We start from the raw sequence: 72,063 nt of genomic DNA, 5'->3' as shown, positions 1-72,063 counted from the left end.
ATAGGCCCGAAGCCTGTGCTAGCAGTACCATATAGGCCCGAAGCCTGTGCTAGCAGTACCATATAGGCCCGAAGCCTGTGCTAGCGGTAACATATAGGCCCGAAGCCTGTGCTAGCGGTAACATATAGGCCCGAAGCCTGTGCTAGCGGTACCATATAGGCCCGAAGCCTGTGCTAGCAGTACCATATAGGTCCGAAGCCTGTGCTAGCAGTACCATATAGGCCCGAAGCCTGTGCTAGCAGTACAATATAGGCCCAGTGCCTGCTAGGATTAAAGGGATTCTACCACTAAAGCAACATTTTTTCTAATTACCACATTGGAATAGCTTTAAGAAAGTCTATTCCTCTCCTACCTTTAGACGTGGTCTCCGCGGTGCTGTTCCTTAGAAATACCAGTTTTACCCGGTATGCAAATGGTTCTGCGCAGTAATGAGGGCGGGACCCAGTGCTCAAACGGCGATGGGAGCGTCCCCACTGCTGCCCGAGAGCTCACTCCAGCGCCGCCTCCATCTTCAGCTGCAACCGCCTCTTCTGTTCCGTCTCGGTCCAACTTCCAACGCCTGCGCAGTACACTACTGTATAGAAACTACAAGAGCAAGACCGGCCTCCCAAAACTGGCTGCCGGCCGGACCCCAGACCCCCCCGTTTCCCTGGGGTCCGGGTCCCCCAGACCCCCCTGGTAAGTGGGGCCCCGCCAAAGTCAATTGCCCAGGGCTCCGCACAGCCTGGATCCGCCACTGATTCCGATACAAGGACACAAGCACTTACTGGTTACTGGCGGGGCCGAGGGACTGACGTCTCAGGACTCACCGCACTCAGGACTCCTCAGTTATACTGTGTGTGGAGAGCTCCAATGCCCCCTCTCTGCGGAGGATCCTGCATGTGCATGCGCGGGTTCCTGGATAATACTCTGCTAGTTTATTACTTGGGATTTATCCTTGCACTGACTCACTGCTGGGCTGGTGCGTGTACACAGTGGCCAGTCTGAACAAGCAGAGCTGCAGTGTAAAACATGAGGGATAAGTCCATACTCTGCAGTTTCATCAGTAGATATTCTAGGATGTCCATACTGCCATATATACAAGGTCCATACTGCCCGGGACAATGGCAGCCTCTCAGGCATATGTATTATTAGTCAAGGAAGGCAGGGTGGGAGGAATGAGAGTGGTGATGCAACTACTCCCAGGGAACTGGTCTCGAGATGTGGTGATGACACACAAATGGCCGTGGTGCCCTGGAATTGGTTGGGGGTCATGGGGGACATTTCCCAAAAGATAAGAAAACCAGACTTGCACATCATTGGACTGCCCTCTGCTGCACGAGTCCGGAAGGGTCCTGCAACCAAAGAGCTGGTGTTCCCCTGTGGATGTGCTGAAGGATGAGGCTCCTGTTTGCTCCTCAGTGACAATGGTCGGCGCTTATCTGCACTCTCCCCCATGTTTCCAAAATTGACATCTCCATCTTCCTCTGGGGCAGCAGATCATTGCACATGTCTGATTTAGAGAAGCCGCCGCCAAGTCACCTCGCAGCTGCCGCCAACCCAAACCACCGACATTGCTATGGACAGACTCTCTAGGGGAGATAGGCAGCACCCGTGCGGTGCGGCAGCCACTCATTCCTTCCCCATATGGCGGTAGACATGCATGCTCAGATCAGATTTGGATGCTACTGGATAGATACAGCTCTATATTGACTTGAGATCTGCTTGTAGGATTTTGCTACTCGAGGCCCTGACATTCCCGGCTTGTTCAGTGTCTGCGCGGAGATTGCTCAGGTCAGTTGCATTCTGGGAAGTGCGACCTTCTCACTAGACCCAATATAGGATGTAGCTGGCTATACTGCAAGGTCTTAGCTGGGGATTTGTTGTATAAAGCAGCCTCATGATTTCAGCTCTGGAGTATAACACTGAGTGAATGAGACTCTATAATAACTGAAACATTGGCCAGGGCTGAATCTATTGTTTAATATGTCCCCACCCCCGATACCCTACAGGTGCTGCACAATGAGCCCCAAACAGCCCCGACAGGCAAGACAAGGGCTTGTGAAAGGGAAACTAACCAGCGATGTGGTGACATCACTACAACGTGATGACATCACTACATAGTACATGGTATCACCCCTGACCCCACATGCTGATGATCACGGAGTCCTCCATAGCGCTGCCATCCCGGGTCACGTACGCACATTCTATAGGAGCTATAGGGTGACATTACTCTGGCATTTCTGGGTCACACCCCTGCCATTTCTAGGAAAGGTTTTCTTGGCTGCGCCTGCCATTTCTCAGGAGGTGATGATGTCGTTTTCCTCCCTGAATGTATTAATGACTTAATTAAAAATAGTAATAAGTCCTCACACCCTCCAGTACTTCATATACTAGAGCTGCACCGTCTCCCACACTCCCTGTACACATGCCGGCTCAGATCCAACACATCGATGATAAGCAGACACCTCCTATATCTGCCGCCGCTTATCTCCAAAACAGCTGTGAAAATCCCCCTACCCGATTATTGTGTAAGAGTGACAAATATCCAGGGCCCAGTCATGTCAGCCAATCGGAGAGCAGTGGTGAATTAATCCCCCCCCCCCATTCCGCTCTGTTCCCGCACTAGTTATGGCGGTTTATTCCCTCCATCTTGCTCTTTTCCTGCTGTTATGAGCCCATGATGCTTGGCCTGGATTGGTTAGTTAACGGTTTTTGGCCCCTCAGTACCTGATCCTGGAGAAGCGAAGTCACTTACCTCCCCTGCACGTAGAGGCCAACTCAGAAAGTGGACTTACAGTGTTGGCCAAAAGTATCGCCCCCTGCAGTCCTGTCAGATAATCCTCGGTGTCCCCCAGATAATGATTACACAGCACAGACTCTTATATAGTATATAAGTGACACAGGGTATATACAGTATAAGTATCGCCCCCTGCAGTCCTGTCAGATAATCCTCGCTGTCCCCCAGATAATGATTACACAGCACAGACTCTTATATAGTATATAAGTGACACAGGGTATATACAGTATAAGTATCGCCCCCTGCAGTCCTGTCAGATAATCCTCGCTGTCCCCCAGATAATGATTACACAGCACAGACTCTTATATAGTATATAAGTGACACAGGGTATATACAGTATAAGTATCGCCCCCTGCAGTCCTGTCAGATAATCCTCGCTGTCCCCCAGATAATGATTACACAGCACAGACTCTTATATAGTATATAAGTGACACAGGGTATATACAGTATACGTATCGCCCCCTGCAGTCCTGTCAGATAATCCTCGCTGTCCCCCAGATAATGATTACACAGCACAGACTCTTATATAGTATATAAGTGACACAGGGTATATACAGTATAAGTATCGCCCCCTGCAGTCCTGTCAGATAATCCTCGGTGTCCCCCAGATAATGATTACACAGCACAGACTCTTATATAGTATATAAGTGACACAGGGTATATACAGTATAAGTATCGCCCCCTGCAGTCCTGTCAGATAATCCTCGCTGTCTCCCAGATAATGATTACACAGCACAGACTCTTATATAGTATATAAGTGACACAGGGTATATACAGTATAAGTATCGCCCCTGCAGTCCTGTCAGATAATCCTCGCTGTCCCCAGATAATGATTACACAGCACAGACTCTTATATAGTATATAAGTGACACAGGGTATATACAGTATAAGTATCGCCCCCTGCAGTCCTGTCAGATAATCCTCGCTGTCCCCCAGATAATGATTACACAGCACAGACTCTTATATAGTATATAAGTGACACAGGGTATATACAGTATAAGTATCGCCCCCTGCAGTCCTGTCAGATAATCCTCGCTGTCCCCAGATAATGATTACACAGCACAAACTCTTATATAGTATATAAGTGACACAGGGTATATACAGTATAAGTATCGCCCCCTGCAGTCCTGTCAGATAATCCTCGCTGTCCCCCAGATAATGATTACACAGCACAGACTCTTATATAGTATATAAGTGACACAGGGTATATACAGTATAAGTATCGCCCCCTGCAGTCCTGTCAGATAATCCTCGGTGTCCCCAGATAATGATTACACAGCACAGACTCTTATATAGTATATAAGTGACACAGGGTATATACAGTATAAGTATCGCCCCCTGCAGTCCTGTCAGATAATCCTCGCTGTCCCCAGATAATGATTACACAGCACAAACTCATATATAGTATATAAGTGACACAGGGTATATACAGTGTTAGAGTAGTTCTTTACCCATGTACTCATGGTATATTACTTTGTGTCTGTAATGGTTAGATAGCCATATTGTCTTCTGTATTTTCCCCAACAATTGCAGATGAGACATTCTGACATGACAGGATATGTGGGAGCATTGCAAAAGAATCTGCAGCAGATTCATGAGCGTGTTTTTAGTTCCATTCCAGATCCTAACTCAGTGGAAGGAGCCCATTCCCTCCAGCCAGGAGATTGGGTCACTGTAAGACGACACGTGAGGAGAACTCTGGATCCTCGATTTGATGGTCCCTTCCAAGTACAACTGACAACTCCTACTTCAGTCAAGCTGGAGGGTAAACTTACTTGGATTCACGCTTCACATTGCAAGAAGTTCCACAATCCATAAGTATTGTCTCAGTAATATTAATCATTTTGATTTTCTATGTTGCCAAAAGTAGTCCAACTGCAAATTATGATGATGTGGATGGGGATTGGGACAATAAATTTTTGAAGTATCACCACATTGTGGCAAATGTAAAAAACTTATCAAGTTGTTGGATCTGCAGCCATTCACCAATATCATCCCGCTCTATGCCTTATGTAGCAGATCCCTTATCAATGGAGGAAATAATAGGAGCACCTTGTTGGGGTTTGGAACCTCTAAATCTGGATAGGGGACAGGACACCACGTCGGTGGCTCTCCGAGTTACTGCATGGGTAACTTCACCTTGGTGGCAAGTAAACCTAACCATGAAAGACGGTAGTTGGTTAGTCTATGGGGTTTACGGGGTGAAACAGCATAGAGATCAAGGGTGGGCCAGTAAAATAGTAACTCAGCTAAATTTGGGAATGGTTCCCACCGATGGATTAAAAATTAGTTTCTCATCAGTGGAGACTGAAGCTTCTAAGGCAAAGTATAGAATACTTAGAACCCTACATGATTCTAACTGGACTCACTTTGATAAATTTCCCTTGGGTACCATTGCCCAGTGTGATGCACTCGGAGCCCCGTATAATCCAGTAGGACTCTCGATACAGAGTAGTCAGAATAAGGCAAAGGATATCCATAAAGAAGCATGTGCCCCTTTTGCATACTATAGATATATCACTTCTGATGAGGCGTCTCCGGACTCCTGGTGTTTGTGGGAAGAGGCTGCATCATTGCTGTCTTTGGTTAATCTGTTTGTTACCCGAAGCCAGTTTCGCCTCCCCCGGAATGTGTATATAGTATGTGGCAGTAAAGCATATAAGTGGCTGCCAGAAGGGGCTGGTGGAACCTGTACCCTAGCTCGAATTGAACCTGCCACTTGGACTGTGACACATGATGCTCATCATCATCAGCATCTCCACGGAAAAACCAAGAGAGAAATCATTGAGGAACCTGACCCCAAGGTAATAGCTAGGTCAGAAATTTCTCTCGATAATCCTTCCCTTATGTCAGATGTTCCAGATCTTAGTTCGGAACTGCCAGAGATACCGGACCAGAGGCCTTCCTCACACCATATCAATAAGTTGCTACAAGTATCTTGGCAGGAAAAAGTAGCTCTAGCTACACCTCTAGCTGGGTATTATTTTGGTATAGTAAAGAATGCTCATAGGATAGAGGATTTGGCAGAGTTATTTGATAATATTACCACTTATCTTTTTGATGCCATTGAAGTTGACAATACTTACCTTAGGCAATTAGTTTTGGTTACAAATCAGCATGCCATGGTATTAGACTATCTAACTGCAGCCCAAGGGGGAATGTGCCAGATTGTAGGCCCTGCCTGCTGTCATTATATTGACGATCAGGGATTATTTAGGGTTGCCCATGACTTAATGAAAGCACAAGCATTCAAGGAAAACTTCCGAAAGGCCCATGCAGAGGGGAATGATTCTTGGCCTAATTGGTTGTCCTGGTTAAACCCAGTTAATTGGTTTAAAGGTTTGGGAGGGTGGATCTCAGGGGTAATTCATTTTGTACTGCAAGCATGCCTCCTTTTGATAATCCTGTGTATCCTAATCAAATTAATTATGTTAGTCTGTAATAGAGTATTAAAGTCTGCTTGTTTTACAGAAAAAGGAAAAAATGGATCTGACCTACATGCCATGGTAACTTTGACCACCCGAAAATGCACGTGTACCCATTGCGGAAAAGAGGCTCTGGAAGACCTGTCCGACTGCATATATTGTGGGACAAAGTTCGGAACATCCACAGCCTGTTAATAAGAAGATTTTCGCCATAACTACATATACAATGTTATAGTTAATCCTATAGTTAAGAGAACGTATACCGATATATACTTATAATCGAGATTAGTTATAGGAAAGAGAAATGAATACACTCCCTTAAGGTTATATCTTTTTGTCCTTTTCTCATGCGAGGTCTTAGGAATCCAATTGGGTTCAAGGTAGAAGGATAGAGGTGGTGGGACCATCCGGATGGATGCTAGCATCCCTCAATCTGTGGAATTAGTATTCACACACTTTGAGTATGTAGGGTGCTTCTATTTTGCTATCCATAAAAGGAAGAGGAAGGTAGTTAGGGAAATATTGGCCTTGTATGAAAATGATAAAAAGAGGGGAGTTGTTAGAGTAGTTCTTTACCCATGTACTCATGGTATATTACTTTGTGTCTGTAATGGTTAGATAGCCATATTGTCTTCTAGTATCCATGTCTAACCCGCACTCAACCTTTTGTACTGTTGAGATTGCCAGAAGTATGGAGGGACAACAAGTTAGTCATTCGTATGGCGGCCAACAAGATGTTCTGCTCTTCCCAGAAGTTTCCCAGAAGTGAGGGAGATAGCTGCCAGAGGTTATCATTTTCAGGCCAATTAGCAGACTATGATGGATGCCAGATGGAGGGAAAAAGTCCCAAACATTTCTCTTTCACATGAGAAAAGAATGTATTTTTGGCCAGGTTATGCATGACGCCTGACCAGTCACATGTACTATGATTGGACAATTTAGGATTGTTGACAATAACTGTATTGGTGGAATTTTGATCTAATCTGATTGGTTAATTTCTAATATATTCTTTTATTGGTTAATTTTCAATGACAATTCTTACTATAAAATAAACCAAATCTGGGTGGGTCTTTGCAGATCTGACCGGATACTTATCTACAAGTGTCTGTATTTCTCTGTCTTTCTTCACCGGTGATAACCAATTATACAATCTATTGGGTGAGAACTTATTTCTACGCTAACAACAGTATAAGTATCGCCCCCTGCAGTCCTGTCAGATAATCCTCGCTGTCCCCCAGATAATGATTACTCAGCACAGACTCTTATATAGTATATAAGTGACACAGGGTATATACAGTATAAGTATCGCCCCCTGCAGTCCTGTCAGATAATCCTCGCTGTCCCCCAGATAATGATTACACAGCACAGACTCTTATATAGTATATAAGTGACACAGGGTATATACAGTATAATTATCGCCCCCTGCAGTCCTGTCAGATAATCCTCGGTGCCCCCCAGATAATGATTACACAGCACAAACTCTTATATAGTATATAAGTGACACAGGGTATATACCGTATAAGTATCGCCCCCTGCAGTCCTGTCAGATAATCCTCGCTGTCCCCCAGATAATGATTACACAGCACAGACTCTTATATAGTATATAAGTGACACAGGGTATATACAGTATAAGTATCGCCCCCTGCAGTCCTGTCAGATAATCCTCGCTGTCCCCCAGATAATGATTACACAGCACAGACTCTTATATAGTATATAAGTGACACAGGGTATATACAGTATAATTATCGCCCCCTGCAGTCCTGTCAGATAATCCTCGGTGCCCCCCAGATAATGATTACACAGCACAAACTCTTATATAGTATATAAGTGACACAGGGTATATACCGTATAAGTATCGCCCCCTGCAGTCCTGTCAGATAATCCTCGCTGTCCCCCAGATAATGATTACACAGCACAGACTCTTATATAGTATATAAGTGACACAGGGTATATACAGTATAAGTATCGCCCCCTGCAGTCCTGTCAGATAATCCTCGGTGCCCCCCAGATAATGATTACACAGCACAAACTCTTATATAGTATATAAGTGACACAGGGTATATACAGTATAAGTATCGCCCCCTGCAGTCCTGTCAGATAATCCTCGCTGTCCCCAGATAATGATTACACAGCACAGACTCTTATATAGTATATAAGTGACACAGGGTATATACAGTATAAGTATCGCCCCCTGCAGTCCTGTCAGATAATCCTCGCTGTCCCCCAGATAATGATTACACAGCACAGACTCTTATATAGTATATAAGTGACACAGGGTATATACAGTATAAGTATCGCCCCCTGCAGTCCTGTCAGATAATCCTCGCTGTCTCCCAGATAATGATTACACAGCACAGACTCTTATATAGTATATAAGTGACACAGGGTATATACAGTATAAGTATCGCCCCCTGCAGTCCTGTCAGATAATCCTCGCTGTCTCCCAGATAATGATTACACAGCACAGACTCTTATATAGTATATAAGTGACACAGGGTATATACAGTATAAGTATCGCCCCCTGCAGTCCTGTCAGATAATCCTCGGTGTCCCCAGATAATGATTACACAGCACAGACTCTTATATAGTATATAAGTGACACAGGGTATATACAGTATAAGTATCGCCCCCTGCAGTCCTGTCAGATAATCCTCGCTGTCTCCAGATAATGATTACACAGCACAGACTCTTATATAGTATATAAGTGACACAGGGTATATACAGTATAAGTATCGCCCCCTGCAGTCCTGTCAGATAATCCTCGCTGTCCCCCAGATAATGATTACTCAGCACAGACTCTTATATAGTATATAAGTGACACAGGGTATATACAGTATAAGTATCGCCCCCTGCAGTCCTGTCAGATAATCCTCGCTGTCCCCCAGATAATGATTACACAGCACAGACTCTTATATAGTATATAAGTGACACAGGGTATATACAGTATAAGTATCGCCCCCTGCAGTCCTGTCAGATAATCCTCGCTGTCCCCCAGATAATGATTACACAGCACATTCTCTTATATAGTATATAAGTGACACAGGGTATATACAGTATAAGTATCGCCCCCTGCAGTCCTGTCAGATAATCCTCGCTGTCCCCCAGATAATGATTACACAGCACAAACTCTTTGGTAATATCTTCAGTTATTTTGCTTGCTATGAAAAAACACAAAAGAGAATGAAATAAAAGTCACATCATTGATCATTTTACACAAAACTCCAGAACTGGTGTGGACAGAAGTATTGGCGCCCTCAGCCTAATACTTGGTAGCACAACCTTTAGACACAATAACTGCGCACAACCGCTTCCGCTAACCAGCAATGAGTTTCTTACAAGGCTCTGCTGGAATCTTAGACCCTTCTTCTTTGGCAAACTGCTCGCGGTCCCCCCTGAGATGTGAAGGGGGCCTTCTCCAAACTGCCACCAAGAGATCTCTCCCCCTCCCCCACAGGTGTTCTATGGGATTCAGGACTGGACTCATTGCTGCCACTTTACAAGTCTCCAGGGCTTTCTCTCACCACCATTTTCTAGTGCTGACCTGAAGTGTGTTTTGGGTCCTTGTCCTGCTGGAAGAGCCCTGACCTCTGAGGGAGACCCCGCTTTCTCACACTGGGCCCTACATGATGCTGCACAATGTGTTGGTCGTCTTCAGACTTCATAATGCCATGCACACGGTCAAGCAGTCCAGTGCCAGAGGCAGCAAAGCAACCCCAAACCATCAGGGACCTCCGCCATGTCTGACTGTAGGGGGCGTCTTCTTCTCTTTTCCCTGTAATCTCTATGTTGAGGCCTTCTCCTACTTTTGTCTCCTCTGACCAGAGAACATTCTTCTAGAACGGTTCTGGCTTTCTCAGGTAAGTTTTGGCAAACTCCAGCCTGGCTTCTGTCTGTGGGTAAGAAGTGGGGTCTTCCTGGGTCTCCTACCATACAGTCCCTTCTCATTCAGACGCTGACGCTGGATAGTACGGGGTGACACTGTTGTACCCTCGGACTGCAGGGCAGCTTGGACTTGTTTGAATGTTAGTCGAGGTTCTTTATCCGCCATCCGCACAATCTTGCGGTGAAATCTCTGGTCAATGTTTCTTTTGTGTCCACATCTAGGGAGGTTAGCCACAGGGCCATGGGCTTTACACTTCTTGATGACACTGCGCACGGTAGACACAGGAACATTCAGGTCTTTGGAGATGGACTTGTAGCCTTGAGATTGCTCAGGCTTCCTCACAATTTTGCTTCTCAAGTCCTCAGACAGTTCTTTGGTCTTCTTTCTTTTCTCCATGCTCAATGTGGTCACACAAGGACACAGGACAGAGGTGGAGTCAACTTTAATCCATTTCAACTGGCTGCAAGTGTGATTTAGTTATTACCACCACCTGTTAGGTGCCTCAGGGAAGTAACAGGTGCTGTTAATTACACAAATTACAGAAGCATCACATGATTTATCAGACAACGCCAATACTTTTGTCCACCCCCTTTTTATGTTTGCTGTGGAATTAGATCCAATTTGGCTTTTTGACAATTCTTTTTGTGGTTTTCCATTGAAGACAAATTAAATGAAGAAAATACCAAAGAATCTGTGATTGTAATCATTATCTGGAAGAACACGAGTATTATCTGACAGAATTGCAGGGGGGCCAATACTTTTGGCCAACACTATATGGGTTAATAAATCCCATGGTCGCCGCCATGTTGCTTCCCATACTGGTTACATAACCCACAGATGGGATGTTCTAAGGAGTTGTAGAGTATCAGCCACTGGACAGTGTACTGAGAAGCCAGGGGGTCTGGAAATTATTTTTTTTAAATTGGACATCCCCTTTAACTGCTACTACTTGTACTGAAGTTATTGGCTAAGACCCAGGCTTATCATTTTGTTATTCTTTTGTCCTCCGGTGCTGCGCTCAGCAGGATGTTACAAGATCTCCACGAACTGGTTAATAGAATGTTCCTGCACAAGTTACCTGCAAAGAGCCCAAGGTGGCCACACAGAGGAGAGGGAGACAGAGGAGAAGGAGGGAGAGGAGAGTGAGACAGAGGAGGGAGAGGAGAGTGAGACAGAGGAGGGAGAGGAGAGTGAGAGAGAGGAGGGAGAAGGAGGGAGACAGAGGAGAAGGAGGGAGAGGAGAGTGAGACAGAGGAGAAGGAGGGAGAGGAGAGTGAGACAGAGGAGGGAGAAGGAGGGAGACAGAGGAGAAGGAGGGAGAGGAGAGTGAGACAGAGGAGAAAGAGGGAGAGGAGAGTGAGACAGAGGAGGGAGAAGGAGGGAGACAGAGGAGAAGGAGGGAGAGGAGAAGGAGGGAGAGGAGGGAGAGACAGAGGAGAAGGAGGGAGAGGAGAGGGAGACAGAGGAGAAGGAGGGAGAGGAGAGTGAGGACAGAGGAGGGAGAGGAGAGTGAGAGAGAGGAGAAGGAGGGAGAGGAGAGGAGAAGGAGGGAGAGGAGAGTGAGACAGAGGAGGGAGAAGGAGGGAGACAGAGGAGAAGGAGGGAGAGGAGAGTGAGACAGAGGAGGGAGAGACAGAGGAGAAGGAGGGAGAGGAGAGGGAGACAGAGGAGAAGGAGGGAGAGGAGAGGGAGACAGAGGAGAAGGAGGGAGAGGAGAGTGAGACAGAGGAGGGAGAGGAGAGTGAGACAGAGGAGGGAGAGGAGAGTGAGAGAGAGGAGGGAGACAGAGGAGAAGGAGGGAGAGGAGAGTGAGACAGAGGAGAAGGAGGGAGAGGAGAGTGAGACAGAGGAGGGAGAGGAGAGTGAGAGAGAGGAGAAGGAGGGAGAGGAGAGGAGAAGGAGGGAGAGGAGAGTGAGACAGAGGAGGGAGAAGGAGGGAGACAGAGGAGAAGGAGGGAGAGGAGAGTGAGACAGAGGAGGGAGAGACAGAGGAGAAGGAGGGAGAGGAGAGGGAGACAGAGGAGAAGGAGGGAGAGGAGAGTGAGACAGAGGAGGGAGAGGAGAGTGAGACAGAGGAGGGAGAGGAGAGTGAGAGAGAGGAGGGAGAAGGAGGGAGACAGAGGAGAAGGAGGGAGAGGAGAGTGAGACAGAGGAGAAGGAGGGAGAGGAGAAGGAGGGAGAGGAGGGAGAAGGAGGGAGACAGAGGAGAAGGAGGGAGAGGAGAGTGAGACAGAGGAGAAGGAGGGAGAGGAGAAGGAGGGAGAGGAGGGAGAGACAGAGGAGAAGGAGGGAGAGGAGAGGGAGACAGAGGAGAAGGAGGGAGAGTGAGACAGAGGAGAAGGAGGGAGAGGAGAAGGAGGGAGAGGAGGGAGAGACAGAGGAGAAGGAGGGAGAGGAGAGTGAGACAGAGGAGAAGGAAGGAGAGGAGAAGGAGGGAGAGATAGAGGAGAAGGAGGGAGAGGAGAGGGAGACAGAGGAGAAGGGAGGAGAGGGAGGGAGAGGAGAAGGAGGGAGAGGAGGGAGAGACAGAGGAGAAGGAGGGAGAGGAGAGGGAGACAGAGGAGAAGGAGGGAGAGGAGAGTGAGACAGAGGAGAAGGAGGGAGAGGAGAAGGAGGGATAGGAGGGAGAGACAGAGGAGAAGGAGGGAGAGGAGAGGGAGACAGAGGAGAAGGAGGGAGAGTGAGACAGAGGAGAAGGAGGGAGAGGAGAAGGAGGGAGACAGAGGAGAAGGAGGAGAGGAGAAGGAGGGAGAGGAGGGAGAGACAGAGGAGAAGGAGGGAGAGGAGAGGGAGACAGAGGAGAAGGAGGGAGAGGAGAGGGAGACAGAGTAGAAGGAGGGAGAGGAGAGTGAGACAGAGGAGGGAGAAGGAGGAGAAGGAATGAGAGGAGAGTGAGACAGAGGAGAGGGAAAGAAAGGAGAGGGAGGCAGAGAAGTGGGAGTCAGAGGAGAAGGAGGGAGAGGAGAGTGAGACAGAGGAGAAGGAGGGAGAGGAGAGTGAGACAGAGGAGAAGGAGGGAGAGGAGAGTGAGACAGAGGAGAGGGAGGCAGAGGAGTGGGAGAATCCTTCCCTGCAGGTATACTGCCAAAACATCATTGCAGACCTGTCCTCAGAATAGATCAGGATTGTAGATTGGTGGGGGAGGGATTGACCACTGGAATCCCCACCAGTCCCAAGAGCCCTGTCTCTTATTTGTAAATGGAAGGCCAGGCACATAGAGAATGAATGGGATACGCATGTGTGACGTGTTTCTTCAGGCACATGGAGAAGATGAGTCCCTGATCTCAGGATCGGTGGGCATCCCAGCAGTCAGGAGTAGGATTCATCTCCTCTCCATGCAGGATGATCTACAGGCGTTGCCTGAATCCGGGGATGGAGCCATACAACACATAATGGGCTTCGTACAACAATATTACAGAGGATTTAATCCGGCTTAATGTGGAATGACCCGGCCCGCAGGAGCCTGCAGTTTCTGCCACCATAATGGGCGTGCTTCACCATGTCCTTGTTCATCAGGCTTGACTGATAACTGTGGGAGCACTACCAGGAACGCCATCAGGTCTTACTGGTTTCTGGTTCTTGTGCCTCAATTTGGCAACCACTTGGAGACAGTGCAGATCAGTTGTACTGGTTACAGCCAGAGGCAGTGGGTGCGATCACACCCTGGCCCAGGAGTCTTATGGGACCTATACACTAAGGGTTTGCTGTTGTCTGACCTGCCATTGGGTCCATAAACCATGGGAATCCATAGGTCACTCTCACCACACTCAGGCTTATTATGCCTATCTCCTTTCTGCCTTTGACGCCTCACCTGCCTCTGTCAAAAAGGAGAAAATTATGGTTGCAAAAAAACATGGCTGCCAATCGTCAGAAGTTGCGGTGTGGGCCTGATTATAAGGAATTAGATAAAATTTCCCACTGGCCTCCATTTCTGGTTTTGGTTCCTCTGGCAGGCCGCGGTCCTTATAATCTGACCCATATTAATATTGGAGTCTAAGAGTCTGGTGGTAATTGTGAAATCCTAGTGAAGGCCTATAGGTGGCGCCATTGTTCTGTAGCCTTCCAGGATATCCTCCAAGAATCCATTAACCATACCAGATCCTTATAAAAGTAACTCCAGCTCCATACACAGGTAGTAGTTAATACAGGCGAGGCACGAGGAGGCGGAGCAACTGGGGGGGCAGTGATGCTGGTTCAGATCACATGACTAATGGGCGGAACCAACTGGTGATCTGACCCAGACCAGAAACCTGTGGTTCAGGCCATGGGGGAAGTCAATTTTGAGACACTCCCTGGAGAACCCTCTGAAGACCTTTCACCACCTCCTCCAACTCTTCCATCCATTAATAGGTTTTCCCCCTACGCCCAACAGCAGCACAACTGGGGTATTCGCGCCTCTATGAGCTGTTAGGACAGGTGGAAGTTTTAATTACCTCACAGCTTTGACCCCTATAAGAGGCCGGAAGACCTGCTCCCCCCTTTGTTTTTTTCTTTTTTTCAGGTGGTCAGGGGAGAGCAGGGGTTCTGGCCTTAGGGTCTGCCCCTCTCCCCCTTCAGTTATCTTTTTAGTGATTCTTTTCCTGGCCCTGCGGGGTGTCAGGGGGGCTCCCTCTCCTTGGGTGGGGGGGAGGTTGACAGCTTTCCTCTCCCCCCCCCTTCTTTGTCTCTTGTGGCTCCGGCTTCGGTGGCCGCGTCTCCTCCCCGCCGGGTGCTTGGTGGTAGGAGGAGGAGGAACCTTTTTGCCTGGGAACTTTTCTCAGGTTCCCCAGGTCCGCCGGCTATGGCGTCCCCCCGGGAGATTATATTAAGAATCTAGGGGATTTTTTTGTTTGTTCCCCCCTGGAAAGATAGCGCCCCCCCCCCGGGGGGCTTTTTGGAGGGGGAGAAGGGCCCCCAGGCTGTCACAGTGCAGATTTGTCAGTGGGTGGTCCCACTGTAAGCCCCTCCCCCGGCTCCTATAAGTTCCACCCTCCACCATTCATTCTTTGCTTGCCATTCCGGTTGCAAGCAACTCGGTAAGCTTTGCCTTGCTGTACATTGCGTGAAGTGCAATCTGACTTCTACGGATTTGAAAGGTTTGGTGGAGGGGGAGGGGGCGGAGGAAAGGGGGGGCTCTACCTGTTAAAGCAGTTTGTGAGGGGTGTTTTTTTTTCTCTTCCCAGGATGTCATCCTCATCTTCCTCCGTTTTGCCGCCTCGAAGGAAGGCCACGAGTAAAAGAAAGCACCTAGCATGCGCCAAGTGTAGGATTCCATTACCGGATGACTCACAGTATCGATTTTGCCAAGGGTGTAGAGCTCCTTCATCTGATGCGACCCCCATGCGCGAAATGGTCTCCTGGGTGAAGGGATTTGTCCAGGATTCCATGAAGCAGGTGGAAGATACGGTTTCCCACCTAGCGAAAAGACCGCGCCTGGAACCATGCGAGCTGTCGCTACCGCCGTTGGAAAACTTGCGGATTAGAGACGTGGAGTCTTCGGAGGACAACTCTGTGGAAGGAGAGAAAGAGATCTTCCCCTTAGAGAAGATCTCTAGAGTGTTTAAAACACTAAAGATAAAAGACCGCGACGGCGGTGAAGATCCAAGCCGCAAAACCAAGACCTTCAGACCCAGCCCAGACTTGGCCCGCGTGATGGAAAGGGAGTGGAGGCGCCCAGATAAACCATTCATCCCTTCCCGGCGTTTCAGGACGCTGTTCCCCATGGCGGAGGCCCAGCTGAAGGTATGGGGACACCCCCCAAGGTGGATGTCGCAGTGGCCAAATTGTCTAGGCGTACTGTGCTGCCCACGAAAGATGGGTCAAGTTTAAGGGACCCAATGGATCGTCGGGTCAAGAGTTCTCTGAGGCGTATCTATTCAGCCTCCTCCGCCCAGGCCTCCTTAGGCATCTTGGCCAATGAAGTGGCTTTGGGCCTTCGGGCTGAGTTGTCGTCCCTATCAAGGGACATTGATTCCAGAGTCCATCGGGATGACCTCCTGGATACAATGGCAGATATCTCCTTGCTGGCGGACCACCTGGCGGAGGCCACCCGCTTCCAGACGAGGCTAGCCTCCAGGGCGATGGCACTTTCAACTGCTGCCCGACGGCCCTTGTGGTTGAAACCATGGAGGGCTGACATCTCCTCCAAGAGCAGCCTCTGCGGCCTCCCCTTTGAGCCTGGGCGGTTGTTTGGGAAAGAGCTCAACCGGATCATGGAGGGCCTGGCCGACTCCAAGGCGAAAAACCTCCCACAGCCCTTAGAGAGCCGAAGATCCTCCTTTTGGGGGCGGGGTTTCGCAAGAAGAGGGTCCAGAGGACGTAGGCGTGGCGGCAGAGGAAGGGGCGCCTCTCGCGACCATAAGCAGGTCTCCTTCTGAAAATCCCCTCTCCCCCCCCCCTTCCTTCCCCCCCTGTAGTGGGCGGTCGTCTTTTCCACTATGTGGCTGCCTGGCGCCAGCACACTCGGGACCCCTGGGCTATCCAGACTATCCAGGAGGGTTACAAAATAAGTTTTATTTTCCAGCCATCAGAGAAGATGGTAAGAACCCGCCCTCTTCAGGGCTCCAAACAACTTCATCTGGAGAAATCCATCCAAGAGTACGTGGACAACACTGTGCTGGAGGTGGTTCCTCGCGCAGAGCAAGGCAAGGGCATCTACTCCCCAGTCTTCTTGGTCCCCAAGACATCAGGCGAGTGGCGTATGATCATCGATCTCAGATACCTGAATCAGTTTATCCACAAAGTGCGCTTCCACATGGAAACCATCAGGTCAGTGCTGCCATTCCTATAGCCTGGAGATCACTTCGTCACCCTAGACCTGAAGGACGCCTATCTCCACATACCCATATTTCCAGCGCACCGGAAATTCCTAAGGATTGCTGTATACATAAAAGGGAAAGAGGCGCACTTCCAGTTCGCAGCCCTCCTGTTCGGCATTACCTCAGCCCCCCACACCATCACCAAGGTAATAGCTCCGGTCGCTGCCACCCTGCGCCTTCAAGGCATATTTATAGTCCCTTATCTGGACGACTGGCTCCTCAAAGCCCACTCAAAGGAGGTTCTTACCACGCAGGTGCAGACCGTAGTAGCTCTGTTAACCAAGTTGGGGTGGCTGGTAAACTGGCAAAAATCGGTGGTGGTGCCAGCAACACGAATTCAGTTCCTGGGATTCATTCTAGACTCTCTCAACATGACGATCTCTCTACCCTCCTCTCGCAAAAGGAAGATTGCTCGGGCGGTGCATCACTTATCCACTACATGGAGGGTCACCATCAGGACGGCCATGAAGGTCCTATTATTGATGTCCGCCACCATAGAAGCAGTCCCCTGGGCCCTATGGCACATGTGCCCGCTGCAGAACAAGATCTTGAGAGTCTGGAACCACAGTCCTACAGGATTACAGAAGCCTATCCAGTTAACCATCAGCACCCGGCAAACCTTGCCCTGGTGGACCCATCTGTGAGATGGAAAGTCCTCGGTCCAGCCCGCCTGGACCCTGTTGACTATAGATGCCTCCCTCACAGGCTGGGGACCCCATCTGGGGGAGACCCCGGTACAAGGTACATGGAATCAGCGGGAGAGGACGTGCTCATCCAATTGGCGCGATCTTACAGCAGTTCATTGGGCTCTTCTAGCGTTTGCTCCAGTTCTGCGGGGGACAGCAGTCAAGGTGAGGTCGGACAACCTGACGGCAGTCCACTACATCAACAAGCACAAGGAGGAACCAGGTCCCCCTCGCTTCTACAAGTCACCAACCAGATCTTCTCCTGGGCAGAACAGAACCTCTCCCAGCTGGCCGCGGTGCACATCCAAGGTCGTCTGAACAGCCTGGCGGATCGACTCAGCAGAGGCTTGACAGTCACAGCCAAATGGTCCTTACATCAGGACATCTTCCACTACCTTACCACGATATGGGGTCTCCCCGAGGTGGATCGGATGGCCACCCGATACAATGCCAAAGTAGAAAGGTTTTTCTCCCTGTACCAGGAAGACAATCCTTTGGCGGTGGATGCCCTGTCAGTACCATGGAGGTTCAAGCTGGCGTACGTTTTCCCTCCTATTCCAATGATTCCGAAGGTATTGGCGAAACTCAGGCAGGACCAGACCTCGGCAATAGTGATCATGCCGTTCTGGCCAAAGAGGGCATGGTTCACCGACCTTATCCTTATGAGTCGGGGGAACTACTGGAGGCTTCCACCAGTCAGGAACCTGGTGTCACTGAACAGTCGGCCGTGCCTGGGCCTAGACAAATTCAACCTCACTGCCTGGAGGTTAACCGCGCCATACGCGCAGACAGAGGATTGTCCCAGGGAGTGCTAAGTACCTTAGCCCATTCAAGAGCAGAGTCAACTAATCAGAGCTACAGTAGGATCGCCCGCATATTCCAGGATTGGTGTGTGAGAAACCAACGCGATCCGGATAGAAACTCAGTTCTGGAGTTCCTACAGAAGGGCCTAGAGAGAGAGGACTAGCAGTGTCTACCCTGAAAGTCCAAGTCTCAGCTCTATCTGCTCTCCTGGAGACACGTCTGGCACTAGATCCTCTAGTCAAGCAGTTCCTAAGGGGGGCTGCCAGGCTCTGCCCCCAGGTACGGCCCCCTGTTCCCAGGTGGGACCTGGCCGCGGTTCTACAAGGCCTCTGCTCCCCCCTTTCAAACCTTTACCTGAAGTGGACTGGAAGTACCTATCATACAAAGTGGCTTTCCTGTTGGCAATAACCTCCGCCAAGAGAGTTGGTGAACTACAGGCCTTAGCGGCCGCTGAACCTTTTACTACTTACGTATTTACCTAGACTGTACAGCACCAATCCGAAGAGCAGAGAATCTTCTGGTCAATGTGTTTGGCCACAATAGAGGCGCTAAAGCATCAAAGACCACCCTGTCAAGATGGATCAGAGAAGCCATCAGTTGTTCCCTACGGGCTCAGGGGCTTCCTGTTCCAGAATTTATCCGTGCCCATACCACCCGAGCAGTAGCAACATCATGGGCAGAGACCCAGTGTCTTTCCTTAGAGCAGATATGTGCTGCAGCCTCTTGGAGCTCACAGCTAACTTTTGCCAAGCACTACAGGCTGGACTGGCGTACGACAGAGTCAACTGCCTTTGGACACTCTGTTTTGGCATCAGCTTGCCAAGATGGCCCACGCTAGTGGAAATAATACTTGCTAAATCCCCAGTTGTGCTGCTGTTGGGCGTAGGGGGAAAGAAAGATTATGAATGATCTGTTTTCCCTTAGCCCAAACAGCAGCACAAGACTCCCTCCCTAGGAGGTACTGTTGTACAGATTTTGTGTATGTGTGTAGCTCTTGGCATAAATTGCTCTTTGTATATCATACTTGTTACTAACACAAGGGGGAGCAGGTCTTCCGGCCTCTTATAGGGGTCAAAGCTGTTAGGTAATTAAATATTCCACCTGTCCTAACAGCTCATAGGGACAGGAATACCCCAGTTGTGCTGCTGTTTGGGCGTAGGGGGATTATCATTCATAATCTTTCTTTCTCTCCGCTAAATTTGAACGATCAGGAAAGATCAGATCCCGATCGGCATTCAAGCAAATTTCCCGATTACAATTGGGATCAGCTGGGAAATGATCGGAAATCGCATTTTGAAATCTCAAGATCGGCTCGACCCTAAAATTGACTTTTCCCATAGAGAAGCATTGACTAGAGTTGAGCGATCGGGATTCGGATAGATTGGATCCCGATCGGTGATCAAGCAACTTCCACGATTGGGATTGGCTGGAAAATGATCAGAAATTGGATTTTAAAATCGATCCTGAAATCTCAAGATCGGCTCAACCCCAGTCACCACTGTTTCCAACGCAGTCAGAATTATTTTCTCTGGCCTCCATTGTTCCCAGGGAAAGTTAGTTTCTGCACTCAATATGCTTTTCAGGCTCCCTAGTGTCATGTGGGCGGTCCCAGACTATCTGCTCCAGTCCATGACCCCAGCCCACCTGACAGTAGAGAGCCCAATTAGCATATTGGGTACAGAAACTAACAGCATTGACTGGTCAGGTTATGGCAGGGGCTGGAGACAAAACTGCAACTGTGCAGAATGCAAAATCCATTGAAGGAAGCAGAGTTGGGGTTAGTGACGGGGGTGAAGGTCCCCTTTAAAGGGAATGTGTAGCCAGAAAATAACCTTTTTTTTTTATCAAATTTTATGTTAAACATTTTTTTAAAGAATTTTTTAGTGAGGTTTTTAAAAAAAATCCAAGTGATGGGAATTTTCCGGATATTCTTCTGTCACTTTAACTCTTTGATTTCTCTGCTGTTTCGCTTCTCCTCTAGTTCTGTTAATATCAATGCTCCAAGGTGAGAAATCAGACGACAATAAGTCAGAGTTTATTATATTTATTACATTGTAACAACAGTAAGTCCCATAGACAGTGACAAAACGCAGGAGGCAACGCAGCTATATAGGGCAGACCCGCAGGCTATATAGGATCCAGCAAGGGGGCTCCAGCTCTTCATGAAACCTATCGCAGATATTGGCTCTTTATCGCCCACCAAACCCTGCAAGCTGAATTCTGGAATCCCTCAAACTCTTGTAGTCAAAAATATTCCAAAAAGTTGAAACAAAGAGAAAAATGTAAATATTAGGAATTTCCTAGAATGTGCTTGAGATATAAGGATTGATACGCAGTGGCAGAGCAGGGGGCGCAGTGGCACCTCATCTCCCATGGCCGGGTGACCCATTGGCACCCATGGGCTAAGGCACTAGGAGGTCATCAATGACAAATAAATACTTCAAGGTTCACATTATGTCTTAGGTCTCCAAACTTTGACTCTCCAGTTGTTGGAAAAAATACAACTCCCAGCTCGCGACTGTCAGGGCGTGTTAGGAATTGTAGTTTCTCAACCACTGGAGAGTCACAGGTTGGAGGCTACTGACGTAAAGGGTGGCACGTGACATCATCGGTGGTGTGTTCAAGGACCCAGGAGCATCTCACTCCACCTCTCGATATGGTCAGGATTATCTCTAGGTCTTAATTGAAGGATCTTTGTTTTTTGATGGGGAGTTTTGATCATGAACGGAGGAACCACCAGTAGAGTGTATGGTGTTGGACGAACCATAGGCAGAACCGCCAGAGTTGACATTACTATTCGGATAAGAATTGGAGCCTGAGCCTGAAGCTGGTACTGGTACTGGGCCATTGTAAACATGAGTAGATGAACCACCAGTGGAGTGCACGGTGGTGGAAGTGCTGTTATTGCCATTACTACTTACATAAGATCCCGAGCCTGAGCCTGGGACTGGGACTGCACCACTGGAAACATAAGTGGATGAACCACTGGTAGAGAGTATGGTGGTGGAAGTGTTACTGCTGCCATTACTACTGGCGTAAGAGCCTGGGACTGGGACTGGGCCTGGACCAGTGGATGAACCACCAGTAGAGTGTACGGTGGTGGAAGTGCTGTTATTGCTATTACTACTTGCGTAAGAGCCTGAGCCTGGGACTGGGACTGGACCAGTGGATGAACCACCAGTGGAGTGTACGGTGGTGGAAGTGTTATTGTTGCCATTACTATTCACGTAAGAGCCCGACCCTGATCCTGGGACTGGTACTGGACCACTGGAAACATGAGTGGGTGAACCATTGGCAGAATGTACGGCGGTGGACCCACTATTGTTATTATTACCAGTCATAGAAGAGCTGGAGCCAGATACTGGACCACTGTGGATGGTTGAAGAGTTGCTGCTGGTTCCAGTAAGGGTATTGGAGGAATTTGGGTTATGAACTGAGCTACTGGTGGAGGAACTAGTAGTGTCAGGGCCAGAAGCAGCCCCAGCATTACTATTACTGGAAGAACTGGCAGAACCAGCATTGAAGGCGAGTCCCACATTATTGCACAGCTCGGTGTTGCAGCAAAAGATGATATATGAGTTAGGTTCTTGGCAGCTGGAGACACAATCTCTGGTCTGCTTCATTTGTCCATCTGAAAAACAAAACGTGATGAGACGTCCGTCATACTAGAATATTACACAACTTGTAGGACATCTTTGCAAAATTCTTGAAATTTGGTAAAAAATGAGTCCTGGAGCCAGGAAGGTCTGGATAAATTTATACGAGGGGGAGCCGACAGGTTACTTATGTAGGGCTAAAACAAGACATGTCCAACATTTCAACCAAGACTGAAGGGACAAGTGAAGGGGATAAATCTTCTATACAATTTCAAAAGTATGAATGTTATTTTGCTGTAAAAAAAAAAAAAAAAAGGCATCTAAGCTGTTAGCTCCTGGAGTAGGCTATTCCACAGATTCACAATGTTTACACCGCTGAGGTAGGCTATTCCATAAGTCCACAGCTCTTACACTCCTAGGTTAGGCTATTCCACAAATTCACAGCTCTTACACCCCTGGAGTAGGCTATTCTACATAATCACAGATCTTACACCCCTGGGGTAGGCTATTCCACAGATTCACAGTTTACACTCCTGGGGTAGGCCATTCCATAAGTTCACAGCTCTTACACCCCTGGAGTAGAATATTCCATAAGTCCACAGCTCTTACACTCCTAGGTTAGGCTATTCCACAGATTCACATCTTTTACACCCCTGGAGTAGGCTATTTCATAGATTCACAGCTCTTACACCCCTGGAGTAGGCTATTTCATAGATTCACAGCTCTTACACCCCTGGAGTAGGCTATTTCATAGATTCACAGCTCTTACACCCCTGGAGTAGGCTATTTCATAGATTCACAGCTCTTACACCCCTGGAGTAGGCTATTTCATAGATTCACAGCTCTTACACCCCTGGAGTAGGCTATTTCATAGATTCACAGCTCTTACACCCCTGGAGTAGGCTATTTCATAGATTCACAGCTCTTACACCCCTGGAGTAGGCTATTTCATAGATTCACAGCTCTTACACCCCTGGAGTAGGCTATTTCATAGATTCACAGCTCTTACACCCCTGGAGTAGGCTATTTCATAGATTCACAGCTCTTACACCCCTGGAGTAGGCTATTCCACAGATTCACAGCTTTTACACCCCTGGAGTAGGCTATTCCATAGATTCACAGCTCGTACACCCCTGGAGTAGGCTATTCCCCAGATTCACAGCTCGTACACCCCTGGAGTAGGCTATTCCCCAGATTCACAGCTCGTACACCCCTGGAGTAGGCTATTCCCCAGATTCACAGCTCGTACACCCCTGGAGTAGGCTATTCCCCAGATTCACAGCTCGTACACCCCTGGAGTAGGCTATTCCCCAGATTCACAGCTCGTACACCCCTGGAGTAGGCTATTCCCCAGATTCACAGCTCGTACACCCCTGGAGTAGGCTATTCCCCAGATTCACAGCTCGTACACCCCTGGAGTAGGCTATTCCCCAGATTCACAGCTCTTACACCCCTGGAGTAGGCTATTCCCCAGATTCACAGCTCGTACACCCCTGGAGTAGGCTATTCCCCAGATTCACAGCTCGTACACCCCTGGAGTAGGCTATTTCATAGATTCACAGCTCTTACACCCCTGGAGTAGGCTATTTCATAGATTCACAGCTCTTACACCCCTGGAGTAGGCTATTCCCCAGATTCACAGCTCGTACACCCCTGGAGTAGGCTATTCCCCAGATTCACAGCTCTTACACCCCTGGGGTAGGTTATTCGTTTAGTGCACAGCTTTTACTATTGTCTGCTCTTGAAATTAAGTTAGAGTCCTTAAGTCATCAACCGGTCACTGACCTCGGCCCTGGTCAAGTTTTATAGGAAACGTGACAACCACTCTGGTCACTCTGTCCCATCACCCATAGAGGTTGTCACTCCTTTCTGTCTACAAAAATACATTCAATGGGAGCTCTGCTTGGGTGGGAGACCTGCCGAGAAAGGACTTGTTGGGACCCAATGCTTGCCTTATGGTCTCCATACAAGACCTTAAAAAAATCAACACTACTTGTCCCTGCAGGGTGACATCCAGAGGTCCCCTCCTACAGGGCACAGTATGGGGGTTCTGTATCATGTAACATCTCCAGGCCGAGGAATCTACAACTCAAAATGAAGCCTATGGAGAAGACCTCTGCCTTGCTAACTGTGTCAGTATCTTCTCTAGGTCACTGTGTAAAGCGCCTGCACCACTCACCTTTATTGGTCAGGTACATGGCGCAGCCTGTGTTCCCCTCTGGGCAGTTTTTCTTCTGGCAATTTGCAGGATTCCCATCGTCATCACAATGAAAACACGTCAAGGCCTGAGCTGTACAAAGAAAGAAGCGGTATGTATGAGGAGAATCTATGAAGAGGTATGTATGAGGAGAATCTATGAAGCGGTATGTATGAGGAGAATCTATGAAGCGGTATGTATGAGGAGAATCTATGAAGAGGTATGTATGAGGAGAATCTATGAAGCGGTATGTATGAGGAGAATCTATGAAGAGGTATGTATGAGGAGAATCTATGAAGAGGTATGTATGAGGAGAATCTATGAAGAGGTATGTATGAGGAGAATCTATGAAGAGGTATGTATGAGGAGAATCTATGAAGAGGTATGTATGAGGAGAATCTATGAAGAGGTATGTATGAGGAGAATCTATGAAGAGGTATGTATGAGGAGAATCTATGAAGAGGTATGTATGAGGAGAATCTATGAAGAGGTATGTATGAGGAGAATCTATGAAGAGGTATGTATGAGGAGAATCTATGAAGAGGTATGTATGAGGAGAATCTATGAAGAGGTATGTATGAGGAGAATCTATGAAGAGGTATGTATGAGGAGAATCTATGAAGAGGTATGTATGGGGAGAATCTATGAAGCGGTATGTATGAGGAGAATCTATGAAGCGGTATGTATGAGGAGAATCTATGAAGCGGTATGTATGAGGAGAATCTATGAAGAGGTATGTATGAGGAGAATCTATGAAGAGGTATGTATGAGGAGAATCTATGAAGAGGTATGTATGAGGAGAATCTATGAAGCGGTATGTATGAGGAGAATCTATGAAGAGGTATGTATGAGGAGAATCTATGAAGAGGTATGTATGAGGAGAATCTATGAAGAGGTATGTATGAGGAGAATCTATGAAGCGGTATGTATGAGGAGAATCTATGAAGAGGTATGTATGAGGAGAATCTATGAAGCGGTATGTATGAGGAGAATCTATGAAGCGGTATGTATGAGGAGAATCTATGAAGAGGTATGTATGAGGAGAATCTATGAAGCGGTATGTATGAGGAGAATCTATGAAGAGGTATGTATGGGGAGAATCTATGAAGCGGTATGTATGAGGAGAATCTATGAAGCGGTATGTATGAGGAGAATCTATGAAGCGGTATGTATGAGGAGAATCTATGAAGAGGTATGTATGAGGAGAATCTATGAAGAGGTATGTATGAGGAGAATCTATGAAGAGGTATGTATGAGGAGAATCTATGAAGCGGTATGTATGAGGAGAATCTATGAAGAGGTATGTATGAGGAGAATCTATGAAGAGGTATGTATGAGGAGAATCTATGAAGAGGTATGTATGAGGAGAATCTATGAAGCGGTATGTATGAGGAGAATCTATGAAGAGGTATGTATGAGGAGAATCTATGAAGAGGTATGTATGAGGAGAATCTATGAAGCGGTATGTATGAGGAGAATCTATGAAGAGGTATGTATGAGGAGAATCTATGAAGAGGTATGTATGAGGAGAATCTATGAAGAGGTATGTATGAGGAGAATCTATGAAGCGGTATGTATGAGGAGAATCTATGAAGCGGTATGTATGAGGAGAATCTATGAAGAGGTATGTATGAGGAGAATCTATGAAGCGGTATGTATGAGGAGAATCTATGAAGCGGTATGTATGAGGAGAATCTATGAAGCGGTATGTATGAGGAGAATCTATGAAGCGGTATGTATGAGGAGAATCTATGAAGAGGTATGTATGAGGAGAATCTATGAAGAGGTATGTATGAGGAGAATCTATGAAGAGGTATGTATGGGGAGAATCTATGAAGAGGTATGTATGAGGAGAATCTATGAAGAGGTATGTATGAGGAGAATCTATGAAGAGGTATGTATGAGGAGAATCTATGAAGCGGTATGTATGAGGAGAATCTATGAAGCGGTATGTATGAGGAGAATCTATGAAGAGGTATGTATGAGGAGAATCTATGAAGAGGTATGTATGAGGAGAATCTATGAAGCGGTATGTATGAGGAGAATCTATGAAGAGGTATGTATGAGGAGAATCTATGAAGCGGTATGTATGAGGAGAATCTATGAAGCGGTATGTATGAGGAGAATCTATGAAGAGGTATGTATGAGGAGAATCTATGAAGAGGTATGTATGAGGAGAATCTATGAAGCGGTATGTATGAGGAGAATCTATGAAGAGGTATGTATGAGGAGAATCTATGAAGCGGTATGTATGAGGAGAATCTATGAAGAGGTATGTATGAGGAGAATCTATGAAGCGGTATGTATGAGGAGAATCTATGAAGCGGTATGTATGAGGAGAATCTATGAAGAGGTATGTATGAGGAGAATCTATGAAGAGGTATGTATGAGGAGAATCTATGAAGAGGTATGTATGAGGAGAATCTATGAAGAGGTATGTATGAGGAGAATCTATGAAGAGGTATGTATGAGGAGAATCTATGAAGAGGTATGTATGAGGAGAATCTATGAAGAGGTATGTATGAGGAGAATCTATGAAGCGGTATGTATGAGGAGAATCTATGAAGCGGTATGTATGAGGAGAATCTATGAAGAGGTATGTATGGGGAGAATCTATGAAGAGGTATGTATGAGGAGAATCTATGAAGAGGTATGTATGAGGAGAATCTATGAAGAGGTATGTATGAGGAGAATCTATGAAGAGGTATGTATGAGGAGAATCTATGAAGAGGTATGTATGAGGAGAATCTATGAAGCGGTATGTATGAGGAGAATCTATGAAGAGGTATGTATGAGGAGAATCTATGAAGAGGTATGTATGAGGAGAATCTATGAAGAGGTATGTATGAGGAGAATCTATGAAGAGGTATGTATGAGGAGAATCTATGAAGAGGTATGTATGAGGAGAATCTATGAAGAGGTATGTATGAGGAGAATCTATGAAGAGGTATGTATGAGGAGAATCTATGAAGCGGTATGTATGAGGAGAATCTATGAAGCGGTATGTATGAGGAGAATCTATGAAGAGGTATGTATGAGGAGAATCTATGAAGAGGTATGTATGAGGAGAATCTATGAAGAGGTATGTATGAGGAGAATCTATGAAGAGGTATGTATGAGGAGAATCTATGAAGCGGTATGTATGAGGAGAATCTATGAAGAGGTATGTATGAGGAGAATCTATGAAGAGGTATGTATGAGGAGAATCTATGAAGAGGTATGTATGAGGAGAATCTATGAAGAGGTATGTATGAGGAGAATCTATGAAGCGGTATGTATGAGGAGAATCTATGAAGAGGTATGTATGAGGAGAATCTATGAAGCGGTATGTATGAGGAGAATCTATGAAGCGGTATGTATGAGGAGAATCTATGAAGCGGTATGTATGAGGAGAATCTATGAAGAGGTATGTATGAGGAGAATCTATGAAGCGGTATGTATGAGGAGAATCTATGAAGCGGTATGTATGAGGAGAATCTATGAAGAGGTATGTATGAGGAGAATCTATGAAGAGGTATGTATGAGGAGAATCTATGAAGAGGTATGTATGAGGAGAATCTATGAAGAGGTATGTATGAGGAGAATCTATGAAGCGGTATGTATGAGGAGAATCTATGAAGAGGTATGTATGAGGAGAATCTATGAAGAGGTATGTATGAGGAGAATCTATGAAGAGGTATGTATGAGGAGAATCTATGAAGAGGTATGTATGAGGAGAATCTATGAAGCGGTATGTATGAGGAGAATCTATGAAGAGGTATGTATGAGGAGAATCTATGAAGCGGTATGTATGAGGAGAATCTATGAAGCGGTATGTATGAGGAGAATCTATGAAGCGGTATGTATGAGGAGAATCTATGAAGCGGTATGTATGAGGAGAATCTATGAAGAGGTATGTATGAGGAGAATCTATGAAGCGGTATGTATGGGGAGAATCTATGAAGAGGTATGTATGGGGAGAATCTATGAAGCGGTATGTATGAGGAGAATCTATGAAGAGGTATGTATGAGGAGAATCTATGAAGAGGTATGTATGAGGAGAATCTATGAAGAGGTATGTATGAGGAGAATCTATGAAGCGGTATGTATGAGGAGAATCTATGAAGAGGTATGTATGAGGAGAATCTATGAAGAGGTATGTATGAGGAGAATCTATGAAGAGGTATGTATGAGGAGAATCTATGAAGAGGGATGTATGAGGAGAATCTATGAAGAGGTATGTATGAGGAGAATCTATGAAGAGGTATGTATGAGGAGAATCTATGAAGAGGTATGTATGAGGAGAATCTATGAAGAGGTATGTATGAGGAGAATCTATGAAGAGGTATGTATGAGGAGAATCTATGAAGAGGTATGTATGAGGAGAATCTATGAAGCGGTATGTATGAGGAGAATCTATGAAGAGGTATGTATGAGGAGAATCTATGAAGAGGTATGTATGAGGAGAATCTATGAAGAGGTATGTATGAGGAGAATCTATGAAGAGGTATGTATGAGGAGAATCTATGAAGAGGTATGTATGAGGAGAATCTATGAAGAGGTATGTATGAGGAGAATCTATGAAGAGGTATGTATGAGGAGAATCTATGAAGAGGTATGTATGAGGAGAATCTATGAAGCGGTATGTATGAGGAGAATCTATGAAGAGGTATGTATGAGGAGAATCTATGAAGAGGTATGTATGAGGAGAATCTATGAAGAGGTATGTATGAGGAGAATCTATGAAGAGGTATGTATGAGGAGAATCTATGAAGCGGTATGTATGAGGAGAATCTATGAAGAGGTATGTATGAGGAGAATCTATGAAGAGGTATGTATGAGGAGAATCTATGAAGAGGTATGTATGAGGAGAATCTATGAAGAGGTATGTATGAGGAGAATCTATGAAGAGGTATGTATGAGGAGAATCTATGAAGAGGTATGTATGAGGAGAATCTATGAAGAGGTATGTATGAGGAGAATCTATGAAGAGGTATGTATGAGGAGAATCTATGAAGAGGTATGTATGAGGAGAATCTATGAAGAGGTATGTATGAGGAGAATCTATGAAGAGGTATGTATGAGGAGAATCTATGAAGAGGTATGTATGAGGAGAATCTATGAAGAGGTATGTATGAGGAGAATCTATGAAGAGGTATGTATGAGGAGAATCTATGAAGCGGTATGTATGAGGAGAATCTATGAAGAGGTATGTATGAGGAGAATCTATGAAGCGGTATGTATGAGGAGAATCTATGAAGAGGTATGTATGAGGAGATGTGCGGCACAGCGGACACCTAGTAGTGACATCTGCTCCGTGTGGATTTTTTAACCCTTTCTTCCCCATTAGCTACAATGTAACATTATCAATAAAGTCGATACTTATGTATCTCCCTAAGATGGGGGGCCTGAAGCCGCATCCCCCAATTCCTGATCCCCCAGGCCTATGGATTGTAATCCCTGTGCTGTCCACCCCCTCTAATATCACTCTTGTGTACCCCATGGCAGTGCTGTGCTTTAGTTTCGGTACTGCAGCGCCCCCTGCGTGCACACGACTGTCACTACATCTCCAGGCTCCGCCCAGATCATTTCTCATTTCCATATTTAATGACATCAAATATTTAAAACATTAGAAGTTGTGTAATTAAGGGTGACACATCTTTAACCCCTCCTTACCCAGAGGGTACACAACGTTGTATAACCGTACAAACAATGGCTCTCCGCACCTCGGAGGTTTCGCAATGTCTTACATCAGACCTTGTGACAATAAGTCATTTCTGTTCTGTACATTCGCTATGTGTGTGCCGTGTCGTTAGCTGTAATATAGGCTGTCACCCAGCTTTTCCAAGCACCTCCATGACTATACAGTGAATTAGCTCCTCCTCACTATTCCTGTATAATCTGGAAAATGTGACTTTCAGGGGCCTGGGAAAGATAAGTACAACCTCAATAACAGTTACAAAGGTGGCCATATTGGTCCTCACCCAGCTTTCCTAGATCATGAAGCGCTCAAATTTATCCCGATACCAATTCAATAGCTTGACAGACTGCAATTCATAAGACAGCCACTAGATGGCCACATGGAGAGACATATGGAATATTTTCTTATTAAACAATATTGACAAATCATGTTGTCTTGAAAAGCCGATTATCTCAGATATCTGGAAGGTCCAAGAGTAAATGTGAGGAGGACACGTCTGATCTGACCCTGCTCATGTAGGATGTTATACCCAGCTGCGGCTTCCTCTGCAGTTCACACTCACATCTCACTGCTGCCACCTGCTGGTCAGTATATGTACAGCATGCTGTCCTATGGACAGGTGGAAATGTCCAACACACCTAGCAGCAGAGCCACATGTCAGCCGAGACATTACGGTAATCTGTGGCTGACTGAAGACTTGTGAATGCAGCTCTGGATGTGATTGGGTATAGGATATGATAACAGCAGAATTGTGAATGCAGCTCTGGATGTGATTGGGGTATAGGATATGATAACAGAAGAATTGTGAATGCAGCTCTGGATGTGATTGGGGTATAGGATATGATAACAGAAGAATTGTGAATGCAGCTCTGGATGTGATTGGGGTATAGGATATGATAACAGCAGAATTGTGAATGCAGCTCTGGATGTGATTGGGGTATAGGATATGATAACAGCAGAATTGTGAATGCAGCTCTGGATGTGATTGGGGTATAGGATATGATAACAGCAGAATTGTGAATGCAGCTCTGGATGTGATTGGGGTATAGGATATGATAACAGCAGAATTGTGAATGCAGCTTTGGATGTGATTGGGGTATAGGATATGATAACAGCAGAATTGTGAATGCAGCTCTGGATGTGATTGGGGTATAGGATATGATAACAGCAGAATTGTGACTGCAGCTCTGGATGTGATTGGGGTATAGGATATGATAACAGCAGAATTGTGAATGCAGCTTTGGATGTGATTGGGGTATAGGATATGATAACAGCAGAATTGTGACTGCAGCTCTGGATGTGATTGGGGTATAGGATATGATAACAGCAGAATTGTGAATGCAGCTCTGGATGTGATTGGAGTATAGGATATGATAACAGCAGAATTGTGAATGCAGCTCTGGATGTGATTGGAGTATAGGATATGATAACAGCAGAATTGTGAATGCAGCTCTGGATGTGATTGGAGTATAGGATATGATAACAGCAGAATTGTGAATGCAGCTTTGGATGTGATTGGGGTATAGGATATGATAACAGCAGAATTGTGACTGCAGCTCTGGATGTGATTGGGGTATAGGATATGATAACAGCAGAATTGTGAATGCAGCTCTGGATGTGATTGGAGTATAGGATATGATAACAGCAGAATTGTGAATGCAGCTCTGGATGTGATTGGAGTATAGGATATGATAACAGCAGAATTGTGAATGCAGCTCTGGATGTGATTGGAGTATAGGATATGATAACAGCAGAATTGTGACTGCAGCTCTGGATGTGATTGGGGTATAGGATATGATAACAGCAGAATTGTGAATGCAGCTCTGGATGTGATTGGGGTATAGGATATGATAACAGCAGAATTGTGAATGCAGCTTTGGATGTGATTGGGGTATAGGATATGATAACAGAAGAATTGTGAATGCAGCTCTGGATGTGATTGGGGTATAGGATATGATAACAGCAGAATTGTGACTGCAGCTCTGGATGTGATTGGGGTATAGGATATGATGTTGCGGGACCGGTCACCCTGTACTCAGATTATGGCCATGAAACACTGGACTGCTCTATTACATTTTATGGGGGGATATTTAACCCTTTCTTCCCCATTAACTACAATGTAACAACATCAATAAAGTCAATACATGTATTTCCCTAAAATGGGGTGGGAAGAGCTGAAACCCCCAATTCTTGTACCCCCAGGCCTATGGATTGTGATCCCTGCACTGTCGCCCCCTCTAATATCACTCTTGTGAACCCCATGGCAGTGCCGTGCTTTAGTTTCAGTACTGCAGCGCCCCCTGCGTGCACACGACTGTCACTACATCTCCAGGCTCCGCCCAGATCATTTCTCATTTCCATATTTAATGACATCAAATATTTAAAACATTAGAAGTTGTGTAATTAAGGGTGACACATCTTTAACCCCTCCTTACCCAGAGGGTACACAACGTTGTATAACCGTACAAACAATGGCTCTCCGCACCTCGGAGGTTTCGCAACGTCTTACATCAGACCTTGTGACAATAAGTCATTTCTGTTCTGTACATTCGCTATGTGTGTGCCGTGTCGTTAGCTGTAATGTAGGCTGTCACCCAGCTTTTCCAAGCACCTCCATGACTATACAGTGAATTAGCTCCTCCTCACTATTCCTGTATAATCTGGCAAATGTGACTTTCAGGGGCCTGGGAAAGATAAGTACAACCTCAATAACAGTTACAAAGGTGGCCATATTGGTCCTCACCCAGCTTTCCCAGATCCTGACATTTGTCTCCCCATCTGTGATTCAGAATATGAATCATCCTGATTGACCTGGTCTATTCCTTTACATTTCTCCATGTAATGCCTGATTCGACCTATAGGGGCTGCTATGGGGTAAATGAGGAGCCAATGGCTGAGCCAGGAAACTGCGGAGAAATTCTCACCAGATAATCAAAGGTTAATCAATAAAATCTCAAGAAATTGTCTTTAGTGTCGATCTCTGACATCTCCCTAATGTATAATTCACTGCACTGACACTGAATCCATCAATATATCTGTCTACTCCAATCACATCCAAAGCAGCACTAACAGGATAGCCAGGAGTCAGGGCATGCACTAGCTCTATGGGCACCAACTGGGGCATCCAAACAGGGCAGTACAACAATAGGTATAGCAAGGACTCAGGACTAGGAGCAGAAGTACTACAAGTACCAGGAAGAACATCCTTCAGGCAGGGTAGGAACCTCGTCCAGAATAACCAGGAGTTAGGCCCAGGTGTAGAACTACAAGTACCAGGCAGAGCATACAATGTGTAAGGAGAGAGAATGGTCAGATATAGCCACATGTCAGGGCCAGGTGTAGAACTACAAGTACCAGGTAGAACATACAATGTGTAAGGAGAGAGAATGGTCAGATATAGCCACATGTCAGGGCCAGGTGTAGTACTACAAGTACCAGGCAGAGCATACAATGTGTAAGGAGAGAGAATGGTCAGATATAGCCACATGTCAGGGCCAGGTGTAGTACTACAAGTACCAGGCAGAGCATACAATGTGTAAGTAGAGAGCATGGTCAGATATAGCCACATGTCAGGGCCAGGTGTAGTACTACAAGTACCAGGCAGAGCATACAATGTGTAAGTAGAGAGCATGGACAGATATAGCCACATGTCAGGGCCAGGTGTAGTACTACAAGTACCAGGCGGAGCATACAATGTGTAAGTAGAGAGCATGGTCAGATATAGCCACATGTCAGAACCAGGTGTAGTACTACAAGTACCAGGCAGAGCATACAATGTGTAAGTAGAGAGCATGGACAGATATAGCCACATGTCAGGGCCAGGTGTAGTACTACAAGTACCAGGCAGAGCATACAATGTGTAAGTAGAGAGCATGGTCAGATATAGCCACATGTCAGGGCCAGGTGTAGTACTACAAGTACCAGGCAGAGCATACAATGTGTAAGTAGGGAGCATGGTCAGATATATCCACATGTCAGGGCCAGGTGTAGTACTACAAGTACCAGGCAGAGCATACAATGTGTAAGTAGAGAGTATGGTCAGATATATCCACATGTCAGGGCCAGGTGTAGTACTACAAGTACCAGGCAGAGCATACAATGTGTAAGTAGAGGACATGGTCAGATATAGCCACATGTCAGGGCCAGGTGTAGTACTACAAGTACCAGGCAGAGCATACAATGTGTAAGTAGAGAGCATGGTCAGATATAGCCACATGTCAGGGCCAGGTGTAGTACTACAAGTACCAGACAGAGCATACAATGTGTAAGTAGGGAGCATGGTCAGATATAGCCACATGTCAGGGCCAGGTGTAGTACTACAAGTACCAGGCAGAGCATACAATGGGTAAGTAAAGAGCATGGTCAGATATAGCCACATGTCAGGCCCAGGTGTAGTACTACAAGTACCAGGCAGAGCATACAATGTGTAAGTACAGAGCATGGTCAGATATAGCCACATGTCAGGGCCAGGTGTAGTACTACAAGTACCAGGCAGAGTATACAATGTGTAAGGAGAGAGTATGGTCAGATATGGCCACATGTCAGGGCCAGGTGTAGTACTACAAGTACCAGGCAGAGCATACAATGTGTAAGTACAGAGCATGGTCAGATATATCCACATGTCAGGGCCAGGTGTAGTACTACAAGTACCAGACAGAGCATACAATGTGTAAGTAGAGAGTATGGTCAGATATAGCCACATGTCAGGGCCAGGTGTAGCACTACAAGTACCAGGCAGAGCATACAATGTGTAAGGAGAGAGAATGGTCACATATAGCCACATGTCAGGGCCAGGTGTAGTACTACAAGTACCAGACAGAGCATACAATGTGTAAGGAGAGAGAATGTTCACATATAGCCACATGTCAGGGCCAGGTGTAGTACTACAAGTACCAGGCAGAGCATACAATGTGTAAGGAGAGAGAATGTTCACATATAGCCACATGTCAGGGCCAGGTGTAGTACTACAAGTACCAGGCAGAGCATACAATGTGTAAGTAGAGAGCATGGTCAGATATAGCCACATGTCAGGGCCAGGTGTAGTACTACAAGTACCAGGCAGAGCATACAATGTGTAAGTAGGGAGCATGGTCAGATATAGCCACATGTCAGGGCCAGGTGTAGTACTACAAGTACCAGGCAGAGCATACAATGTGTAAGTAGAGAGCATGGTCAGATATAGCCACATGTCAGGGCCAGGTGTAGTACTACAAGTACCAGGCAGAGCATACAATGTGTAAGTAGAGAGCATGGACAGATATAGCCACATGTCAGGGCCAGGTGTAGTACTACAAGTACCAGGCAGAGCATACAATGGGTAAGTACAGAGCATGGTCAGATATAGCCACATGTCAGAACCAGGTGTAGTACTACAAGTACCAGGCAGAGCATACAATGTGTAAGGAGAGAGCATGGTCAGATACAGCCACATGTCAGGGCCAGGTGTAGTACTACAAGTACCAGGCAGAGCATACAATGTGTAAGTAGAGAGCATGGTCAGATATAGCCACATGTCAGGGCCAGGTGTAGTACTACAAGTACCAGGCAGAGCATACAATGTGTAAGTAGAGAGCATAGTCAGATATAGCCACATGTCAGAACCAGGTGTAGTACTACAAGTACCAGGCAGAGCATACAATGTGTAAGTACGGAGCATGGTCAGATATAGCCACATGTCAGGGCCAGGTGTAGCACTACAAGTACCAGACAGAGCATACAATGTGTAAGTAGGGAGCATGGTCAGATATAGCCACATGTCAGGGCCAGGTGTAGTACTACAAGTACCAGGCAGAGCATACAATGTGTAAGTAGAGAGCATGGTCAGATATAGCCACATGTCAGGGCCAGGTGTAGTACTACAAGTACCAGGCAGAGCATACAATGTGTAAGTAGAGAGCATAGTCAGATATAGCCACATGTCAGGGCCAGGTGTAGTACTACAAGTACAAGGCAGAGCATCCAATGTGTAAGGAGAGAGCATGGACAGATATAGCCACATGTCAGGGCCAGGTGTAGTACTACAAGTACCAGGCAGAGCATACAATGTGTAAGTAGGGAGCATGGTCAGATATAGCCACATGTCAGAACCAGGTGTAGTACTACAAGTACCAGGCAGAGCATACAATGTGTAAGTAGAGAGCATGGTCAGATATAGCCACATGTCAGGGCCAGGTGTAGTACTACAAGTACCAGGCAGAGCATACAATGTGTAAGTAGAGAGCATGGACAGATATAGCCACATGTCAGGGCCAGGTGTAGTACTACAAGTACCCGGCAGAGCATACAATGTGTAAGTAGGGAGCATGGTCAGATATATCCACATGTCAGGGCCAGGTGTAGTACTACAAGTACCAGGCAGAGCATACAATGTGTAAGTAGAGAGCATGGTCAGATATAGCCACATGTCAGGGCCAGGTGTAGTACTACAAGTACCAGGCAGAGCATACAATGTGTAAGGAGAGAGCATGGTCAGATATGGCCACATGTCAGGGCCAGGTGTAGTACTACAAGTACCAGGCAGAGCATACAATGGGTAAGTAGAGAGCATGGACAGATATAGCCACATGTCAGGGCCAGGTGTAGTACTACAAGTACCAGGCAGAGCATACAATGTGTAAGGAGAGAATATGGTCAGATATAGCCACATGTCAGGGCCAGGTGTAGTACTACAAGTACCAGGCAGAGCATACAATGTGTAAGGAGAGAGAATGGTCAGATATATCCACATGTCAGGGCCAGGTGTAGTACTACAAGGACCAGGCAGAGCATACAATGTGTAAGTAGAGAGCATGGTCAGATATAGCCACATGTCAGGGCCAGGTGTAGTACTACAAGTACTTGGCAGAGCATACAATGTGTAAGTACAGAGCATGGTCAGATATAGCCACATGTCAGGGCCAGGTGTAGTACTACAAGTACCAGGCAGAGCATACAATGTGTAAGTACGGAGCATGGTCAGATATAGCCACATGTCAGGGCCAGGTGTAGCACTACAAGTACCAGGCAGAGCATACAATGTGTAAGTAGGGAGCATGGTCAGATATATCCACATGTCAGGGCCAGGTGTAGTACTACAAGTACCAGGCAGAGCATACAATGTGTAAGTACGGAGCATGGTCAGATATAGCCACATGTCAGAACCAGGTGTAGCACTACAAGTACCAGGCAGAGCATACAATGTGTAAGTACGGAGCATGGTCAGATATAGCCACATGTCAGGGCCAGGTGTAGTACTACAAGTACCAGGCAGAGCATACAATGTGTAAGGAGAGAGTATGGTCAGATATAGCCACATGTCAGGGCCAGGTGTAGTACTACAAGTACCAGGCAGAGCATACAATGTGTAAGGAGAGAGCATGGTCAGATATAGCCACATGTCAGGGCCAGGTGTAGTACTATAAGTACCAGGCAGAGCATACAATGTGTAAGTACGGAGCATGGTCAGATATAGCCACATGTCAGGGCCAGGTGTAGTACTACAAGTACAAGGCAGAGCATCCAATGTGTAAGGAGAGAGCATGGACAGATATAGCCACATGTCAGGGCCAGGTGTAGTACTACAAGTACCAGGCAGAGCATACAATGTGTAAGTAGGGAGCATGGTCAGATATAGCCACATGTCAGAACCAGGTGTAGTACTACAAGTACCAGGCAGAGCATACAATGTGTAAGTAGAGAGCATGGTCAGATATAGCCACATGTCAGGGCCAGGTGTAGTACTACAAGTACAAGGCAGAGCATCCAATGTGTAAGGAGAGAGCATGGACAGATATAGCCACATGTCAGGGCCAGGTGTAGTACTACAAGTACCAGGCAGAGCATACAATGTGTAAGTAGGGAGCATGGTCAGATATAGCCACATGTCAGAACCAGGTGTAGTACTACAAGTACCAGGCAGAGCATACAATGTGTAAGTAGAGAGCATGGTCAGATATAGCCACATGTCAGGGCCAGGTGTAGTACTACAAGTACCAGGCAGAGCATACAATGTGTAAGTAGAGAGCATGGACAGATATAGCCACATGTCAGGGCCAGGTGTAGTACTACAAGTACCCGGCAGAGCATACAATGTGTAAGTAGGGAGCATGGTCAGATATATCCACATGTCAGGGCCAGGTGTAGTACTACAAGTACCAGGCAGAGCATACAATGTGTAAGTAGAGAGCATGGTCAGATATAGCCACATGTCAGGGCCAGGTGTAGTACTACAAGTACCAGGCAGAGCATACAATGTGTAAGGAGAGAGCATGGTCAGATATGGCCACATGTCAGGGCCAGGTGTAGTACTACAAGTACCAGGCAGAGCATACAATGGGTAAGTAGAGAGCATGGTCAGATATGGCCACATGTCAGGGCCAGGTGTAGTACTACAAGTACCAGGCAGAGCATACAATGTGTAAGGAGAGAGCATGGTCAGATATGGCCACATGTCAGGGCCAGGTGTAGTACTACAAGTACCAGGCAGAGCATACAATGTGTAAGGAGAGAGCATGGACAGATACAGCCACATGTCAGGGCCAGGTGTAGTACTACAAGTACCAGGCAGAGCATACAATGTGTAAGGAGAGAGTATGGTCAGATATAGCCACATGTCAGGGCCAGGTGTAGTACTACAAGTACCAGGCAGAGCATACAATGTGTAAGTACGGAGCATGGTCAGATATAGCCACATGTCAGGGCCAGGTGTAGCACTACAAGTACCAGGCAGAGCATACAATGTGTAAGTAGGGAGCATGGTCAGATATATCCACATGTCAGGGCCAGGTGTAGTACTACAAGTACCAGACAGAGCATACAATGTGTAAGTACGGAGCATGGTCAGATATAGCCACATGTCAGGGCCAGGTGTAGTACTACAAGTACCAGGCAGAGCATACAATGTGTAAGTACGGAGCATGGTCAGATATAGCCACATGTCAGAACCAGGTGTAGCACTACAAGTACCAGGCAGAGCATACAATGTGTAAGTACGGAGCATGGTCAGATATAGCCACATGTCAGAGCCAGGTGTAGTACTACAAGTACCAGGCAGAGCATACAATGTGTAAGGAGAGAGCATGGTCAGATATGGCCACATGTCAGGGCCAGGTGTAGTACTACAAGTACCAGGCAGAGCATACAATGGGTAAGTAGAGAGCATGGACAGATATAGCCACATGTCAGGGCCAGGTGTAGTACTACAAGTACCAGGCAGAGCATACAATGTGTAAGTAGAGAGCATGGTCAGATATAGCCACATGTCAGGGCCAGGTGTAGTACTACAAGTACCAGGCAGAGCATACAATGTGTAAGGAGAGAGTATGGTCAGATATAGCCACATGTCAGGGCCAGGTGTAGTACTACAAGTACCAGGCAGAGCATACAATGTGTAAGGAGAGAGCATGGTCAGATATAGCCACATGTCAGGGCCAGGTGTAGTACTACAAGTACCAGGCAGAGCATACAATGTGTAAGTACTGAGCATGGTCAGATATAGCCACATGTCAGGGCCAGGTGTAGTACTACAAGTACCAGGCAGAGCATACAATGTGTAAGTAGAGAGCATGGTCAGATATAGCCACATGTCAGGCCCAGGTGTAGTACTACAAGTACCAGGCAGAGCATACAATGTGTAAGTAGAGAGCATGGTCAGATATAGCCACATGTCAGGCCCAGGTGTAGTACTACAAGTACCAGGCAGAGCATACAATGTGTAAGGAGAGAGCATGGTCAGATATAGCCACATGTCAGGGCCAGGTGTAGTACTACAAGTACCAGGCAGAGCATACAATGTGTAAGTAGGGAGCATGGTCAGATATAGCCACATGTCAGGGCCAGGTGTAGCACTACAAGTACCAGACAGAGCATACAATTTGTAAGTAGAGAGCATGGTCAGATATATCCACATGTCAGGGCCAGGTGTAGTACTACAAGTACCAGGCAGAGCATCCAATGTGTAAGGAGAGAGCATGGACAGATATAGCCACATGTCAGGACCAGGTGTAGTACTACAAGTACCAGGCAGAGCATACAATGTGTAAGTAGGGAGCATGGTCAGATATAGCCACATGTCAGGGTCAGGTGTAGTACTACAAGTACCAGGCAGAGCATACAATGTGTAAGTAGAGAGCATGGTCAGATATGGCCACATGTCAGGGCCAGGTGTAGTACTACAAGTACCAGGCAGAGCATACAATGTGTAAGGAGAGAGCATGGACAGATATAGCCACATGTCAGGGCCAGGTGTAGTACTACAAGTACCAGGCAGAGCATACAATGTGTAAGTAAAGGACATGGTCAGATATAGCCACATGTCAGGGCCAGGTGTAGTACTACAAGTACCAGGCAGAGCATACAATGTGTAAGGAGAGAGCATGGTCAGATATAGCCACATGTCAGGCCCAGGTGTAGTACTACAAGTACCAGGCAGAGCATACAATGTGTAAGGAGAGAGCATGGTCAGATATAGCCACATGTCAGGCCCAGGTGTAGTACTACAAGTACCAGGCAGAGCATACAATGTGTAAGTAGGGAGCATGGTCAGATATAGCCACATGTCAGGGCCAGGTGTAGCACTACAAGTACCAGGCAGAGCATACAATGTGTAAGTACGGAGCATGGTCAGATATATCCACATGTCAGGGCCAGGTGTAGTACTACAAGTACCAGGCAGAGCATACAATGTGTAAGGAGAGAGTATGGTCAGATATAGCCACATGTCAGGGCCAGGTGTAGTACTACAAGTACCAGGCAGAGCATACAATGTGTAAGTACGGAGCATGGTCAGATATAGCCACATGTCAGGGCCAGGTGTAGTACTACAAGTACCAGGCAGAGCATACAATGTGTAAGTAGAGAGCATGGTCAGATATGGCCACATGTCAGGGCCAGGTGTAGTACTACAAGTACCAGGCAGAGCATACAATGTGTAAGTAGAGAGCATGGTCAGATATAGCCACATGTCAGGGCCAGGTGTAGTACTACAAGTACCAGGCAGAGCATACAATGTGTAAGGAGAGAGCATGGTCAGATATAGCCACATGTCAGGGCCAGGTGTAGTACTACAAGTACCAGGCAGAGCATACAATGTGTAAGTAGGGAGCATGGTCAGATATAGCCACATGTCAGGGCCAGGTGTAGTACTACAAGTACCAGGCAGCGCATACAATGTGTAAGTAGAGAGCATGGACAGATATAGCCACATGTCAGGGCCAGGTGTAGTACTACAAGTACCAGGCAGAGCATACAATGTGTAAGTAGAGAGCATGGTCAGATATAGCCACATGTCAGGACCAGGTGTAGTACTACAAGTACCAGGCAGAGTATACAATGTGTAAGGAGAGAGAATGGTCAGATATAGCCACATGTCAGGGCCAGGTGTAGTACTACAAGTACCAGGCAGAGCATACAATGTGTAAGTAGAGAGCATGGTCAGATATGGCCACATGTCAGAACCAGGTGTAGTACTACAAGTACCAGGCAGAGCATACAATGTGTAAGGAGAGAGTATGGTCAGATATAGCCACATGTCAGGGCCAGGTGTAGCACTACAAGTACCAGGCAGAGCATACAATGTGTAAGTAGAGGACATGGTCAGATATATCCACATGTCAGGGCCAGGTGTAGTGCTACAAGTACCAGGCAGAGCATACAATGTGTAAGGAGAGAGCATGGTCAGATATGGCCACATGTCAGGGCCAGGTGTAGTACTACAAGTACCAGGCAGAGCATACAATGTGTAAGTACAGAGCATGGTCAGATATATCCACATGTCAGGGCCAGGTGTAGTACTACAAGTACCAGGCAGAGCATACAATGTGTAAGTAGAGAGCATGGTCAGATATAGCCACATGTCAGGGCCAGGTGTAGTACTACAAGTACCAGGCAGAGCATACAATGTGTAAGGAGAGAGCATGGTCAGATATATCCACATGTCAGGGCCAGGTGTAGTACTACAAGTACCAGGCAGAGCATACAATGTGTAAGTAGAGAGCATGGTCAGATATAGCCACATGTCAGGGCCAGGTGTAGTACTACAAGTACCAGGCAGAGCATACAATGTGTAAGGAGAGAGCATGGTCAGATATAGCCACATGTCAGAACCAGGTGTAGTACTACAAGTACCAGGCAGAGCATACAATGTGTAAGTAGAGAGCATGGTCAGATATATCCACATGTCAGGGCCAGGTGTAGTACTACAAGTACCAGGCAGAGCATACAATGTGTAAGTAGAGAGTATGGTCAGATATAGCCACATGTCAGGGCCAGGTGTAGTACTACAAGTACCAGGCAGAGCATACAATGTGTAAGTAGAGAGTATGGTCAGATATAGCCACATGTCAGGGCCAGGTGTAGTACTACAAGTACCAGGCAGAGCATACAATGTAAGTAGAGAGCATGGTCAGATATATCCACATGTCAGGGCCAGGTGTAGTACTACAAGTACCAGGCAGAGCATACAATGTGTAAGGAGAGAGCATGGTCAGATATATCCACATGTCAGGGCCAGGTGTAGTACTACAAGTACCAGGCAGAGCATACAATGTGTAAGTAGGGAGCAAGGTCAGATATAGCCACATGTCAGGGCCAGGTGTAGTACTACAAGTACCAGGCAGAGCATACAATGTGTAAGGAGAGAGCATGGTCAGATATATCCACATGTCAGGGCCAGGTGTAGTACTACAAGTACCAGGCAGAGCATACAATGTGTAAGTACGGAGCATGGTCAGATACAGCCACATGTCAGGGCCAGGTGTAGTACTACAAGTACCAGGCAGAGCATACAATGTGTAAGGAGAGAGCATGGTCAGATATAGCCACATGTCAGGGCCAGGTGTAGTACTACAAGTACCAGGCAGAGCATACAATGTGTAAGTAGAGAGCATGGTCAGATATATCCACATGTCAGGGCCAGGTGTAGTACTACAAGTACCAGGCAGAGCATACAATGTGTAAGTACGGAGCATGGTCAGATACAGCCACATGTCAGGGCCAGGTGTAGTACTACAAGTACCAGGCAGAGCATACAATGTGTAGGGAGAGAGCATGGTCAGATATAGCCACATGTCAGGGCCAGGTGTAGTACTACAAGTACCAGGCAGAGCATACAATGTGTAAGTAGGGAGCATGGTCAGATATATCCACATGTCAGGGCCAGGTGTAGTACTACAAGTACCAGGCAGAGCATACAATGTGTAGGGAGAGAGCATGGACAGATATAGCCACATGTCAGGGCCAGGTGTAGTACTACAAGTACCAGGCAGAGTATACAATGTGTAAGTAGAGAGCATAGTCAGATATAGCCACATGTCAGGACCAGGTGTAGTACTACAAGTACCAGGCAGAGCATACAATGTGTAAGTAGAGAGCATGGTCAGATATATCCACATGTCAGGGCCAGGTGTAGTACTACAAGTACCAGGCAGAGCATACAATGTGTAAGGAGAGAGCATGGTCAGATATATCCACATGTCAGGGCCAGGTGTAGTACTACAAGTACCAGGCAGAGCATACAATGTGTAAGGAGAGAGCATGGTCAGATATATCCACATGTCAGGGCCAGGTGTAGTACTACAAGTACCAGGCAGAGCATACAATGTGTAAGGAGAGAGCATGGTCAGATATAGCCACATGTCAGGGCCAGGTGTAGTACTACAAGTACCAGGCAGAGCATACAATGTGTAAGTAGGGAGCATGGTCAGATATAGCCACATGTCAGGGCCAGGTGTAGTACTACAAGTACCAGGCAGAGCATACAATGTGTAAGTAGAGAGCATAGTCAGATATATCCACATGTCAGGGCCAGGTGTAGTACTACAAGTACCAGGCAGAGCATACAATGTGTAAGTAGAGAGCATGGTCAGATATAGCCACATGTCAGGGCCAGGTGTAGTACTACAAGTACCAGGCAGAGTATACAATGTGTAAGTAGAGAGCATGGTCAGATATAGCCACATGTCAGGGCCAGGTGTAGTACTACAAGTACCAGACAGAGCATACAATGAGTAAGTAGAGGACATGGTCAGATATAGCCACATGTCAGGGCCAGGTGTAGTACTACAAGTACTTGGCAGAGCATACAATGTGTAAGTAGGGAGCATGGTCAGATATAGCCACATGTCAGGGCCAGGTGTAGTACTACAAGTACCAGGCAGAGCATGCAATGTGTAAGTAGAGAGCATGGTCAGATACAGCCACATGTCAGGACCAGGTGTAGCACTACAAGTACCAGGCAGAGCATACAATGTGTAAGTACAGAGCATGGTCAGATATAGCCACATGTCAGGGCCAGGTGTAGTACTACAAGTACCAGGCAGAGTATACAATGTGTAGGGAGAGAGCATGGTCAGATATAGCCACATGTCAGGGCCAGGTGTAGTACTACAAGTACCAGGCAGAGCATACAATGTGTAAGTAGAGAGCATAGTCAGATATAGCCACATGTCAGGGCCAGGTGTAGTACTACAAGTACCAGGCAGAGCATACAATGTAAGTAGAGAGCATGGTCAGATATATCCACATGTCAGGGCCAGGTGTAGTACTACAAGTACCAGGCAGAGCATACAATGTGTAAGTAGGGAGCATGGTCAGATACAGCCACATGTCAGGCCCAGGTGTAGTACTACAAGTACCAGGCAGAGCATACAATGTAAGTAGAGAGCATGGTCAGATATATCCACATGTCAGGGCCAGGTGTAGTACTACAAGTACCAGGCAGAGCATACAATGTGTAAGTAGAGAGCATAGTCAGATATAGCCACATGTCAGGGCCAGGTGTAGTACTACAAGTACCAGGCAGAGCATACAATGTGTAAGTAGGGAGCATGGTCAGATATTGCCACATGTCAGGGCCAGGTGTAGTACAACAAGTACCAGGCAGAGCATACAATGGGTAAGTACGGAGCATGGTCAGATATAGCCACATGTCAGGGCCAGGTGTAGTACTACAAGTACCAGGCAGAGCATACAATGTGTAAGTAGAGGACATGGTCAGATATAGCCACATGTCAGGGCCAGGTGTAGTACAACAAGTACCAGGCAGAGCATACAATGGGTAAGTACGGAGCATGGTCAGATATAGCCACATGTCAGGGCCAGGTGTAGTACTACAAGTACCAGGCAGAGCATACAATGTGTAAGTAGAGGACATGGTCAGATACAGCCACATGTCAGGACCAGGTGTAGTACTACAAGTACCAGGCAGAGTATACAATGTGTAGGGAGAGAGCATGGTCAGATATAGCCACATGTCAGGGCCAGGTGTAGTACTACAAGTACCAGGCAGAGCATACAATGTGTAAGTAGAGAGCATGGTCAGATATAGCCACATGTCAGGGCCAGGTGTAGTACAACAAGTACCAGGCAGAGCATACAATGGGTAAGTACGGAGCATGGTCAGATATAGCCACATGTCAGGGCCAGGTGTAGTACTACAAGTACCAGGCAGAGCATACAATGTGTAAGTAGAGAGCATGGTCAGATATATCCACATGTCAGGGCCAGGTGTAGTACTACAAGTACCAGGCAGAGCATACAATATGTAAGTAGAGAGCATGGTCAGATATAGCCACATGTCAGGGCCAGGTGTAGTACTACAAGTACCAGGCAGAGCATACAATGTGTAAGTACAGAGCATGGTCAGATATAGCCACATGTCAGGGCCAGGTGTAGTACTACAAGTACCAGGCAGAGCATACAATGTGTAAGTAGAGAGCATGGTCAGATATATCCACATGTCAGGGCCAGGTGTAGTACTACAAGTACCAGGCAGAGCATACAATGTGTAAGTAGAGAGCATAGTCAGATATAGCCACATGTCAGGGCCAGGTGTAGTACTACAAGTACCAGGCAGAGCATACAATGTGTAAGTAGAGAGCATGGTCAGATATATCCACATGTCAGGGCCAGGTGTAGTACTACAAGTACCAGGCAGAGCATACAATATGTAAGTAGAGAGCATAGTCAGATATAGCCACATGTCAGGGCCAGGTGTAGTACTACAAGTATCAGGCAGAGCATACAATGGGTAAGTAGAGAGCATAGTCAAATATAGCCACATGTCAGGGCCAGGTGTAGTACTACAAGTACCAGGCAGAGTATACAATGTGTAAGTACAGAGCATGGTCAGATATAGCCACATGTCAGGGCCAGGTGTAGTACTACAAGTACCAGGCAGAGCATACAATGTGTAAGTAGGGAGCATGGTCAGATATAGCCACATGTCAGGGCCAGGTGTAGTACTACAAGTACCAGGCAGAGCATACAATGGGTAAGTACGGAGCATGGTCAGATATAGCCACATGTCAGGGCCAGGTGTAGTACTACAAGTACCAGGCAGAGCATACAATGGGTAAGTAGAGAGCATAGTCAGATATAGCCACATGTCAGGGCCAGGTGTAGTACTACAAGTACCATGCAGAGCATACAATGTGTAAGTACAGAGCATGGTCAGATACAGCCACATGTCAGGGCCAGGTGTAGTACTACAAGTACCAGGCAGAGCATACAATGTGTAAGTAGGAAGCATGGTCAGATACAGCCACATGTCAGGGCCAGGTGTAGTACTACAAGTACCAGGCAGAGCATACAATGTGTAAGTAGAGAGCATAGTCAGATATAGCCACATGTCAGGGCCAGGTGTAGTACTACAAGTACCAGGCAGAGCATACAATGTGTAAGGAGAGAGCATGGTCAGATATATCCACATGTCAGGGCCAGGTGTAGTACTACAAGTACCAGGCAGAGCATACAATGTGTAAGGAGAGAGCATGGTCAGATATAGCCACATGTCAGGGCCAGGTGTAGTACTACAAGTACCAGGCAGAGCATACAATGTGTAAGTAGGAAGCATGGTCAGATACAGCCACATGTCAGGGCCAGGTGTAGTACTACAAGTACCAGGCAGAGCATACAATGTGTAAGTAGAGAGCATAGTCAGATATAGCCACATGTCAGGGCCAGGTGTAGTACTACAAGTACCAGGCAGAGCATACAATGTGTAAGGAGAGAGCATGGTCAGATATATCCACATGTCAGGGCCAGGTGTAGTACTACAAGTACCAGGCAGAGCATACAATGTGTAAGTAGGGAGCATGGTCAGATATTGCCACATGTCAGGGCCAGGTGTAGTACAACAAGTACCAGGCAGAGCATACAATGGGTAAGTACGGAGCATGGTCAGATATAGCCACATGTCAGGGCCAGGTGTAGTACTACAAGTACCAGGCAGAGCATACAATGTGTAAGTAGAGGACATGGTCAGATATAGCCACATGTCAGGGCCAGGTGTAGTACAACAAGTACCAGGCAGAGCATACAATGGGTAAGTACGGAGCATGGTCAGATATAGCCACATGTCAGGGCCAGGTGTAGTACTACAAGTACCAGGCAGAGCATACAATGTGTAAGTAGAGGACATGGTCAGATATAGCCACATGTCAGGGCCAGGTGTAGTACTACAAGTACCAGGCAGAGCATGCAATGTGTAAGTAGAGGACATGGTCAGATACAGCCACATGTCAGGACCAGGTGTAGTACTACAAGTACCAGGCAGAGTATACAATGTGTAGGGAGAGAGCATGGTCAGATATAGCCACATGTCAGGGCCAGGTGTAGTACTACAAGTACCAGGCAGAGCATACAATGTGTAAGTAGGGAGCATGGTCAGATATAGCCACATGTCAGGGCCAGGTGTAGTACTACAAGTACCAGGCAGAGCATACAATGTGTAAGTAGAGAGCATGGTCAGATATAGCCACATGTCAGGGCCAGGTGTAGTACAACAAGTACCAGGCAGAGCATACAATGGGTAAGTACGGAGCATGGTCAGATATAGCCACATGTCAGGGCCAGGTGTAGTACTACAAGTACCAGGCAGAGCATACAATGTGTAAGTAGAGAGCATGGTCAGATATATCCACATGTCAGGGCCAGGTGTAGTACTACAAGTACCAGGCAGAGCATACAATATGTAAGTAGAGAGCATAGTCAGATATAGCCACATGTCAGGGCCAGGTGTAGTACTACAAGTACCATGCAGAGCATACAATGTGTAAGTACAGAGCATGGTCAGATATAGCCACATGTCAGGGCCAGGTGTAGTACTACAAGTACCAAGCAGAGCATACAATGTGTAAGGAGAGAGCATGGTCAGATATAGCCACATGTCAGGGCCAGGTGTAGTACTACAAGTACCAGGCAGAGCATACAATGGGTAAGTAGAGAGCATAGTCAGATATAGCCACATGTCAGGGTCAGGTGTAGTACTACAAGTACCAGGCAGAGCATACAATGTGTAAGTAGAGAGCATGGTCAGATACAGCCACATGTCAGAACCAGGTGTAGTACTACAAGTACCAGGCAGAGCATACAATGTGTAAGTAGAGAGCATAGTCAGATATAGCCACATGTCAGGGCCAGGTGTAGTACTACAAGTACCAGGCAGAGCATACAATGTGTAAGTAGAGAGCATGGTCAGATATATCCACATGTCAGGGCCAGGTGTAGTACTACAAGTACCAGGCAGAGCATACAATGTGTAAGTAGAGAGCATAGTCAGATATAGCCACATGTCAGGGCCAGGTGTAGTACTACAAGTACCAGGCAGAGCATACAATGTGTAAGTAGAGAGCATGGTCAGATATATCCACATGTCAGGGCCAGGTGTAGTACTACAAGTACCAGGCAGAGCATACAATATGTAAGTAGAGAGCATAGTCAGATATAGCCACATGTCAGGGCCAGGTGTAGTACTACAAGTACCAGGCAGAGTATACAATGTGTAAGTACAGAGCATGGTCAGATATAGCCACATGTCAGGGCCAGGTGTAGTACTACAAGTACCAGGCAGAGCATACAATGTGTAAGTAGGGAGCATGGTCAGATATAGCCACATGTCAGGGCCAGGTGTAGTACTACAAGTACCAGGCAGAGTATACAATGTGTAAGTACAGAGCATGGTCAGATATAGCCACATGTCAGGGCCAGGTGTAGTACTACAAGTACCAGGCAGAGCATACAATGTGTAAGTAGGGAGCATGGTCAGATATAGCCACATGTCAGGGCCAGGTGTAGTACTACAAGTACCAGGCAGAGCATACAATGGGTAAGTACGGAGCATGGTCAGATATATCCACATGTCAGGGCCAGGTGTAGTACTACAAGTACCAGGCAGAGCATACAATGTGTAAGTAGGGAGCATGGTCAGATATATCCACATGTCAGGGCCAGGTGTAGTACTACAAGTACCAGGCAGAGCATACAATGTGTAAGTAGAGAGCATGGTCAGATATAGCCACATGTCAGGACCAGGTGTAGTACTACAAGTACCAGGCAGAGTATACAATGTGTAAGGAGAGAGAATGGTCAGATATAGCCACATGTCAGGGCCAGGTGTAGTACTACAAGTACCAGGCAGAGTATACAATGTGTAAGTAGAGAGCATGGTCAGATATGGCCACATGTCAGAACCAGGTGTAGTACTACAAGTACCAGGCAGAGCATACAATGTGTAAGGAGAGAGTATGGTCAGATATAGCCACATGTCAGGGCCAGGTGTAGCACTACAAGTACCAGGCAGAGCATACAATGTGTAAGTAGAGGACATGGTCAGATATATCCACATGTCAGGGCCAGGTGTAGTACTACAAGTACCAGGCAGAGTATACAATGTGTAAGGAGAGAGCATGGTCAGATATGGCCACATGTCAGGGCCAGGTGTAGTACTACAAGTACCAGGCAGAGCATACAATGTGTAAGTAGGAAGCATGGTCAGATATGGCCACATGTCAGGGCCAGGTGTAGTACTACAAGTACCAGGCAGAGCATACAATGTGTAAGTAGAGAGCATGGTCAGATATAGCCACATGTCAGGGCCAGGTGTAGTACTACAAGTACCAGGCAGAGCATACAATGTGTAAGTAGAGAGCATGGTCAGATATAGCCACATGTCAGGGCCAGGTGTAGTACTACAAGTACCAGGCAGAGCATACAATGTGTAAGGAGAGAGCATGGTCAGATATATCCACATGTCAGGGCCAGGTGTAGTACTACAAGTACCAGGCAGAGCATACAATGTGTAAGTAGAGAGCATGGTCAGATATAGCCACATGTCAGGGCCAGGTGTAGTACTACAAGTACCAGGCAGAGCATACAATGTGTAAGGAGAGAGCATGGTCAGATATAGCCACATGTCAGAACCAGGTGTAGTACTACAAGTACCAGGCAGAGCATACAATGTGTAAGTAGAGAGCATGGTCAGATATATCCACATGTCAGGGCCAGGTGTAGTACTACAAGTACCAGGCAGAGCATACAATGTGTAAGTAGAGAGTATGGTCAGATATAGCCACATGTCAGGGCCAGGTGTAGTACTACAAGTACCAGGCAGAGCATACAATGTGTAAGGAGAGAGCATGGTCAGATATATCCACATGTCAGGGCCAGGTGTAGTACTACAAGTACCAGGCAGAGCATACAATGTGTAAGTAGGGAGCAAGGTCAGATATAGCCACATGTCAGGGCCAGGTGTAGTACTACAAGTACCAGGCAGAGCATACAATGTGTAAGGAGAGAGCATGGTCAGATATATCCACATGTCAGGGCCAGGTGTAGTACTACAAGTACCAGGCAGAGCATACAATGTGTAAGTAGGGAGCATGGTCAGATATATCCACATGTCAGGGCCAGGTGTAGTACTACAAGTACCAGGCAGAGCATACAATGTGTAGGGAGAGAGCATGGTCAGATATAGCCACATGTCAGGACCAGGTGTAGTACTACAAGTAGCAGGCAGAGCATACAATGTGTAAGTAGAGAGCATGGTCAGATATATCCACATGTCAGGGCCAGGTGTAGTACTACAAGTACCAGGCAGAGCATACAATGTGTAAGGAGAGAGCATGGTCAGATATAGCCACATGTCAGGGCCAGGTGTAGTACTACAAGTACCAGGCAGAGCATACAATGTGTAAGGAGAGAGCATGGTCAGATATAGCCACATGTCAGGGCCAGGTGTAGTACTACAAGTACCAGGCAGAGCATACAATGTGTAAGGAGAGAGCATGGTCAGATATAGCCACATGTCAGGGCCAGGTGTAGTACTACAAGTACCAGGCAGAGCATACAATGTGTAAGTAGAGAGCATGGTCAGATATAGCCACATGTCAGGGCCAGGTGTAGTACTACAAGTACCAGACAGAGCATACAATGAGTAAGTAGAGGACATGGTCAGATATAGCCACATGTCAGGGCCAGGTGTAGTACTACAAGTACCAGGCAGAGCATGCAATGTGTAAGTAGAGAGCATAGTCAGATATAGCCACATGTCAGGGCCAGGTGTAGTACTACAAGTACCAGGCAGAGCATACAATGTAAGTAGAGAGCATGGTCAGATATATCCACATGTCAGGGCCAGGTGTAGTACTACAAGTACCAGGCAGAGCATACAATGTGTAAGTAGGGAGCATGGTCAGATACAGCCACATGTCAGGCCCAGGTGTAGTACTACAAGTACCAGGCAGAGCATACAATGTAAGTAGAGAGCATGGTCAGATATATCCACATGTCAGGGCCAGGTGTAGTACTACAAGTACCAGGCAGAGCATACAATATGTAAGTAGAGAGCATAGTCAGATATAGCCACATGTCAGGGCCAGGTGTAGTACTACAAGTACCAGGCAGAGCATACAATGTGTAAGTAGGGAGCATGGTCAGATACAGCCACATGTCAGGCCCAGGTGTAGTACTACAAGTACCAGGCAGAGCATACAATGTAAGTAGAGAGCATGGTCAGATATATCCACATGTCAGGGCCAGGTGTAGTACTACAAGTACCAGGCAGAGCATACAATGTGTAAGTAGAGAGCATGGTCAGATATGGCCACATGTCAGGGCCAGGTGTAGTACTACAAGTACCAGGCAGAGCATACAATATGTAAGTAGAGAGCATAGTCAGATATAGCCACATGTCAGGGCCAGGTGTAGTACTACAAGTACCATGCAGAGCATACAATGTGTAAGGAGAGAGTATGGTCAGATATAGCCACATGTCAGGGCCAGGTGTAGTACTACAAGTACCAGGCAGAGCATACAATGTGTAAGGAGAGAGCATGGTCAGATATATCCACATGTCAGGGCCAGGTGTAGTACTACAAGTACCAGGCAGAGCATACAATGTGTAGGGAGAGAGCATGGTCAGATATAGCCACATGTCAGGACCAGGTGTAGTACTACAAGTAGCAGGCAGAGCATACAATGTGTAAGTAGAGAGCATGGTCAGATATATCCACATGTCAGGGCCAGGTGTAGTACTACAAGTACCAGGCAGAGCATACAATGTGTAAGGAGAGAGCATGGTCAGATATATCCACATGTCAGGGCCAGGTGTAGTACTACAAGTACCAGGCAGAGCATACAATGTGTAAGTAGAGAGCATGGTCAGATATATCCACATGTCAGGGCCAGGTGTAGTACTACAAGTACCAGGCAGAGCATACAATGTGTAAGTAGAGAGCATAGTCAGATATAGCCACATGTCAGGGCCAGGTGTAGTACTACAAGTACCAGGCAGAGCATACAATGTGTAAGTAGAGAGCATGGTCAGATATATCCACATGTCAGGGCCAGGTGTAGTACTACAAGTACCAGGCAGAGCATACAATGTGTAAGTAGAGAGCATGGTCAGATATAGCCACATGTCAGGGCCAGGTGTAGTACTACAAGTACCAGGCAGAGTATACAAGGTGTAAGTAGAGAGCATGGTCAGATATAGCCACATGTCAGGGCCAGGTGTAGTACTACAAGTACCAGACAGAGCATACAATGTGTAAGTAGAGAGCATGGTCAGATATATCCACATGTCAGGGCCAGTTGTAGTACTACAAGTACCAGGCAGAGCATACAATGTGTAAGGAGAGAGCATGGTCAGATATATCCACATGTCAGGGCCAGGTGTAGTACTACAAGTACCAGGCAGAGCATACAATGTGTAGGGAGAGAGCATGGTCAGATATAGCCACATGTCAGGGCCAGGTGTAGTACTACAAGTAGCAGGCAGAGCATACAATGTGTAAGTAGAGAGCATGGTCAGATATATCCACATGTCAGGGCCAGGTGTAGTACTACAAGTACCAGGCAGAGCATACAATGTGTAAGGAGAGAGCATGGTCAGATATAGCCACATGTCAGGGCCAGGTGTAGTACTACAAGTACCAGGCAGAGCATACAATGTGTAAGGAGAGAGCATGGTCAGATATATCCACATGTCAGGGCCAGGTGTAGTACTACAAGTACCAGGCAGAGCATACAATGTGTAAGTAGAGAGCATGGTCAGATATATCCACATGTCAGGGCCAGGTGTAGTACTACAAGTACCAGGCAGAGCATACAATGTGTAAGTAGAGAGCATAGTCAGATATAGCCACATGTCAGGGCCAGGTGTAGTACTACAAGTACCAGGCAGAGCATACAATGTGTAAGTAGAGAGCATAGTCAGATATATCCACATGTCAGGGCCAGGTGTAGTACTACAAGTACCAGGCAGAGCATACAATGTGTAAGTAGAGAGCATGGTCAGATATAGCCACATGTCAGGGCCAGGTGTAGTACTACAAGTACCAGGCAGAGTATACAAGGTGTAAGTAGAGAGCATGGTCAGATATAGCCACATGTCAGGGCCAGGTGTAGTACTACAAGTACCAGACAGAGCATACAATGTGTAAGTAGAGAGCATGGTCAGATATATCCACATGTCAGGGCCAGTTGTAGTACTACAAGTACCAGGCAGAGCATACAATGTGTAAGGAGAGAGCATGGTCAGATACAGCCACATGTCAGGGCCAGGTGTAGTACTACAAGTACCAGACAGAGCATACAATGAGTAAGTAGAGGACATGGTCAGATATAGCCACATGTCAGGGCCAGGTGTAGTACTACAAGTACCAGGCAGAGCATACAATGTGTAAGTAGGGAGCATGGTCAGATATAGCCACATGTCAGGGCCAGGTGTAGTACTACAAGTACTTGGCAGAGCATACAATGTGTAAGTAGGGAGCATGGTCAGATATAGCCACATGTCAGGGCCAGGTGTAGTACTACAAGTACCAGGCAGAGCATGCAATGTGTAAGTAGAGAGCATAGTCAGATATAGCCACATGTCAGGGCCAGGTGTAGTACTACAAGTACCAGGCAGAGCATACAATGTAAGTAGAGAGCATGGTCAGATATATCCACATGTCAGGGCCAGGTGTAGTACTACAAGTACCAGGCAGAGCATACAATGTGTAAGTAGGGAGCATGGTCAGATACAGCCACATGTCAGGCCCAGGTGTAGTACTACAAGTACCAGGCAGAGCATACAATGTGTAAGTACGGAGCATGGTCAGATATAGCCACATGTCAGGGCCAGGTGTAGTACTACAAGTACCAGGCAGAGCATACAATGTGTAAGTACGGAGCATGGTCAGATATAGCCACATGTCAGGGCCAGGTGTAGTACTACAAGTACCAGGCAGAGCATACAATGTGTAAGTACGGAGCATGGTCAGATATAGCCACATGTCAGGGCCAGGTGTAGTACTACAAGTACCAGGCAGAGCATACAATGTGTAAGTAGAGAGCATGGTCAGATATAGCCACATGTCAGGGCCAGGTGTAGTACAACAAGTACCAGGCAGAGCATACAATGGGTAAGTACGGAGCATGGTCAGATATAGCCACATGTCAGGGCCAGGTGTAGTACTACAAGTACCAGGCAGAGCATACAATGTGTAAGTAGAGAGCATGGTCAGATATATCCACATGTCAGGGCCAGGTGTAGTACTACAAGTACCAGGCAGAGCATACAATATGTAAGTAGAGAGCATAGTCAGATATAGCCACATGTCAGGGCCAGGTGTAGTACTACAAGTACCATGCAGAGCATACAATGTGTAAGTACAGAGCATGGTCAGATATAGCCACATGTCAGGGCCAGGTGTAGTACTACAAGTACCAGGCAGAGCATACAATGGGTAAGTAGAGAGCATAGTCAGATATAGCCACATGTCAGGGTCAGGTGTAGTACTACAAGTACCAGGCAGAGCATACAATGTGTAAGTAGAGAGCATGGTCAGATACAGCCACATGTCAGAACCAGGTGTAGTACTACAAGTACCAGGCAGAGCATACAATGTGTAAGTAGAGAGCATAGTCAGATATAGCCACATGTCAGGGCCAGGTGTAGTACTACAAGTACCAGGCAGAGCATACAATGTGTAAGTAGAGAGCATGGTCAGATATATCCACATGTCAGGGCCAGGTGTAGTACTACAAGTACCAGGCAGAGCATACAATGTGTAAGTAGAGAGCATGGTCAGATATATCCACATGTCAGGGCCAGGTGTAGTACTACAAGTACCAGGCAGAGCATACAATGTGTAAGTAGAGAGCATAGTCAGATATAGCCACATGTCAGGGCCAGGTGTAGTACTACAAGTACCAGGCAGAGCATACAATATGTAAGTAGAGAGCATAGTCAGATATAGCCACATGTCAGGGCCAGGTGTAGTACTACAAGTACCAGGCAGAGCATACAATGGGTAAGTAGAGAGCATAGTCAAATATAGCCACATGTCAGGGCCAGGTGTAGTACTACAAGTACCAGGCAGAGCATACAATGTGTAAGTACAGAGCATGGTCAGATATAGCCACATGTCAGGGCCAGGTGTAGTACTACAAGTACCAGGCAGAGCATACAATGGGTAAGTAGAGAGCATAGTCAGATATAGCCACATGTCAGGGCCAGGTGTAGTACTACAAGTACCATGCAGAGCATACAATGTGTAAGTACAGAGCATGGTCAGATATAGCCACATGTCAGGGCCAGGTGTAGTACTACAAGTACCAGGCAGAGCATACAATGTGTAAGGAGAGAGCATGGTCAGATATAGCCACATGTCAGGGCGAGGTGTAGTACTACAAGTACCAGGCAGAGCATACAATGTGTAAGTAGGAAGCATGGTCAGATACAGCCACATGTCAGGGCCAGGTGTAGTACTACAAGTACCAGGCAGAGCATACAATGTGTAAGTAGAGAGCATGGTCAGATATATCCACATGTCAGGGCCAGGTGTAGTACTATAAGTACCAGGCAGAGCATACAATGTGTAAGTAGGAAGCATGGTCAGATATAGCCACATGTCAGGGCCAGGTGTAGTACTACAAGTACCAGGCAGAGTATACAATGTGTAAGGAGAGAGCATGGTCAGATATATCCACATGTCAGGGCCAGGTGTAGTACTATAAGTACCAGGCAGAGCATACAATGTGTAAGTAGGAAGCATGGTCAGATATAGCCACATGTCAGGGCCAGGTGTAGTACTACAAGTACCAGGCAGAGCATACAATGTGTAAGTAGAGAGCATGGTCAGATATAGCCACATGTCAGGGCCAGGTGTAGTACTACAAGTACCAGGCAGAGCATACAATGTGTAAGTAGAGAGCATGGTCAGATATATCCACATGTCAGGGCCAGGTGTAGTACTACAAGTACCAGGCAGAGCATACAATGTGTAAGTAGGGAGCATGGACAGATATAGCCACATGTCAGGGCCAGGTGTAGTACTACAAGTACCAGGCAGAGCATACAATGTGTAAGTAGAGAGCATAGTCAGATATAGCCACATGTCAGGGCCAGGTGTAGTACTACAAGTACCAGGCAGAGCATACAATGTGTAAGTAGAGAGCATGGTCAGATATATCCACATGTCAGGGCCAGGTGTAGTACTACAAGTACCAGACAGAGCATACAATGTGTAAGTAGAGAGCATGGTCAGATATAGCCACATGTCAGGGCCAGGTGTAGTACTACAAGTACTTGGCAGAGCATACAATGTGTAAGTAGGGAGCATGGTCAGATATAGCCACATGTCAGGCCCAGGTGTAGTACTACAAGTACCATGCAGAGCATACAATGTGTAAGTACAGAGCATGGTCAGATATAGCCACATGTCAGGGCCAGGTGTAGTACTACAAGTACCAGGCAGAGCATGCAATGTGTAAGTAGAGGACATGGTCAGATACAGCCACATGTCAGGACCAGGTGTAGTACTACAAGTACCAGGCAGAGTATACAATGTGTAGGGAGAGAGCATGGTCAGATATAGCCACATGTCAGGGCCAGGTGTAGTACTACAAGTACCAGGCAGAGCATACAATGTGTAAGTAGGGAGCATGGTCAGATATAGCCACATGTCAGGCCCAGGTGTAGTACTACAAGTACCAGGCAGAGCATACAATGTAAGTAGAGAGCATGGTCAGATATATCCACATGTCAGGGCCAGGTGTAGTACTACAAGTACCAGGCAGAGCATACAATATGTAAGTAGAGAGCATAGTCAGATATAGCCACATGTCAGGGCCAGGTGTAGTACTACAAGTACCAGGCAGAGCATACAATGTGTAAGTAGAGGACATGGTCAGATATAGCCACATGTCAGGGCCAGGTGTAGTACAACAAGTACCAGGCAGAGCATACAATGGGTAAGTACGGAGCATGGTCAGATATAGCCACATGTCAGGGCCAGGTGTAGTACTACAAGTACCAGGCAGAGCATACAATGTGTAAGTAGAGGACATGGTCAGATACAGCCACATGTCAGGACCAGGTGTAGTACTACAAGTACCAGGCAGAGTATACAATGTGTAGGGAGAGAGCATGGTCAGATATAGCCACATGTCAGGGCCAGGTGTAGTACTACAAGTACCAGGCAGAGCATACAATGTGTAAGTAGGGAGCATGGTCAGATATAGCCACATGTCAGGGCCAGGTGTAGTACTACAAGTACCAGGCAGAGCATACAATGGGTAAGTACGGAGCATGGTCAGATATAGCCACATGTCAGGGCCAGGTGTAGTACTACAAGTACCAGGCAGAGCATACAATGGGTAAGTACGGAGCATGGTCAGATATAGCCACATGTCAGGGCCAGGTGTAGTACTACAAGTACCAGGCAGAGCATACAATGTGTAAGTAGAGAGCATGGTCAGATATATCCACATGTCAGGGCCAGGTGTAGTACTACAAGTACCAGGCAGAGCATACAATATGTAAGTAGAGAGCATAGTCAGATATAGCCACATGTCAGGGCCAGGTGTAGTACTACAAGTACCATGCAGAGCATACAATGTGTAAGTACAGAGCATGGTCAGATATAGCCACATGTCAGGGCCAGGTGTAGTACTACAAGTACCAAGCAGAGCATACAATGTGTAAGGAGAGAGCATGGTCAGATATAGCCACATGTCAGGGCCAGGTGTAGTACTACAAGTACCAGGCAGAGCATACAATGGGTAAGTAGAGAGCATAGTCAGATATAGCCACATGTCAGGGTCAGGTGTAGTACTACAAGTACCAGGCAGAGCATACAATGTGTAAGTAGAGAGCATGGTCAGATACAGCCACATGTCAGAACCAGGTGTAGTACTACAAGTACCAGGCAGAGCATACAATATGTAAGTAGAGAGCATAGTCAGATATAGCCACATGTCAGGGCCAGGTGTAGTACTACAAGTACCAGGCAGAGCATACAATGGGTAAGTAGAGAGCATAGTCAAATATAGCCACATGTCAGGGCCAGGTGTAGTACTACAAGTACCAGGCAGAGTATACAATGTGTAAGTACAGAGCATGGTCAGATATAGCCACATGTCAGGGCCAGGTGTAGTACTACAAGTACCAGGCAGAGCATACAATGTGTAAGTAGGGAGCATGGTCAGATATAGCCACATGTCAGGGCCAGGTGTAGTACTACAAGTACCAGGCAGAGCATACAATGGGTAAGTACGGAGCATGGTCAGATATAGCCACATGTCAGGGCCAGGTGTAGTACTACAAGAACCAGGCAGAGCATACAATGGGTAAGTAGAGAGCATAGTCAGATATAGCCACATGTCAGGGCCAGGTGTAGTACTACAAGTACCATGCAGAGCATACAATGTGTAAGGAGAGAGCATGGTCAGATATAGCCACATGTCAGGGCCAGGTGTAGTACTACAAGTACCAGGCAGAGCATACAATGTGTAAGTAGGAAGCATGGTCAGATACAGCCACATGTCAGGGCCAGGTGTAGTACTACAAGTACCAGGCAGAGCATACAATGTGTAAGTAGAGAGCATAGTCAGATATAGCCACATGTCAGGGCCAGGTGTAGTACTACAAGTACCAGGCAGAGCATACAATGTGTAAGGAGAGAGCATGGTCAGATATATCCACATGTCAGGGCCAGGTGTAGTACTATAAGTACCAGGCAGAGCATACAATGTGTAAGTAGGGAGCATGGACAGATATAGCCACATGTCAGGGCCAGGTGTAGTACTACAAGTACCAGGCAGAGCATACAATGTGTAAGTAGAGAGCATAGTCAGATATAGCCACATGTCAGGGCCAGGTGTAGTACTACAAGTACCAGGCAGAGCATACAATGTGTAAGTAGAGAGCATGGTCAGATATATCCACATGTCAGGGCCAGGTGTAGTACTACAAGTACCAGGTAGAACATACAATGTGTAAGTAGAGAGCATGGTCAGATACAGCCACATGTCAGGGCCAGGTGTAGTACTACAAGTACCAGGCAGAGCATACAATGTGTAAGTAGGGAGCATGGTCAGATATATCCACATGTCAGGGCCAGGTGTAGTACTACAAGTACCAGACAGAGCATACAATTTGTAAGTAGAGAGCATGGTCAGATATATCCACATGTCAGGGCCAGGTGTAGTACTACAAGTACCAGACAGAGCATACAATGTGTAAGTAGAGAGCATGGTCAGATATAGCCACATGTCAGGGCCAGGTGTAGTACTACAAGTACCAGGCAGAGCATACAATGTGTAAGTAGGGAGCATGGACAGATATAGCCACATGTCAGGGCCAGGTGTAGTACTACAAGTACCAGGCAGAGCATACAATGTGTAAGTAGAGAGCATGGTCAGATATGGCCACTTGTCAGGGCCAGGTGTAGTACTACAAGTACCAGGCAGAGCATACAATGTGTAAGTAGAGAGCATAGTCAGATATATCCACATGTCAGGGCCAGGTGTAGTACTACAAGTACCAGGCAGAGCATACAATGTGTAAGTACGGAGCATGGTCAGATATAGCCACATGTCAGGGCCAGGTGTAGTACTACAAGTACCAGGCAGAGCATACAATGTGTAAGGAGAGAGCATGGTCAGATATATCCACATGTCAGGGCCAGGTGTAGTACTACAAGTACCAGGCAGAGCATACAATGTGTAAGGAGAGAGCATGGTCAGATATATCCACATGTCAGGGCCAGGTGTAGTACTACAAGTACCAGGCAGAGCATACAATGTGTAAGGAGAGAGCATGGTCAGATATAGCCACATGTCAGGGCCAGGTGTAGTACTACAAGTACCAGGCAGAGCATACAATGTGTAAGGAGAGAGCATGGTCAGATATATCCACATGTCAGGGCCAGGTGTAGTACTACAAGTACCAGGCAGAGCATACAATGTGTAAGTAGGGAGCATGGACAGATATAGCCACATGTCAGGGCCAGGTGTAGTACTACAAGTACCAGGCAGAGCATACAATGTGTAAGTAGAGGACATGGTCAGATACAGCCACATGTCAGGGCCAGGTGTAGTACTACAAGTACCAGGCAGAGCATACAATGTGTAAGTAGAGAGCATGGTCAGATATAGCCACATGTCAGGGCCAGGTGTAGTACTACAAGTACCAGGCAGAGCATACAATGTGTAAGGAGAGAGCATGGTCAGATATATCCACATGTCAGGGCCAGGTGTAGTACTACAAGTACCAGGCAGAGCATACAATGTGTAAGTAGGGAGCATGGACAGATATAGCCACATGTCAGGGCCAGGTGTAGTACTACAAGTACCAGGCAGAGCATACAATGTGTAAGTAGAGAGCATGGTCAGATATATCCACATGTCAGGGCCAGGTGTAGTACTACAAGTACCAGACAGAGCATACAATGTGTAAGTAGAGAGCATAGTCAGATATATCCACATGTCAGGGCCAGGTGTAGTACTACAAGTACCAGGCAGAGCATACAATGTGTAAGGAGAGAGTATGGTCAGATATAGCCACATGTCAGGGCCAGGTGTAGTACTACAAGTACCAAGCAGAGCATACAATGTGTAAGGAGAGAGCATGGTCAGATATAGCCACTTGTCAGGGCCAGGTGTAGTACTACAAGTACCAGGCAGAGTATACAATGTGTAAGGAGAGAGCATGGTCAGATATAGCCACATGTCAGGGCCAGGTGTAGTACTACAAGTACCAGGCAGAGCATACAATGTGTAAGTAGAGAGCATAGTCAGATATATCCACATGTCAGGGCCAGGTGTAGTACTACAAGTACCAGGCAGAGCATACAATGTGTAAGTAGAGAGCATAGTCAGATATAGCCACATGTCAGGGCCAGGTGTAGTACTACAAGTACCAGGCAGAGCATACAATGTGTAAGTAGAGAGCATGGTCAGATATGGCCACATGTCAGGGCCAGGTGTAGTACTACAAGTACCAGGCAGAGCATACAATGTGTAAGGAGAGAGCATGGTCAGATATAGCCACATGTCAGGGCCAGGTGTAGTACTACAAGTACCAGGCAGAGCATACAATGTGTAAGGAGAGAGCATGGTCAGATATAGCCACATGTCAGGGCCAGGTGTAGTACTACAAGTACCAGGCAGAGCATACAATGGGTAAGTAGAGAGCATGGTCAGATACAGCCACATGTCAGGGCCAGGTGTAGTACTACAAGTACCAGGCAGAGCATACAATGTGTAAGTAGAGGACATGGTCAGATATAGCCACATGTCAGGGCCAGGTGTAGTACTACAAGTACCAGGCAGAGCATACAATGTGTAAGTAGAGAGCATGGACAGATATAGCCACATGTCAGGGCCAGGTGTAGTACTACAAGTACCAGGCAGAGCATACAATGTGTAAGTAGAGAGCATGGTCAGATATAGCCACATGTCAGGGCCAGGTGTAGTACTACAAGTACCAGGCAGAGTATACAATGTGTAAGTAGAGAGCATGGTCAGATATAGCCACATGTCAGGGCCAGGTGTAGTACTACAAGTACCAGGCAGAGCATACAATGTGTAAGGAGAGAGCATGGTCAGATATAGCCACATGTCAGGGCCAGGTGTAGTACTACAAGTACCAGGCAGAGCATACAATGGGTAAGGAGAGAGCATGGTCAGATATAGCCACATGTCAGGACAAGGACAATCACAACCAAAACGGCACCATTATATGTCCTGTGATGTCACAGACAGGGCTTAGATGTAGACTGTGCAGTGCAGATAACCTGCAGTCTGTGCTCTAGGGAGTAGCAGCAGAATCATGAATGCAGCTCTGGAGTATAGTCTAAGTATCGATATTCAGGGCTCGTATATGTAGACGGGGGCCGGCCATGGCCGGACAGTGACCAGTGAGCTTACCCAAGTCCATGCAGAGTGCGGCCGCCACCAGACAGATGATCAATTTCTTCATCTTGCTTGTGGAAGGAGTGAAGACGAGGAGCGGGCGCAGGATCCCTGATATTTATAGTCCTTCTTCTCCATCTTATTAACATAAATATAGTGGCAATAGATATTTATCAGGACGCTAAACGATCTGTTCTGAGAGTTTTAGGCGGTAATTACCAATATTGTAAGGAGTGTCACCCAATGATCTCATTTACAGACATATGATAATATTATAATGAAGGGTTCATTGTCTGCTAGGTCGGTGCGCCCTTATCATAGCGCCTCCAGCAGGACGTTCCTCCCAGTCACATTGCTATGATCAGACATGTGGCCTTAGTCACGCTGAGACATGGTAGCTTTTATGTGAAACTTTCTGCTATTATTAGTTTATTAGGTTGCAGATTCCTCCCGTCTTGTAAATACTTATTAAGGTTTATTGGTTTTACGCGATTCCAGTCCTCGGAACGTGAGCACAAGATCAGACGGAGATGGTCAACCACAGCTGGGATGACCCAAGACCAAACCCAACCGTGACCCAAGACTCTGTGTTCATACAATATGGGAGGTCCCATGGTCAGTAGATGTCTTGGGGATCATTACCATGCTTGGGTCCCATCATTATGGACAGGGCTACCCCCCTGGTGTGTTATGACCACAGAACAAAATGTGCACCCTCAGAATACAGATAAGAAATAGGCTGGGGCGCAGCATCTGAGGATTCACCTGATATTCACCGTCACCCTTCACTAGGACATTGCTGCAGGAGGATTCCCAATCACAGTCCCTAGAATTGTTCTGGTGGTGTTATTGGATGGGTGTGTGGTCAGGAACAGAGCTGAGGGTCACCAACATGAGAGCAATCAGGAGGCAAAGGGGCTAGTGGATGAGACTGAACAGAAACCTGTAGCAAGTCAGGAGACTACACTACAATACCAGGAGGAATATCCAATGTGCAAGGCAGGAGTCAGGACTAAGAATAGCACTACAAGTACCAGGAGGAAGATCCAATGTGCAAGGCAGGAGTCAGGATTAAGAATAGCACTACAAGTACCAGGAGGAAGATCCAATGTGCAAGGCAGGAGTCAGGACTAAGAATAGCACTACAAGTACCAGGAGGAATATCCAATGTGCAAGGCAGGAGTCAGGACTAAGAATAGCACTACAAGTACCAGGAGGACGACCCAATGTGCAAAGCAGGAGCCAGGATTAAAAAATAGCATTACAAGTACCAGGAGGAATATCCAATGTGCAAAGCAGGAGTCAGGACTAAGAATAGCACTACAAGTACCAGGAGGACGACCCAATGTGCAAGGCAAGAGTCAGGACTAAGAATAGCAGTACAAGTACCAGGAGGAATAATACCCAATGTGTAAGGCAAGAGTCAGGACTAAGAATAGCACTACAAGTACCAGGAGGAAAACCCAATGTGTAAGGCAAGAGTCAGGACTAAGAATAGCACTACAAGTACCAGGAGGAATAATATCCAATGTGCAAGTCAGGAGTCAGGGCTAAGAATAGCACTACAAGTACCAGGAGGAATACCCAATGTGTAAAGCAGGAGTCAGGACTAAGAATATCACTACAAGTACCAGGAGGAATATCCAATGTGCAAGGCAGGAGTCAGGACTAAGAATAGCACTACAAGTACCAGGAGGAATACCCAATGTGCAAGGCAGGAGTCAGGACTAAGAGTAGCACTACAAGTACCAGGAGGAATACCCAATGTGCAAGGCAGGAGTCAGGACTAAGAATAGCACTACAAGTACCAGGAGGAATACCCAATGTGTAAGGCAAGAGTCAGGACTAAGAATAGCACTACAAGTACCAGGAGGAAAACCCAATGTGTAAAGCAGGAGTCAGGACTAAGAATAGCACTACAAGTACCAGGAGGAATATCCAATGTGCAAGGCAGGAGTCAGGACTAAGAATATCACTACAAGTACCAGGAGGAATATCCAATGTGCAAGGCAGGAGTCAGGACTAAGAATAGCACTACAAGTACCAGGAGGAATACCCAATGTGCAAGGCAGGAGTCAGGACTAAGAATAGCACTACAAGTACCAGGAGGAATAATATCCAATGTGCAAGTCAGGAGTCAGGGCTAAGAATAGCACTACAAGGACCAGGAGGACGATCCAATGTGCAAGGCAGGAGTCAGGATTAAGAATAGCACTACAAGTACCATGAGGAATATCCAATGTGCAAGGCAGGAGTCAGGACTAAGAATAGCACTACAAGTACCAGGAGGAATACCCAATGTGTAAAGCAGGAGTCAGGACTAAGAATAGCACTACAAGTACCAGGAGGAATACCCAATGTGTAAAGCAGGAGTCAGGACTAAGAATAGCACTACAAGTACCAGGAGGAATACCCAATGTGTAAAGCAGGAGTCAGGACTAAGAATAGCACTACAAGTACCAGGAGGAATATCCAATGTGTAAGGCAAGAGTCAGGACTAAGAATAGCACTACAAGTACCATGAGGAATACCCAATGTGTAAAGCAGGAGTCAGGACTAAGAATAGCACTACAAGTACCAGGAGGAATATCCAATGTGCAAGGCAGGAGTCAGGACTAAGAATATCACTACAAGTACCAGGAGGAATATCCAATGTGTAAAGCAGGAGTCAGGACTAAGAATAGCACTACAAGTACCAGGAGGAATATCTAATGTGCAAGTCAGGAGCCAGGACTAAGAATAGCACTACAAGTACCAGGAGGACGACCCAATGTGCAAAGCAGGAGCCAGGATTAAGAATAGCACTACAAGTACCAGGAGGACGACCTAATGTGCAAAGCAAGAGTCAGGACTAAGAATAGCACTACAAGTACCAGGAGGACGACCCAATGTGCAAAGCAGGAGCCAGGATTAAGAATATCACTACAAGTACCAGGAGGAATATCCAATGTGTAAAGCAGGAGTCAGGACTAAGAATAGCACTACAAGTACCAGGAGGAATATCTAATGTGCAAGTCAGGAGCCAGGACTAAGAATAGCACTGCAAGTACCAGGAGGAATACCCAATGTGCAAGGCAGGAGTCAGGACTAAGAATAGCACTACAAGTACCAGGAGGAATACCCAATGTGCAAGGCAGGAGTCAGGACTAAGAATAGCACTACAAGTACCAGGAGGACGACCCAATGTGCAAAGCAAGAGTCAGGACTAAGAATAGCACTACAAGTACCAGGAGGAATACCCAATGTGTAAAGCAGGAGTCAGGACTAAGAATAGCACTACAAGTACCAGGAGGAATACCCAATGTGTAAAGCAGGAGTCAGGACCAAGAATAGCACTACAAGTACCAGGAGGAATACCCAATGTGTAAGGCAAGAGTCAGGACTAAGAATAGCACTACAAGTACCAGGAGCAATATCCAATGTGCAAGGCAGGAGTCAGAACTAAGAATAGCACTACAAGTACCAGGAGGACGACCCAATGTGCAAAGCAGGAGTCAGGACTAAGAATAGCACTACAAGTACCAGGAGGTATATCCAATGTGCAAGGTGTGCAAAGAGTATATGCAGGTATAGCTAGGACAAGGCAGAATCTGCAACCAGCAGGTCAAGCATACAGTCAGGTATACCCAGGAGTCAAGACCAGAAGTAGAACCACAAGTACCAGCAGAATATTCAATGGGCAAACAGGAGCCAAGGTCAGGAACAGAAGCAATTGAATTTGCTATTCACATGCCCAGGAACAAGACGCAGGAAGTTTTCCCTGAAGTAGTCTAGAGATGAGGTCGAGCTCCACCTGCCAATCACAAAACAGAAGGCAACGGAACAGCCATTGGCAGGAGCTGCAGGTGCTCAGCAGGGGACGGCACTGGAACTGGGTGATGTGGGAGCCAAGGGGTATGAGGATCAAATTGGGCTCCCGGTCTACCCCACACTTGACTTTACAAGCATGCATGTCTCCGTTATGAGTTATTTTCCCACTAGATCACCAGGGATATTATTATATTATTATATGTATCTGTTATGAGTTATTTTCCCCCAATGGATCATCAGGGATCTCATCACATGTTAAAAAAAAAAAAAAAGAAGTACTCCAAAGAAAATGGGGGGGGGGGGGGGGTGTCTGTGCACTGGTTTGTGGGTGTTATGGGTTTATTGGTTATAGTTATCAGCTCACTAGTATATATATATATATATATATATATATATATATATATATATATATATATATATATTGTGGGTACGTTAGCTCGGTAGAACAGCGACACATTGCTGCAGCAAACTGGTTTATTTAGAAAAAAAACACAAAAATGAGCAAAAATAAAATCCAGCCTTAACTTCAGGCAAATTATAAGTCCTGCTCATCTGAGCACTAACTGGTAGAGAAGGAGGCGTACTATACGCGGGGCTTACTACCAGCCACAGGAACAAACAGAACAGCACAGGCTCAGTATAGCAGGACAGACCCGGACGTCTCCTCGCGCTCTCAGGATCTGCAGCTTCTTATGGGCCAGTAGTGAGCCCAGGACCCAGACCCGAGGCTACTTCAGACCCGCCCTGGACCACTCATAAGTCAGGAATCTGGGGGAGAGATACTGTGACTCCAGCACTCTTCCTTATTATTCACCCCAGGTATCGGCCTCCTCCAGACCTAAGCACACTTCTTTGGGTTGGCTGTTAGACCGGCTGCTCGGAGGGAACTTAGAAGGGCCTGAACCTTTGGTAAGAGACTCTCCCAGTCTGCTCTAAAGATGACAATGTCCTCCAGGCTGGAGCAGACCTTCCATGGGGCTTAAGGACTCTGTCCATCGACCTCTAGAGGATTGCTGGAGCCCCCTGTAACCCATCGTCACAATTTGGAACAAGCCCTCTGGGGTGAGAGTTTTTTCTGTGGCCTCTTTAGTGAGCGGCACCAGCCAGGACCTTTTGGTTAAGTCGAGGGTGAAGAAATATCTGGCATGTCCCAACCTCTCCATTAACTCATCGACTCTGGGCATCGGGGAGGCATCAAACTGTGAAACTTTATTTAGCTTACGGAAATCATTACAGAACCTTCTAGAACCATCTGGCTCAGGGATCAGAACAATAGACCAGTCACTCTTAGATTCATCACTTACCCCAAGTGCCTCCATATGTCTGACCTCCTCCTAAACGGCTTGTCTGCGAGCTTCAGGTACCCTGTATGGTGTTAGATTACCCCGTACCTGCGGCTCGGTGACTGTCATGTTCTATCACACGGGGGCGTCCAGGCGTCTCCTGTTTCTGGGCCTTAGACGGGGTCTCTGTGCCCCTCAGGTGAAGCCCTGCCAGGAGTAGTGACCTTATAGGGGCACCTACTGACGCCAGCACCTCCCTGTCCTTCCAGGGTTCAGTACATGTATATGGTATATATGTTTGGGCTTCCTCTTGCCCGGCTGGTATCTTATACTTTGCTCCCCCCACTCTCTCAATAATCTCATATGAAAAATATAAAACAAAACAAAGACACCGAGCACACTAAGTGTAGTATTTGAGAGTACACAAATGATTAAAAACTGGGTAAGTATTAACGTGGACCAGATGGCCACGGACCATCAAGGTATAATCAAACGAACAAGAGGGCGTCTGACCCATTAGAATGCAGCAACATATATTGAAAGATACGGATGGATACATTTAAAGGAAAACATAAATTGGTTTTGACATTCTGTAAAAAATTAATTAGATGACAAGTGTCAAGCTTGAAGGATGTAACTATAATAGGTGTGACATTAGGTATAGAGTCTAGAATAAAAATTATACTGCAAACAACAATATAGATATAGCTACAAGTGTGCCACATCTCGTAATGATGAGAATAGTGATCCAACTGGTGGATAGCGCGCACCCACAGTCAGTATTATGGATGAATAGAATGCAAATACATATACAACAGTAGTGGTGAACATGTAACACAGTAGCAGATTGTGCTCTGAATGGATACACATTGATACAAATGACATTGGTGTTCGCTAGATACAAAAAAGTTGAAGATTGAAATCTCCCACAACCCAGTGGTTGATGAAGGGTCAATGACAGAGGGAAATGGAGGGCGAGGAAATTCATAGCCACATGCATAGATAATAAAATATGGGTGACTGAATATATGGGGAATTGAAAATAAGGTCCTAGTGGGGACCACTTGTAAATCACATTTAGAGGAGGGAAGGGGACGGGGTGAAGTGATCCCCCAGGTGCCACATCCTCCCTCACAATATCCACAGATCTTACACAACATGTAGTAAAGCTTAGTATAGCATGATAGAACAGAACTTACCCGGTCCCGTCAGGTCAGACGCTTGTCCACCCGGCCGCAACCTGAGTATTTAACGCATTGGTAGATGTGGGCGGGAAACTACTTCCTGTGTGCGCGTCTGTTTGCCGCCCCCCCACATGGAGTATGTGCGTGACGGTGTTCTATGGAACCTGGTGCACATGGCCAGGCAGTCCTGGGATGGTGGTGATGTCAAATGTGTCAGCCCATAAGGGACTACTAAGCAGGCAAAGGATGGCTACCAAACAAATGGGAGACTGCTTACACCAACAGCAGAACTGCGTCTGTGGGGGGCAAACCACCTAGGAATCCATTATTAGTCTTACAGTGTTATTTCATTATACAGGACTGTTAGTGGTTAGAGGACCTCTGAATTCGATGGATGTAGGGGACTCATTTGGTTACATCTTCTGAGGCGATGTTATCGTTTTCACTCATGAGGAGAAGATCTAGATATTCAATGGACTTGCTGTCGGGGGATACCTCACCCCGTTCCCTTCCCTCCTCCAAATGTGATTTACAAGTGGTCCCCACTAGGACCTTATTTTCAATTCCCCATATATTCAGTTACCCATATTTTATTATCTATGCATGTGGCTATGAATTTCCTCGCCCTCCATTTCCCTCTGTCATTGACCCTTCATCAACCACTGGGTTGTGGGAGATTTCAATCTTCAACTTTTTTGTATCTGGCGAACACCAATGTCATTTGTATCAATGTGTATCCATTCAGAGCACAATCTGCTACTGTGTTACATGTTCACCACTACTGTTGTATATGTATTTGCATTCTATTCATCCATAATACTGACTGTGGGTGCGCGCTATCCACCAGTTGGATCACTATTCTCATCATTACGAGATGTGGCACACTTGTAGCTATATCTATATTGTTGTTTGCAGTATAATTTTTATTCTAGACTCTATACCTAATGTCACACCTATTATAGTTACATCCTTCGAGCTTGACACTTGTCATCTAATTAATTTTTTACAGAATGTCAAAACCAATTTATGTTTTCCTTTAAATGTATCCATCCGTATCTTTCAATATATGTTGCTGCATTCTAATGGGTCAGACGCCCTCTTGTTCGTTTGATTATACCTTGATGGTCCCTTTATATTATTTTATGTTTTTATTTAGTATGTTTTATTGTATCATCCTACAGCTCTCGTTTTTTGCACTTGAGAAAGGGCCAGTGTAAGGCCCGAAACGCGTCGTACTATATGCTGTATTTTTAACTACCCAATAAACCCTGTGTGATTGGACCCTGGTTTACCATCTTCCTAAACTTACCAGTGTGTGCGGTTCTCCCTCAACGGACCTTTGGTCCCCTTTTCCTCTTCAATAATCTCATACAGCCCTTGCTATTTGGCCAGAAATTTACTTTCCACCATAGGAACCAACACCCACACCCGATCACCGGGACTAAAGGTCCTACGTTTAGCCATTCTGTTATAGACCCGGCTCTGGGCCATTTGGGCCGCTCCTTATGTTCCTTCACAATAGACGTTACTGCTGCGATTCTGTCCTGCATCAGGGTAATGGGCTCTATTACACCCCTGTAAGGAGTTTGCTCTTGTTTCCAGATTTCCTTGGCCATGTCTAGGAGACCACATGGGCGTCCATCATACACCAACCCCAATGGGGATAACCTGTGGAGGACTGGGGCACCTCCCGGACTGCAGATATCACATAGGGCAGTAGGCAATCCCAATCTTTGCCGTCCTCGCCACCCACCCTCTCTAGTGGCCCTTAAGGGTTGTATTGCACCACTAGGCCATCTGTCTGGGGTATACACAGAAGGTCGCAGGTGTATCATTTGCAGGAGCGTACACATCTCTTTCATTACCTTGCACATAAGAGGAGCCCCTTGGTCAGTCGGGATCTCCTTGGGTAGACCTGTCCGAGAGAACACATAAATGGTGACCCCCAATATCCAAGGGGCTGATAAGGAGCTCCCCTATATGTCCAGGAACCAGGACCTACTGTATAGGGGGAACCAAATACGGGGAGAGATTATGGAGCCATTGGTGGTGCCCCGGCCCTATCAGAGGGGGGTGTTAGATGTGGTACATGAGCCTGTATTAGGAGGACACCTGAGGTACGAGAGGACCAAAGAGCGAATTCTACAGCGTTACTATTGTCCAGGAATGGATAAACATATCCAAGAGTATTATAACTCCTGCCCAAAATGTCAGCTAACCACCCCGGGGTCACAGGAGGCCTCTGGTACCCCGACCCATTATAGAGTGTGAGAGTATAGAGAGTGTGTTATTAGATCTGAAGAAGGGGTTATGTTTTTATAACGCTATATACCCCAAAACGTGTTACCTTATCAGTAAGATTCTTCTGACCATATCCTCGGGTCCCGATTCTGTATCACAAGGGTGCGCGCCCTCTGGTTTGGCCACAGTGGAATTCCTCGTATTCTACCATATTGTAGTTCTACTACACGACCTTGTCCGTCCTGACGGTCGTTTGTCCAATTAGTGGTGACCCTGGCCAAAGGCCTTCGGATATCAAAATTACTGAGCTCCCTTGAAAAAGAAGAGTGGTTACCCCAACATCTATAGGAAGGGGCAACGGTCCAATAATCAATTACAATTGTGGTTCCATCCTCAGGAAGCGAATCCTCTCTGCTTTTTTCCCTGGCCATGGACTTGGTAGGTTCTGTTGTAAAGTCTGCTAGGGGGCACCAGTATATACTAGTGGGGTGAGATTATACTACACGATACCCTGCGCCCGGGCCCCTGATACTTCGGATAAGCAAATTGCCAAGGAGCCCCTTTACCACTTGTACGTTTCCTCTGACATCACTCAGATTAGGATCTCTCCTGAGCCGTCCCACCATTGTCCCGGGACACCTCGAGCTCCGGCATCTCTGGAACTCCCTCCTGACCTTCAGTATTACCAGCTACCACAGACAGGGGGATCATTACCATCTGGGGTCCCCCCTACAGCTGGGGTTTCCCTGTCAGGATCACAAGGTTCAGGGGTCACCTTAGGCCAGACATTATTCACATTTTTAGGACATGGCGGCTTCTGCTTTCTCCACAAATCCCACAACAGAGTAAAATCCCTCCCTATAATCCCCTATGGAACAGGGACTTAACCACGCCCACTGTGTGAGAGGCGGAGCCAGAGGTAGTTTTTATAGCGACCTCTGCAATAGGACACCGCCTAGTGTCACCATGTATGCAAAAGACCCCAATAGTTTGTCCACTGTACAGTGCAGGGTCGCCTAGGTCATGGTGCACCAGGGTTACCAGAGTCCAGGAGAGCCAGTGCCGCACGCCCTGCTATAGGCACAGTACACATTTGGGGTTGGGCAAACAGGGACGACCACCTGGAACTGCTGCAGTCTATGACCTCAGTCGTCATGGGACAGTATGAGGCAATGTAATGGCACCGCCAACACCTGAGGGGATATGAGTCTCCATTCTGAGACCTGGGCTTAACACTTTCAGTCCCACCAGACCAGTAC

General features: G+C 46.6%; 1 protein-coding gene across 1 annotated transcript; it reads right to left on the bottom strand.

Annotated features, from left to right (window-relative positions):
- Positions 1-21,046: 21,046 nt before the first annotated feature.
- On the bottom strand, positions 21,047-62,353 carry LOC142201107 (uncharacterized). Its single transcript, XM_075271935.1, has 3 exons — positions 62,302-62,353; positions 24,150-24,260; positions 21,047-22,005 (listed from the first exon to the last, which is right to left on the bottom strand). Exons 1-3 carry the CDS (start codon positions 62,351-62,353, stop codon positions 21,047-21,049), a joined length of 1,122 nt encoding a protein of 373 aa, XP_075128036.1.
- Positions 62,354-72,063: the final 9,710 nt, after the last annotated feature.

This window comes from Leptodactylus fuscus, chromosome 4, assembly GCF_031893055.1.
Source record: "Leptodactylus fuscus isolate aLepFus1 chromosome 4, aLepFus1.hap2, whole genome shotgun sequence".
Lineage (NCBI taxonomy): Eukaryota > Metazoa > Chordata > Amphibia > Anura > Leptodactylidae > Leptodactylus > Leptodactylus fuscus.
Note: the sequence above shows the minus strand (reverse complement) of the source record. Positions and strands in the feature narration are given on the sequence as shown.

Excerpts from the sequence above, each read along its gene's own strand:
- LOC142201107 (XM_075271935.1), bottom strand. The coding sequence starts at position 62,353 with ATGAAGAAATTGATCATCTGTCTGGTGGCGGCCGCACTCTGCATGGAC. Across the intron at positions 24,261-62,301 it reads CGCACTCTGCATGGACTTGG|CTCAGGCCTTGACGTGTTTT; the intron begins GTAAGCTCACTG and ends TTCTTTGTACAG. Across the intron at positions 22,006-24,149 it reads CATGTACCTGACCAATAAAG|ATGGACAAATGAAGCAGACC; the intron begins GTGAGTGGTGCA and ends TTTGTTTTTCAG.